Source organism: Cajanus cajan, chromosome 7 (genome assembly GCF_000230855.2).
Source record: "Cajanus cajan strain Asha chromosome 7, NIPB_CcT2T_4, whole genome shotgun sequence".
NCBI classification, from domain to species: Eukaryota; Viridiplantae; Streptophyta; class Magnoliopsida; order Fabales; family Fabaceae; genus Cajanus; species Cajanus cajan.
This window is the reverse complement of record NC_138523.1, coordinates 13,952,293-14,018,514: the sequence shown is the minus strand read 5'-3', so window position 1 is coordinate 14,018,514 and position 66,222 is coordinate 13,952,293. Positions and strand designations below refer to the sequence as shown.

The following is a 66,222-nucleotide window of genomic DNA, read 5'->3' as shown; positions in this document are numbered from 1 at the left end:
GTACGGGTACGGGCACGAGTATGTACTTACCCGCCCCGTATCCGTATCCATACCCGTTCCCGTTTTTATTTTTAATTTAATATTCACTTTCAATTTAATTATATTAAAAAATTTTAATATTTTTTTATATATGATTATTTATTATAATATGAGATAAAGAAATAACTTAATTATAATTATAATATAATAAAAAAAATATTTTAAAAAATATTTTTTTTTACAAAAAATAAAAAATAAAAAATTTGACAGGTAAATGTACGAGTACGGGTATACTGATACCCGACGGGGACGGGAATGAGATAAAAATCTATACCCGACGGGTATGGAAACAGGGACGAGGATGAGTTTAACTCGCAGAGACAGAGACGGGTATCATGAAACCCGTACCCGACCCGCCCCGTTGCCATCCCTACTAACAGCTGACAACCATTGCAATCAAGCTTCAATCATCATTAATTCATTATACACATCTTTACCTCACCTGTCACACAAATATACCATTTTCTAAATGGACATTCTTACCAAGAGAGTTGGGTCAACACTGCAATTTTTATTATAGAAAAAAGGAAAAAGTTAGAATTAAAAAGTAAAATGTCAACATGAACCAAGTAAAGTTTTATTTATTTCCAATAAAAATATCCGCAACCGCAACCATAGTACTAAAATTAAATCCACCTCAGAAACAGAATCTTCTCCAATAAATATAGTGAAAATATTTAAAATACAGAGATATGTATTATTATTATTATTTTATAAGCATGCAAATTGCAAATTGCAAACTGTGTGTAACTCTTGCTTTGACATTGCTTTCGTATTCTTTTGACGAGCTTTTTGTGCCACTCTCTAGAAGAAAAACGATATAGCAGAGAAACTCGAATATTCATTCAAGAATTCCCTCGTATATATACGAGACGTAAACCACCGCCATAAAGACTCAACAACAACCTTCAAAAAAAAGAAGAAGAAAAAAAACTCAAATTCTCTCTCTACTATTATGCCACAGGTCGATTTGGAAACGCTCGTTTCAGCCTGCGCCGGAGCTTCCTCCGACCGGAAAGTCGCCTGCGAGCCTCCTCCCGACGACCATCCGGACTCGCCGCCGGCCTCCTTCTGGCTCTCCGGCGACGCCGAGTACGACTGGTGGGACCGCAACGCCGTCTACGAGCGAAACGAATCCACCAAAGGAAACTCAATTTCCTCCTCTGTAAACCCTAACTCCAACTCCAACTCCAACTCGCAGCGATTCTCGAAGAATCTGAAATCCAAAGCTGCGATAATCGGCTTGCCGAAGCCGCAGAAGACTTCCTTCGCCGACGCCAAGAGCCGCCGCTGCCACCGCCCGGGAAACGCCAGGCTCTTCCCCAAGCGGAGCGCGTCCGCCGGCGGAAAATCGGAATCCTCCGTCATCGAACCTTCCTCGCCGAAGGTCTCCTGCATAGGGAGAGTGAGATCGAAGCGCGACCGGAACCGGAGGCTGAGAAACCGCCAGCGATCCGTCTCCTCCACCGTAACCGCCGCCTCCGCCCCCGCCGCCTCCGCCGCCGCCGTCACGAGGCAAAAGTCGTCGCGCAGCCAGAGGAAGAAGACCGGCTTCTTCGAAAGCGTTCGCGCTATTTTCCGGTCCGGCCGAAGAGGAAAGCCGGTTCAGAAGGCCGATCTTCCGGCCGCGGACTCGTCGTCGAAGAAGAAAAGAAGTTCCGGCCAACAAGCGCGAGGAAGCGCGGCGAGCCGAAACGACGCGTCGTTCGAAGAACCGGTTTCGAGTGCGGCGCCCGGTTTGGGTGCCATGAACCGGTTCGCGTCCGGGAGAAGAACCGAGGCGTGGGGAGTTGGTGAATCCGAAATCCACGTGGCGCAATAGGATTCGTTTTGACGTGCCGTACAAATTATGTGACGGCGTCAGTGGGGCCCAACGTTTTGAATAGGTTTGGGAAGTGTGACGTGGCACGTTGAATAACGGCTATTGGTGGCTATATGTAACTGTAGTACTCTAGTGTATGTAGGTTGATAAACGTAGTTTTCTTTTGAAGCGTGGTGAAGTTTGGTGCCCCCTTTTTTTTTGTCTCTTTCTGTTTCCGCCATAACGACACCGTTTTGTAAATACCATTCATGTGAATGTGATGTACTGCTTTAGTCCTTTCAGGCTTCAGCAGCCGCTGATTTTGTCACTACTTTCTTTTTCCTTTTATTAAATTTAAATCTTATAAGAAAGAAGACCCATTATAAGGGAAAAAAAAAGAGTAAACACACGCTACACAAGGAATTTAATATGTAATCGGATGACTCATTTAATACCTTATTAATTGATTTGACTAAAAGAAAGCTATGCTCTCATGTTTATTAATGAAAAGATTCGTTTTTCATTAAATTTCTTATCAATATTTAAGTTTTTATTGAAAATTTTAAAAGAATTTAATTTCCAATGCGTGGTGAGTATTCTAATTTTTATATTCTAAGTCAAAACTCATTTATATATATATATATTTTTTTAAATCATTATAAAAGTAAATAAAATTAAGAACCGAAGATTGAGTTTTATTCAATAAGTATAACATTTATATTTCACAATAACGTGTACTAGAATTTTGTTGAAGTTTAATATGTGGATTAATTTTTTAATTTTTTTTTCAATTTTTAGTTTTAGTTTTTAAAACAAGTTTTATTAGTTTCAGTCTTTGATGAAATTTTTTGTATGAACACAAATTTTTATGTTAGGAACCAATGTATTAGTGAAAGCAAAAATTAAAAGACTAAAAGTGAAAATTAACAAAAAATTTAGAAATTAAAATTGATAAAAAATAAAAAGAATTATTCAGTGACTAAAAATAAAAATTAACAAAAAATTGAAAGATTACATATATATACATAATATTTATAAAAATATTTACATATATATATATATATATATATATATATATTTTGCACCACCTACATTTTTAAGAATAAATAAAATGAATATAGTTAAAAATATAAAACAAGCTTTTCATGGAAAATTAGGTTAATGTAAATATCAATTTTTATATATTAAACACAAATCTTTATTTTATATAAGAATGATTTTAAGAAACTTTTTTTTAATAAAAGGATTCATAGGATTTTTTTAAATTTTTTTTATCTAATTCGATTACTATTTATTATAATTATTCTTGAATAAAATTATTTGTCATAAATCTAAAATATTATTTATATATTTTAAAATATTTATTTAATATTTATATAAATTTTATATATAATTTATATATTTAAACATAATATTTATTTATATTTAATTTATTGTAAATTTTAATTATATATAATAAACATATTTGTGTATTACACGAACTAAAATGTTATTTATGAAAAAATCTCATACTTACTCTCATATTCGTAGTATTCTTTAAAGAATTCATGACTATTTATTATGCCATCAATTATATCGTGAAATGTAAGAATTTTGTGACAATCAATTTAATTTTTTTAATGATTAATTCACTAAAAGATCCTAATAGTAAAAATTTGGTTGATGAGTTTTTTTTTTTTTAAAAATAAATATGAATAAAAATAATATTATATATAATAAAAATTTTATTAGTGTTTTTTATTAACAAAAACATTTGCGATCGATGTCTCACTTTTATTAAAGTAAATTATTTTTTCTATACCAAGTCTAACTCATTTGGTTGGTGTGTCCTACTCGTAAGTTGTTATAAATTTTTTTGACACCTAATTCAATCTTTGTGTGTATCAAACAAAATTGCTGATTTCAAATCATAAATGAGAAGTAAAACTTTTCAAATAGCTAAAGTTTTAAATTCCACACTACTACTAAATATTATATATTTTTTGTTTTAACAAATGCTTTTAAAACTCCACTAAACAGAACCTTATTAAATAATTTACATGTTGAAAACCCTAATTAATGCATAATGGATATGATTCAAAGTTCTATCAAACTTCAATTCAGAGTACTATTTCGAAGGTCAACTCACTTGCCACAACAAATTTCATGGCTTGAAATGTATGTTTAATTTCTTTTCCCCCTTTTATACATGTTTCGGGGAATTTTTCATATTTCACAAACTCAAATTTGAAGCTCCAAACATGATTTCACGAAAACTATCACAGTACAGGAGTACTTGAACCACTACAATATACCAAAACTCTTCGCAAGATCAAGTACACATTCATGCATGTAACTAAAACAAATAAGTTTTTATGTGTTGGGAGAATCGTGTTGGGGGGAATTTTAGATTCTTGACGCCATTGATTATATGAATTTGGATTAAAAATCAAAGATAGACGTCAAAAGTTGCACCATGTTTCATCCTTTTATATACATATAATATAAATGGTGCGACTTGGAAAAGTTGCACTTTAGAAGTTGGACCTCTAACTTTATCACACCACCGATACCAATAATTTATACCATATAATTTTCCTAGTCGTGGCGTTGATTAGGTTATAAGTTGATAGTAGAATTATTATACAATGTGAATGTCAAGAAAAACGGGGTTGGCGGCTAACCATGTTGAATTCGGTGCCATTTTGTCAAAGAAAATGATAACACACATTTTTTAGATATCCATCTCCTTAACCATATTACTATGTCGTCTGTGATGTGAGTCACATTCAATCCAATCTCATCTATGAAAAGAAGAAAAAAAAAAAACTATAAGAAAAGGGTGGGAAAATTGGAAAGAGATCATAGAGTGTTGTGTTTGAAGTCAAACTCGTGTATTTACAACAACTAAATTGACTCAATAAGACTTTAATGGTTGCATTTTAGTTTTGTTGGTTTAATTTATTTAGAAATATATAAATGTTCATCTATATTTTATAGTTTACTCTTTCGAAGGTTCCGTTTTTCTCGTAGAGTTACATTTAATTATCTTTTATAGTCTTTCTTTGGTCAAAGTGTTTGTTAACACTCTTATATGGTTAAAATTTCAAAATTGTTAATTTGATTAGTTAAAATAACATTTAAATAAAAAATTTAAATTAAATTATAAGGAACATATTTACAATACCGGTTGTCCTTAACATGTAATTTCATTAAATATTTAGAAGTGAAAATTGGTTTTTCATCATAGTCTTATTATAATAAAATTATTTTTTTTAAGTATATGTATGAAAAAAAAAAAGATTACACACATCAATTTACAACAGAAATGCTGAGGGAGATAAATCAGATAATTAAAAGTAAGGACAAATAACATATAACAGAAATGTTTTTATTGTTATGGACAGAATGTGACAATTAATTTTGGAAAGTGATATGAACGATTAAAAGTAAAGGTAAACACAAATTTCATTACATGGTCAACGGTGTTAATAACAACTCGCTGCGGTCAAAATTGATTTTTATACCCTAAAACCAGATTCAGACAACAAAAGCAGGTACCAAGATCTTGTCTCATATTTTATATATCGAACTTATTTGAGTAAATGAGTTAATGAAATACTCTGTTTTATTTTGATTTGTTTTAGGTTTAAGGTTTAAGAGTTTGTTATTGAGATTTAACCAATACAATTAATATGTTTGGTTTCATAAATTAAATCATGTAGTTATAATGAAATTTGTCCCAACCGTGTAGTTCAGCGGTAGAGGTTGATTCACACTTAAGTAAGGTCAGGGGTTCAAATCATGTTTTGTGTATGCAGCCGCGTTAAATCTTGGGGCCATTAATATGTTTAGTTTCATAAATTAAATCATGTAGTTATAATGAAATTTGTCCCAACCGTGTAGTTCAGCGGTAGAGGTTGATTCACACTTAAGCAAGGTAAGGGGTTCAAATCATGTTTTGTGTATGCAGCCGCGTTAAATCTTGGGGCCAACTATCTCATCCTTTGAGGTGCCTTCAACTTAGCGAGAAGATTAGTCACTGCTATTGGTCCTGAATATTTCAGGGACGAAAAAAAAAGTTAAACTTTTTAATTCTCACCAATAATTAAAAAATGTAATAATAATGACTAGAGATATAAAAAAGAATATAATACTGTATTCATATTGTAAAACGATAATAAAATTAAAATAAATAAAAATTGTTAAAATGTTAAACAAAATGAAATGGAGGGAGTTTTTGATTATGATATTTTTTAATTAATTGGAGAACATTCATTCATAATTTTCTTTATTAAACTTAGTAGAAAATGTCATAAGTCATTTCCCAAAAAAAAAAAGAAGAACAAATTCTTTCAAACGCTGACCCTAAAATTGGATTCGGATGAAACTATAGCTAAAAAGAAAGCAGAGAAATGAAAATCAAATAAGCATGTCTTTGAACTTGGACTCGTACTCTTGTATATTCCACTCACATTATTCAACCATTTCATGTTGAATCCATTAGGTTAGTTAGAGTGATTGCGTAGATTCTACAGAAGTTTCAAATAATTAGCAACTTGTCAGAAATACCCATTGCTGTCGAAAACTGGCATTTTATTGAGAATAAAACTTAAATTTATTTAGTTCTAGAAAGATATATATCTTCTTTATTAATCTTGTAGAGATAAATTTTGTTGATTTTCTTCCTAAAATTATACGTATTAAATTTCTTTCAGTGCTTCATTTATTTAAGTTGATTTTTTGTTACAAATTTATTTAAGTTATTTTTTTAATTAGTTTTCATTTGAGGAATTTCTTTTAAGTTGTCTTTGGATAGAGGATTTTAGAATTTTAGAAAATTTTAGATCACAAAAGTTTCAATTGCTTCAATTGATTTTTTTTTATTCTTAAATTATTGTGTTTGGATAATAAAATTAAAATTTTTATTTTAAATTTTGATATTTGGATAAGATAATTATTTTTATTTCTTTAATTTCTTATTTTAATTAAATAACTAAGTTTTTTATTCTGAAAACTTTATATTTGAATAAAACATTTAGATTTCTTTTATTTATAAAAATTTATTTAAAATAAATAAAAATTCATTTATAAGTTATATTATTTAAATAAAATATAATTTATTTCAAATTTTTAAATTAAAGTGAAATTTTTTTAACATTATTGCTAAATAATTTTTATTAATATGATCAAATCTCTTGATATTTATTACAATAACTCTTAATATTAATCTTGAGGCTTTACAAAATAAAATAAAGATTTTAAATATCAACATTTGCAAGAATTTTTTTTATGAGATCTTGTCTACTGAATTCCGAAGTATTAAACATACATACAAAGAAAATAAAATCAAAAGGCTACTAAAAATACATTCTCTAATCAAAGTTTCTTCTAACTTGATAACTAGTAAACATATTCATTGCCAAAGTATCATGAAATTTTGTCCATTCTTCAGCTGTTTGAATAGTTGTAACTCTATCTATGTTATTACCTCTAACTCTTTCCATTTGTTGATTGGTTAACTCGTGATCAATGATAGATAAAATTTCCAACTCTTGGGCAATATTGAATCACTTTTTTGCTCACCTCTTATGAAATTATGTAGCATAAAACAAGCATTAATATTTCTTATTTGTGTTTTAATATAAAAAAACGAAGGAGTTCCTAATATACTCCATCTTTTACTTAATATTCCAAATGATCTTTCAATCACATTTCTTGCACTTGCATGGCAAAGGTTAAACAACTCCTTGTAGTTTTGAGGGGTGTTTTCAATTCATTTATTAAGATGATATCTAGTCCTTTGATAAGGTTCTAAAAATTCAATATTATTTGTATATCCCACATCCACAAGAAAATATTTACTTCTATTGGTTTTCTAAAAAAAAAATCATACAATTATCTTTTTATATATTAAAAAAGTATCATCATTTTCATGATATTACTATTTAGAATTTTGAGACAATTTTGACAATGTAAAGCATCTTGTAGTATTTGAGAATCAACACATGAGCACTCCTATCCAAGTAACACTCATATAAACCTCAAATTTGGAGACCACAAACTCTTAATACATTTGTAGAGATAACACCTTTTTGATTACGATATTTAGGGTTATCTTTTGTAGTCACAATTGTTAGAATGTGTCTTATCAAGTGTTCTAATTGAATTTTGAACATTTTAAAATCATAATTAAGTTGTAATCACTAAAAATGCATATAATTACTAAAAATATGATAAAATTACCTCCAACCATCTTCATTTGTTTGCCTTTAAGCCCTTTAAATTATAGTCATTGTGAGAGAACATACAAAGAGGGAGATAAGTTTGTAATTAGAGAGAAGGCAAGAAAAGATATGAATATATTATTATGTTTCCTTGTGCCCCCAATTACACAAGAGTATCCCTTTTTTATATAAGGGAAGAAAGTAAATGTAAAAACCAAAAAATATTTTTAATAGAAAATAAAAAATTTCTAATTATATCTATCCTTTATCCTTTTCATCTTCCCTTAAAATGAATGTGGTGCTTGACTGAACATTCATGTTTGTGTCTTAAATTCATAAAAATGGCACTAGATGGTGCTTTTGTTAGAAAATATGCAATTTGAAACATGTAGGGTATGTGTTTGACTTGAATTTCACCCTTGGAAGCTTTCTCATGAACAAATTAGAGGTCTAATTCAAAATGTTTGGACTTAGAGTGAAGAATAGGATTAGTTGTTAAAAGAACAACCCTTTGATTATCACACCAAATCAAAGGTGGTTTGTGGATTGGGACCTTAAGTTCATATAGATGGATTTTGACCCATTGAATTTCTACAACTAAGGTTACCATGCTTGTGAATTTTGCTTCAGTACTGGAGTGAGATGCAACATGTTGTTTCTTTACCATCCAAGATATAAGGTTTCTACCTAAGTATAGGCAAAATCCAGATGTTGACGTCATGTCACTAAAATTTGAAGCCCAATCAGAATCATAATAGCCATTGATATCTAAGTTGGATGATGGATAAAAATCCAAACCATGTTCAATAGTACTATTTAGATATCTCAATACTCTCTTGATTGCCTTCCAATGAGATTCAAGAGGCTTATGCATAAATTGGCACAAATTGTTAACAACAAATGCAACATCTGATCTTTTAATTGTGCAGTATTGAAGAGCTCCAATGATTGATTTGTAGCGAGTAAGGTCAGAAAATGGTTTTGTGCTATTAGATTGGAGTTTAGTTCCTGGTGCAAGAGGAGTTTTGATGGACTTTGCATTTTGCATATTTATTTTTGAGAGAAGCTCATTGATATATCTAGCTTGAGATAGAATAAAAGATCCGTCTGAAGTGTATTTTGCTTCAATCCCTAAGAAATAATGAAGTTTACCCATATCTTTCAAGGGAAAGTGAATGTGAAGTTTATTGATAAATTGTTGAATAAAGCTTGATGACATGCCAATCACAAGGATATCATCTACATAAACAAGAACATAAGTGATACTTGTTTTTGTGGAGTGAATAAACAAGGAAGAGTCACACTTGGCAGCCTGAAACCTGAGATGAAGAAGAGTATAAGTGAGCTTTCAAAATCAAGTCTGAGGTGCATGTTTAACCCCACAGATAATCTTTTTTAGTTTACAAACCATGGATGGATTGCCACTATTGAAGCCCTCTGGTTGCTTCACATACACTTCTTCATTTAGAGGACCATTTAAAAAGGAATTGTTGATGTCAATTTGCTTTATAGTGTCGCAACCCGAAAATTTCCGATCTCGCAACCTATGGTTTAGACATCCTTTTAAAGATCTCATCAATTAAGGAATGCCCGGACACCAGACTAATCCTTAACTAATGATTTTGAAAAATGAGTTCATGGAGTCGCCACCAATGTTTTACTCAAAACATTGGAAAAATAAAAGGTTTTTAAAAGTCCAATAATGGCCTTGATAACCAAAATTGGATTCGGGGTCGGTTACGTGTGGGGAAGGTATTAAGTACCCCTACATCGCCCTCAATCGGTACCCTATGATGAAGTTAACGTGATAAGAATTAATAAATTAAATATTAGATCCCCTTTAATAATAATTATTTACATGCTTGAAATTTAAATTGCACAATTAACTCTAAAATGTCTACATGATTATTTTTGTTATAACAATGTCTATTAAAAATGCGAGATAAAAGTTAGAGAAGAAGATAAAGATGAGAAATAAAAGATAGAGAAGAAGATTGATTGAAATACCTCGTAGCAAGCTTTGTTAGATCTTCAAATATGGAAAATTTAGGTGTTTTGTGGCAATCTTTCACACTACAATTACCTCACAAAACTTAAGAAATAAAATAGGAGGGAGATAGAGAGAAATTTCGAGCTCTAAGGAGTCTTGGATGAAATTTTGTGACCCTGAGAACTGTGCCCGAGGTGTATATTTATAGACATCAAAAAGTTGCCAGAACGGCCCGTTCCAATATCGGAATGGACCGTTCTAGATCTGGCTGTTATGTGTTAATTTTGTATCTTGGAACGGTCCGTTCCAGAGTTGAGTTCAACACGTAACTGCCTATGCTGGAACGGCCCGTTCTAAAATAGGATTTTAGGCCTTTTTTGTAACTTGGAACGGCCCATTCCAGACTTAGATTTTTGCCCCTTTTTAGGAACTTGGAACGGCCCGTTCCAGTTTAGGAATGGTCCGTTCCAAACTTAGGTTTTAGGCCTTTTTATGGACTTGGAACGGTCCGTTCCAATTTTGCAACAGTCCGTTCTAGGCTACTAAAACTAGCTTATTTGGGCTTTTAGGCCCTCTGATGTCATGTCCTGTTGCTTCCATGCTTTGGGAGCTCCTTTCCTTGATAATAAATATCCATTTCATTATTTTTGTTGGTTTGGACAAAATTGGGTGTCTACATACAGACTAGCCTTTTGAAGTAGCTATGCTTAGGACAATTCTAATGGTTGTTGGTTTGATGATTGTACTAAACGTTTCTTGATAGTTAAGACCTTTTTGTTGAGAGTATCCTTGAGCAACAAGCTTGGCTTTGTGTTTTGCTATAGAGCCATCAGAATTGTGTTTTATCCTAAAGATCCACTTGGTTCTTATAGCTTTTCTATTGGGAGGTAAAGGAACAAGATCCCATGTGTTGTTGTTGTTGTTTTTTTTCTTTTCAAAACAGTAAATTCTTCATGCATTACAACTAGCCATTCTTTATTTGAAATAAGTTTTGTGACTGACTGAGGTACGATTTCTACAAGTAGAGCTTTGGGCTTAAAGATGCCAGCTTTAGCTTTAGTCACCATTGGATGAGCATTGGGTTATTGAGGGGTAGGTGTCGGAGAACTAGGTGTAGGGTATGTTGCTAGATTGACCGACTCATGTTGGCTGGTGGATTCAATGTGAATAGCTTGTGTTTGACAGTTTTGAACTAAGGGAATAAATTTTTTTTGACAGGGTTGAATAAGGGGAATAGATGGAGGTGTAGGTTGTATAGAATGTTGGGGGGAATTGGTTTTGTGAAAAAAGTGAGATTAGTTTTGAGAGGATAGTTAAGCTCATCAAATATAACATGTTTTAGAATATATACTACTTGCCTTTAGCAGATAAGCATTTGTATCCTTTATTCATAGAGCTATAGCCTATGAAAACTCAAGGTTGGGACCTCATATCCATTTTATGTTTGTTGGATGGTCTAAGATAAGGAAAACAAGTGCAACCAAATGGTTTAAAGATAGATCAATCAAGGGATTTGTTGAAGAGAAGTTCATACGGTGACTTGTAGTTTGTCACGAGCGAAGGATGCTTGTTTATAGCAAAAATAGCAATAGCAAAGGCTACCTCCCAGAACTGAGAAGGAAGACATGAGTTAGCAAGTAAGGTCAATCCTGCTTCAGTGACGTGCCTATGCTTGCGCTCAGTAGACCCTTGCTGCTGATGAGTATATGCATAGCTTAATTTGTGCACAATCCCCATATCTATGAGATGCTTAGTGAAGGCAAGATACTCTTTTGCTCCATCAGTTTGCAACATCTTATGTTTTTTTCCTAACTAAAGTTCTATCAGATTTAAAGGACAAAAATATAGAAAGCTTGAGACTTGCTATGAAGGAAATAAACCCAAGTAAATTTTGTGCAAGCATCCATAAACATAATATAGTATCTATGTTCTTCTCTAAAAGGTTGAGGGGATGGTCTCCAAATATCTTAATAAACCAATTTCAATGGTTCATCATAAGTAGAATCAGAAGTATGAAAAGGTAGTTCATGTGTCTTACCAACACAACAATTAGAACAAACAAATCCTTTATTTGAAAGAGATATAGGTATATTACAAGATTTCATAACATGTGTAACAATTTTAAAGAAGGATGAGCCAATCTAGTATGCCATAGGTTTACATCCTTGAAAAAAAAAACATTAGAATTAAAAGTAGATAAAGGAAAACAACCAAAATCTTGATGCAAAGTAACATCCTCAAAAGCATATAAGCCATTTTTAATTTTTCCTTGTAGAAAAAGGTGTCTTGGTTTCTTGCGATTTAACAACGAATCAGGATGAAATTCATGAAAAACTTTATTATCTCTTGCAAATTGAGAGACATCGATTAAGTTCTTGGATATATCAGGAACATGAAATAGATTATTGAGTTTGAAATGAAAAGTACTATTCTTGGGATGTAATATAGAGTGACCAAAATGAGTAATTTTTAGGCTATTACCATCACCTATGAAAACAAAATCTTTACTAGTGTAATCTAATTAAATGACAAGATTAAGGTCATGTGTTAGATGGTTGGTAGCACTAGTATTAGGGTACCAAGTGTCATCCACATTTAGAGGATCATTCGCAGAGGCAACCATGGCTTGCATATTCTAATCATTGGTGGAGGAAGAACCAGAATTGGATGCAAGTGTTGGTTCAGTAAGATTGCATCAAAACGATACCAACAATGAAAACCTGTATGTCCAATTCTTCTGCAAACTTGACACTGGACTTTGTTTCCATAACCTTTGAAGATTACCAGTATTTGAGTGACCACCGCGACCTCTTCCACGATTTTGAGATCGTCCTTAATTTCATCCTTTGTTGTAGTTCAAAGAATTCTTGTTGAAGTGATTTTGGGCTTGTGCCACATTTGCTTGAACATGACTAACATGACTTTGATTTTGTTTCTCTAATCTCTCTTCTTGATGCATCAAAAGAGCCATAATTTCTGACACAATGTAGGAATATGCTCTAGTGATACATAATGTGATAAATCCATCATACTCTTTGAAAAATCATCAAAGATGGCGTCAATGTGTTCTGCAACACTCAACGGTGAATCGATGGCGGCTAGGGTTTCAACAATCTGTTTGATTTGAACAAGATAGTCGTTGATTGAACCCTGTTTTTGAATTGCACGAAATTGGGTTTTAAATTGCTTAATATGAGCCCGCGTCTGCAAAGCGAAATAGGTTTTGAGAATGTCCCAAATTTGATAATTCTATTCACATCCAACCACATAAACCTTGAATTTTTCCTTCATAGATTCTAATAGCTAAGATTTTAGAAGATTATCTTGTTGCTCAAAATTCTCGTACTTTGGATTCATTGTTCCTTTTGCTTGATCCTCTTTGTTGAGATATTTAGGAGGAATTGCAGAACTGCCAAGAATGTGCTTAAGTTGGAAACCCTTGATTGTGGCTTCAACATGGTGCATCCAGATAAGATAATTGTCATCGATTAGTTTGTAGGATATAGCGGAGGAGAAGGTTAGAGGAACAAAAGCAATGCTAGTGGCGAAAGCCATGGATGAAGGATCATAAAGCGTTTATACTAATACCATGTGGGAGAACATACAAAGAGGGAGATAAGTTTGTAATAAGAGAGAAGGCAAGAAAAGATATGAATGTATTATTATGTTTCCCCGTGCCCCCAATTACATGAGAGTATCCTTTTTTATATAAGGGAAGAAAGTAAATGTAAAAACCAAAAAAAATATTTAAAAAACCTTTTTAACAGAAAAATAACAAATTCCTAATTATATCTATCCTTTATCCTTTTCAATCATGAAACTTCAAATATTCTTTGCTCACTTTCATTATAACTTGTAAGAATATGTTTTTTTTGCTCACTTTCAATATTTAAATTGCCTACTTATTGTTTCTTTGGACTTACAATAACTTAAGTGCATAACTCTATACTTAAGTTTGTGAGCAAGAATATGCAAAAACATTACCACAACTTCAATTGTAGGGACATTTCTTATTCTTACTAATTGCCATTTCTCTTGTAAAATTCTACAAAGCTTAAAAAGTGCTCTTTTACTAACCCTCAGTTGTTCAATGCAATCATTTTCTAATCCCCTAAATAGACGATTGAGGAAATTGTGCCTTTCTAATTCCCAAATTTGGGTTGGTTCCTTAACAAAGTACTTGTCATGATACCAAGCCATTACACCCAAAAGCATAGTAACAACACCAACAATAATGAATATTGCTTGCTCATGTTCTTTCTTTTTCATTTCTTCATGTCTTTTACGTTTTCTTGAAGTAATTGAATTATCAACTACACAAGTGTCCATTTCCTAACAATCTGCAACATATATTGCAACATTAATAGCCATTAACAATTCAGAATAGTAGAAAATAAAATAAGAACAAAATAATCCAAACATAATAATGAAACTAGACCATGATTTACTCTAACAACTCTTCTATATACAATGAACTTGTACAAAGCATCAATAAGCCATGAAACAGCAATACCAACATATATATTCACTGAATTACTGCAAAAAGAATAAACAACTAAGTTAATAATCAACCTTGTAAAGCTTCTTCATGAAAAAATAATGATTTGACAAGTTGGATTATGTTGAGTCAATCAAACAAACCTTGTAAGTTACAAGTTGGGTTTGGATGGATTAGTTATCCAATGGGCCGGGTTGGATCAAATTTGGGCATTTTTATTGTGAAATTTAAGTAAATCCAACCTAATCACAAACAAGTTGAATTATGTAGGGTCAATCAGGTCAACACAATTAAACTGATTTATTTTTGTAAAATTTGAATATTTCAATATACATTTTAGTCATTTGATATCATGCTGCAAATTCAATATTAACGACCCATAAAGCAAACAATGCTACAAATTAAATTGTAAAATAATTTTGTTGATTTTATTATTATATGAACAAGTCGGGTTGTGTCATAGGTAAAATACACAACTTATTATCCAACCCATATAGTATCAAGTTTTGATTGGGTCAGGTCAAGTTGAGTATGACTTGAACTTTCAAAAATTTTAAAATAAACTTATTGGGTCAGTTTGGGTCAATTTTGTGTAAAACATCATTTTTTGTATTTGTCTCTCATGGCCACATCATTTATTATATCTCAAATGTCTTTCTCTTTTCTTTCTTTTCTCTCTTAGTTGTACAAATTATTATACTTCCCAATCCAAAATCTTTAGTCCTTTTAGCTTTCTTATTTTGTCCCAAAACAATTGTCCTTTTAGAATTTCAAAGTGTTTGTATAATTTCATTTTCTTTGTGTAAGAGTGGAGAATTGGTTATAAGCCAATGAAACTAGGCTGAGATTGTCACGGTAAAGAGAAGGCTTGGTGAATAGGATTCCTAGTTTTGTAATAAAATATTGAATCCATAGAAGTTTAGTGGTGGCATGAGCCATGCTTCAATACTCTAGCTCAATGCTTGATCTAGTAACAAGAGCTTGCTTCTTTTTTTCTTCTTCTTTGAACACCATTATACAAGACTAAATTAAGCCAAAGAAGGGTATAGGACTTTATGTCCAAGACTTAGAGTAGGCTAGAAAGGTCGAAACAAGGTCGATCTTGAGGGAGGATAGAAGGGGTTATCGCTATGAGTCCATAGCTTAGAGGGGCCCCAAAATAATTTAATAAATTATTATAAATAAAAATTTAATTTATTTTACAATGACACTTCAATTTTAACTTATCAAAATAAAATTGACAAAATTTCAATTTATACCATGAAATCAAACACTTATTCACATGTATTTTTTTTAAACTACATTTATTTAATTATGAGAAGGAAATGTTTTTAGTTCTTGTATTATACATGTTTTATGTTTTTAGTTCCCATCATTTTTTGAATTTGTTTTGTCTCTTTTATATATATATATATATATATATATATTAATTTTAGTCTTTGATGTTATTTTTTAAGCCCTAATATAAAATTCTTATAATATCTTATTTTACGATCTTAGTTATTGATTTTTTTTTCAAATAAATGTTTTTCACACCATGAATAAGAGTGTCAGATACTAAAACTATAAAATAAAAAAAAATTGTATGTAATAAAATGTGTTATTTTTAATAATAATAAGTATTTAATAATTTTTCTATTTTATATATATATATCAAAAGAGATAAAAAAAAAGGCCTTTGTGTATTAGTCCACCCTTAGCCCATAAATTGTGAGGACCAGGCCTAGGTAAAAGGCAAAGATGAGGAAGGCGTTTGGAGCAGCATGAATTAAGTGCATGAGACAACTCTAGAGAAGGAGGAGATGGTGGTAGGAGAAAAGGTGAGGGAGGCATAGTTGGCAACCATCGATTGTTGAGGGTCTTTCAAGAAGAATGACATACATTTTTTAATGTTTTGAAAATTGGTGGAATTAATCCTTTTTAATTTTAGAGACTAATTTGATTCATCATTGCAATTTCAAGGACTATAGTAATTGATCATTTTTAATTTCGGAAACCAAATGAATAGCTAATGCATAATTTGAAAGACTCCCTTATTAATTTTAGGAACTATTACAATTTTAAATACTAAACTGGTAAGTTACTATTAACATTTCAAAGAAAGAAAAATGTGCAACCATTTTTTTTATAAGGCTACAATTATTTTAAACTTTTTTAGAGTCAACTCCATGATCATGGAGTTTTCTAAGACTCTAGATATAAATTCATAATGCAGTCTAGTAAAGATATGAAATATATATTAAAAAAATGATAAATAAAAGTTTAGAAGAGAATAAAATATAATTTTTGTAAGATTAAAATTAATTACTAACTTTTTTAAAGAATTTTAATAAAATTATGAATCGTGTATTCCATCTCCGTGCAAATCTACATCAAAATATATATATATATATATATATATATATATATATATATATATATATATATATATATATATATATATAATTTAGATTCAACCCTAATTCTAACCGGTTGTTGTGAAGGGATTTTAATATAGTGTGTTTGGATGGAGAATTTAAATGGAGTAATTCATTTATTTGAAGAATTTCAAATTTTTTGAGGTGAAATATCTTGTTTGGATGAAGAATTTATAAGGAATTTGAAATTCATACATTTGTGAAATTCTTTAAAATAGTAGAATTTTAAATTCTCCCAAAAAAGCAAGAATTTGAAATTTCTCACAATTTTTTTCTTCTTATTTCACTTATATATTTTATCTTATCTCTTATCTCTTCAAGTTTTAATTATTGAATATTCAAAAATATTTTTAAAGTTATTAAATATTATTCTAATATTAATTTTTAAAATTATTAAATATTTAAAAATTAGCTAATATTTATTTTTATAAAATTTAATTTAGAAATCTCAACATATAAATATATTTTTAAAATCAATTTTATCATGGTAGAATAAATTATCATATCCAACCCAACAATTTAAAATTTAAGAAATTTGAATTGACTTATCCAAACAAAATATTTTAAGAATGATAGAAATTGAAATCGAAGTAATTCAAATACCAAGAATTTAAAATTCTTTAAATTTGTAAAATTCCTCATCCAAACACACTATAAAGACATTGTAAGAAAATATCAATTAATTCGCATTTTTTTTCTATTAATTTGGACTTTTACACCAAAAAAATATAATCTTTGACTTTATGAGTGTTTGTTTATTTAATCTCTCTCTTTGATCTAATGCTTATTAATACCGATGAAAAAAAAAGATAAAGTTGGTTATTTTAAAGTTTTCAAGTTGATATTCAAACTGACTTTATTTTGAGTCGCGTAGCTGATTTCAATTATAAAAAGGAGATAAATTTACTTTTTCATGATATTAGGAACCAAATTAATTAATAATATCAATTTCATAAACCAAATTGATTGATTGGCAATTGTTATAGTGGCTAAATTTTCTTTGTTTTTAATACCATATATATATATATATATATATATATATATATATATATATATATATATATATTGTGATATTATATATTTCTATTAAATAGAATTTATATATATAATTAAAAAAGATAAAGCAGAAGATCTGGATTTTCCACACATGTTTCTCCCTCTGTCTGTCTTTTTCCTATATGGCTAGGACCTATGAGATGGATCAAAAATAGGGAAAGAAAAATTGAAATGAAAATATTGATTAGAATTGAATTTCATTAGTCTTTCTAAACATCCCTAACTCTTATCAAGCTAGTTAACAAGAATTTTAAAATTCGATGGGTCATTGAACCATTAAAAGAATTAATTCAAACATTCAATAATGATTTAACATGTAGTTGCACTAATAACAATTAAAGACTAATTCTCTTATTATTTTAATTTTAATTTATTAAACAATATTAATATACAAAACTTACTTATAAATGTTATAACTCATAAACATAAATATTTAAAATTAAACATAAAACTAAATCGAATGTGTCATCGTATTGAAAATTAATTTGGCACTAATATCCAATAGTAAAATATCTAGAAATTAAGTATAACAGAAATAATTATCAATAATCATAATATTGAGTGCTAATAATATTTTATTTTGACATCGAGTTAGAATAGTATTAATCATCAAAACATTGAGTTTTTAAAATTTAAAAAACAAAATTTTACAAACCATTCCAACAATTTAATGATCGGCTCTTAATTGAACCTATCTGGCTAACTAGTGTAGTCTAAAAAAAACACATGCTATCAACAATAAAGTCAACAATAATAAGTAATTCATTGAATATAATTTATGAAACCCCGAAACACATTATTGAATGTGAACTAATAAGAGTAAAATTAAAAGTGTTTTGACATCAATGTTTGAAGATTTTTTTTTTTTTTTTTAAAAACCTTGAACAAGTGCTCACAAATATCAACAAAGAGTGCTTCGTGCCTCCTTTTTTTTTTTTTTTTTAGTCCTATTGGCATCTTTAAAATAGTTTTTTTTATAACTAATTTATAAATTTGACAAAAATAATGATTATTTTAAAATGAACCAAGTCAAATAGGCACTAGAGAGAATATTGTCCAAACAACACTACTAGATGATCAAAGTACAACATTAGAGTATCCTTTAGTGCAAAACCATTAGATTTCATTAAGCAATTTATTCATGATACTCAAATGGTGTTGCTTGTGTCCCATGCAAGTGATTGGGGTGGTAATACATCTCAATTTTACGTCCATTCAATTGCTGAAGAGGCCTTGCATTGTGCTTGAACTCTGTGCCTAATGGTGCCTTTAGGAGCTCTAGTTGTTCCTTTGAAAGTGTCCTCAACTGCATACTCCATTAGTTAGACATTTTGTCAAAGTAATACATGTGATGTGACAAAATTTGCTTGTCCCTCATTAATTCATAAGTCACTAAATTTTAGTGATCATTTTAAAAAAATTACACACAAATTATTTATCACTATTTTAAATTTGATAAGTGTTAACGACATTCTCTAACACTTTTTATTATTGGTTGAAATTTATTAAAAATTATAAATTTTGTGGGTCTTACATTTCATTTAACGAGTCTCTCTTCTCATATAATGATAAAATTTATCAAAATTTTGATTTTCAATCAATAATAAAAAAAAATATTAGGAAGAAGGTATTAAAGTGAAAATCTCTAACATTTCATTTAATATTATATTTTCTCACTAAATAAATCATATAATAAGTTGGTTACCTTGCCAAGGATGTTCCAAGTGACACCCTCTTTGCATGGTGGAGTGGTGAGAGAGCCAACATATCTATAATACCTATGGCTGCTTCTATTAATCTCTTCTACATCAAAGGTGCCAACAGCAATTTGAGCATCCTTATCCCCTTCACGATTCTTCTTCTCTAACTCAATCAATTTGTCTTCAATCTGTACCCCACAAACAAGTGTTAGTGCCACATATCAAGTTCCAAATTTCTACTTTATCAATCCATGGAACCACATGAATTCAGAACACAAGTGAATGTGACTTCCACTCTACCTGGGATATGAGAGGATCTGGATCACCCAATTTGTAGAGCACAGCCACAACTGCTATGTTGTTATTATCTTGGGTCAGGTGTACTAGATGGAGCTCGGCATCATGGCTGTATTAAAAATATTTGTAAAAATTATTTTTAGACACCCAAAATACTATATGACACTTAATGAGAAAGATATAAAAGTAAAATATATGTAGATATGTTAGGTTACGTGACATGATAAGAAGAGAGATAATAAAAAATAAAAAAATGAGTGTTATTTAGTATTTAAAAAAGAGTTAATTATCTATACACTGTTAGTGTAAAGTTTTTTTACATTGACAACTAATCATATATTTTAATAGTGTCATGTCAACTGCTTATTTAATAAAATAAAAATAAAATAAAATAATTTAAAATATATGATTGGTTGTCTATGTAAAATTTTTTACACTGACAGTGTATGAATGATTAACTCTTTGAAAAAATATGAGGTGTTAAAATTTAAAAATCATTACTCAAAACTTCACCATGCCAAGGCCCAAATAAGAAAAGGGCTTGACTAGGACTTTTGAAATCTGCATTACATATTTTTTTCGTATGGCCCTTTTGAAAGGACATTAAGGCCCATTTTTTTTATAACTTAAATTTGTCATTCAGAATAAAAATGGTCGAATTGAGAATAAGGTGTACTCTAGTACTGTACCGTTTTAAGCCTATAAGACTCAAATCAAAGGTATATATATCACAAAGGTTTGGTTGGTTTGGAACTTCGACAGTTTATTCCTTCTGATTCCAACTCAAATTTAAACCCTAAACCTTTCAAAAAAAGAAGAAAAAAAAAAACTCAAATTGAAATTTGGGAGTCAAATCAATAAAAGGAATTATGCCCCCGAATTAAAAAATTAATAATAAAAAAGAACTGAGTTGGATTGTTTTTTTTATTTTTTTATGCTGTGTATTTTTACGTGCCCTGTTTATTTGTTTTGCGTTTGAAAGAACTTTATCCAAAATGACAAGGACGGAGTTCGAGCGAGGTGATATAATTTTATTCTTTATATTTGCATTTTAAAATAATATTTGTATCCAAGTTTATATTCATCCAGTAACAAAGTTCAATATATATATATAAGGAGGGTTCAAACGATACGAGTGTAATTTTTACTAAGTGTTATACTGCTCAATAACTTTATATTAAATATATATATATATATATATATATATATATATACTCGCATTTGGTTATTGATTTAAAAATGCACAAAACTTAGATATACATTGTTGTAGTTATCTTGGTAATACGAATTAACATTTAATTAAATTTTTTATTATACATATTATCGTTATAAAACATCAACTCTAATCAAATATCATTAACAACGTTTATAATACATGTAAGTTTTATCTTTGAATATGTTTTTCTATTATATATTTGTTTGACCAAATGATAAAAAATAAGTACTATTATAATACTAAAATTAATTGTGAAAAACAAATAAAAAATAGCATCGATTAAAAGTAAAAGAATATATAATTGAAAAAAATTCAAAGAAAATCCAATTCCTATTATAAAACATTACAAATAAAATTCTTTAACTTGATTATTTAAAAAAAAAAACCAAATTATAGTTATAAAATATAACAAATATATTATATGGATATGGATAGGGTTGGATAACTACACACCTATACCTACAAAAATTTGTGGGAAATTAACCATGTTCAGATTCATTAAATGGGTAAATTTCCTTTCAATTGCAATAATTTTTTTTATTATTTTTTTTTATGATTATTTACTGAGTTCAAGTCAAGTATCATCCCTTATCATGCTTCCAACTAGTTAGGACATATAAATAAAGTGAAGAGTTATTTGAAAACGGGGTATGGAGAGAACCCCCACCAATTGATATGGAAAAAGCCTATAAAAAATCATTTTCAAGGAATTGTTATAAAATTTTCAGAACTAAATAGCTTACAAATTTAGTTCTACAATTGTCAAAATGAGTTAAATTTGATGAACCAACCAGTTTAGCTCATTAAAAAGGTATGACTTTAGCTTGAAAAACTTTAAGCTAATTTGACATTCTGAAAGTTTGAATTAAATAATATTTACTTCGTGTTCTATTTATATTCTGAAGGATTAAAGTAGCACAAGATTTCTACTATTAAAAAAAAAAAAAAAAACATTTTCTTTATTTTAGTCAGTGACTGCCAGCTCAATTAAAATTGATATGCATTGTGGTTAGATCAATGGAATAACTTTTTCTTTTTTATTTTGCTTGAACTTATCATGTGATGCACAAAGTTGTATGTATTGCGCAACTTCATAGAGCAACAATTAGCTGAATCAAAACTTTTGCACGAAAGTAATGTCTTATAACTATGATTGGTAAATGATAAGGTTTGAAAAGCAAATGATTGGAGAAAGTTATCATTCTTTTTCACAAGTGGAAGCTTGAAATCACACTCTACCATTTTACATTTATTTTATTTTTAATAAAAGAAAAAAAACACAGGTATCTCATATAATTTCAGGTGCATGAGAACGTGTACAAAAAGGGTGAGGAAGCAAGGGAACTTACATACGACCATTTGCCCTGTGCTCTGATGGAGAATGCCAGTGCAGTTGTTTCAATGAGTAATTTTTTCCATTTATATTAATATCTCCAACTTTTCCTTCAAAATGCACCTATATAAATGGAAAACTTAAGGATATTAGTTGATACTGGAAATTCTTTAACAACCTTAATTACCTTGTAGTAATTGTGTAACTTGTTCATAACAGAAAAATTGATGAATTATCAACCAGGTAGCCCAAACTACTCACCAAAAGAGAATAACTATCGCAAGAGAAATTATTATATGGTCCGAAATGATGTTAGTTTTGACCGATCTTCACGTGACATGTTTGAGTCTTATGAAGACTTTGTCATAAACTGAAAACCTTAATCATATGGAAACTAGTTAAGCTATGAAATGTAATAATTTCAGTCCATACAATAGTTTCTCTTGTAGCACGTTACATGGGTTTGTAAAGTTTATATAATTAGTGCCTAGTTAAATATTGTCTGTATAGTTAACCAATAAAAATCATAATTTATATAATTTTTAAAGTAGTTATTAAGTCAACAAATTTATATGTATGATAAATTGTGATTAAATGATAGTGTAAAGTAAAACTATATATCTATTAAAGCCAAATACTTATCCAACGATGCTCATATGGGATGTGATAAAAAAAGAGTGACATGGTTGTTTAAGAACAGACCCCAATGTTGAATTTGTTGTTAACCAAAGTGGCATTAGTAGGAAGGTAGTGTCTTTCTAGATTCTTCAACTGCTTGTTCAAGACAATATCAGTCTTCATAAGGTCCACAGGACTCTGAGCTTTCCCATTTGAGCACGCTGCAAAAGAAGGACTCAAGCTTCCCCATTTCTCAGGACCATTTGGACCAGCATAACTAAAGTTAGCCGAAACTAATCAAAAAAGAAAGAAACAAATCATGTAAGTAACAACCTTATAACTTACAAGTAAGAGGGTCTTAGGTAAGATCCCTGTTACTGTCATTGTAATTCCTACGGATCAAAAGAAAAAAATAGCAAGTAACAATTACAAAAAAGTTTTATATCTTCACAGTTTTGAGAATAACAGCTACAAGAGAAACTGTACATGGTGTGATATTGCAAATGTTGTATGACTCATTTGTGTGAAGCAAATCAAAGATAGTTAAACTCGACGAGAAAACAAAAACAAAAATAAAAAATAAAAATAAAAATCTTACAGTAATATTCTGCAGAAGTGCATAGAGCAAAAACTGCAATGGAAATGATTGAGAAGTGAATCTTCAGGGTCATTGTGAATAGGTAGCTGTGTGTGCTTTGATATGAGAGCCTTTATTTTTCCTCAACTTTATATATATGTAATGTAATGTGTATAATATATGGTATGTGGTGATGGTTGTGTTTGTGTGTTATCCAATATATATTGTGAGTGGTATGGTGCTAAATTGGGGAGGTGGTTGACTAGTAAGTGGTTTTCTTTTACGAAATGAGTGGAGAAACCATTTGTGTCTCTGTCTATTTAGGGTCACTATATATGCTGCAGATTCTGTTTTAACTTAAGAGGGATTCTTTTCTTCTGCGAACCACATTAAGTGGAATGGAATTTATCAGTTTGGTTAACTGTCAAAATAAACATATGTTCCAATTTTGGGCTCTGTTTGTTGAGTGTAACAATTGCTTTGGAATCCGAAAATTACTTCATGAGAGGTCGATGCAGCCTTGTTAGTTACTCTGTCTCGCACCCAAAGGATGGAATGTGCTGATAAGTTAAAAGAAAAAAATAGTGTGGTGACAAGTGTAAAGTGGCAAGACAAACTCTTCTTCAATATAGATTGAATATATTCTTTATTAATAATGATTGATAATATATATGGATTGGATTAATTTTTAATATAAAAATCAGTTTTATAAAATTGAGTTAGATTTAATTTTACCTTTTTAGAATGATATTAGAGTTTATCTTAGTGAATATTATTCAATTTATTAGATCAAACATTATCGAATTATTCACAATTGTCAACTTATACAAACTTTATGGTTAACTAAGTTAGTACAAACAATTTAACACATGTGATTATTAGGAGAGTTATACTTCCAAATTATATTAAAAATCATAAGTTTATAGATTTTATTTCTTGTTTAGCGGGTCTCATTTACAAATACAAATTTTATAATTCTTTTAAAAATTATTTAATAATAAAAATGTGGAAAAAATAAATATATCGAAGAGTATAGTGATAGGATTGGAAAAAGTCAAGGAAAGAGGACAAAAGAATCTCCCGCTAACAGAGGTAATAGGTGCCAATAGAAAAGTAAAGAGAAAGCAATAGACAATAGTGTATGGACCATGAGGCCTTGCATGGGTTGATGGAAATGGATGCAACAGAATGAAATAGAATAAAATAGAAAGGTATTAGTGTTTAAAATATCATGAAATGGAATAAAATTTGAATGAATTCATTCTATTTTATATTCCTCTTTTACTTCCTCCCATGTTAGGCATAAATGAGATTGAATTGCCTATTATTTGGTTAATTTGTAAAATTGTTTTTCTGTTATTTTAATGAATATTAGTTAAGAAAGATAAAACATGAATAATAAAATTATAACTCATACTATTAATTTTACTCATTTTTTTAAAGTTACTTATAAATTTTATGATATTATATTATAAATATCGAAATGATAAAATAGTAATTTTATGAGAGAATGAATAGGTTATGTGCATACTGTAAAATAGTTTTCGATATTATTTAATCACAAATTATTATTTATGATATGTTTTTGACTTTTATAATAAATAATTAAAAAAAATACAAAAGGAGAACTATAATTAATTGACGAGTAAATACTCAATTTAATCCTTGAAAATGGTAGAAATGGTTGATAGATCTTTGAAGGATTTTTTTTGGGTGACATTTGAGTCCCTAAATTTTAAATACTTTATGTAAATTAATTCTTCCGTTATATTTAATTATTAACTTTGTTCGTTTCTTGAATAGTTAGTAGTTAAGTGCTGCTTTCACGCTTATTGTCTTTTCTAATTGGTTGTTCTCTCTCCTAATTACCTAATGTGAATCATAACTCAGGGTTTTGGTACTTTCTAATCAAACAACAAATACTTTGTCATGTTTAAATACTCTGGCTATGAAGGCTTTAATTAAAATGAAAGATTGTTGTTGAATTTTATAGGATTTTCTGTAGTTAGATTTTTTTGTCTTAACCATAATTAATTTATTTGTATGTTCTAACTATAAGTTTAGGATTGTAAACCTAAATTATTGAATTTGGAGTTTAACAAAATGAGTGATTGTTATGAGGATCTGAATAATAATACGTTAATTGAATATGAATGTTTTAGCTATGATTAATGAGTTGTAGGACTCCCTTAGTATAAGTGGGAAGAGTTTAGTGATAATGGTCCTATCTATTACTGTGGAAAGATGGTTCTATGTAATTGTTGCATGCTAACTGGGAGAGAGAATACGTGTCAATGAAACAATTAATTGATGACTGATTATGAAATAAACAAAGTTAGGGTGTGTTTGATTACTCATCCACACACATTCTCATGCACTCAAACGGAAAAGCGTGAGTGTGGATGAATTGAGTTGAACATACATTTTTAGCTATTCTAAACGGTAAAACAAACATGCACTTAGTAATTAAGTATAACAAAATGGCTAACTTGAACAATAAAATTAAAATTTAGAGATCTAGATGTCACAAAAAATATTTCAAGGATTTATCGAGCACCTTTATCATCATTCAAGGAACAAATTAAATGTTTCCTAATTAATTGAGAATGTTAAAGTACTTTACATGATAAATATAAAGCCATTAAATTCATTTTATATTATTTAATTTTTTGTATGTTAATTTATAGTTTTACCTATTTTTTTGTATAAATTTAATTTATTACATATGTGTTATATAATATTAAAAATATATTTAATTATTATTATTTTAACTCCAATTGAATTATATTCTTTTTTATAGGTAAGAATTACTAGGACGGTAATAGAGTCTGAATTTAGATCATGTACACATTATTTCAACACTCAATTATTAGGTGGATCCTAATGGTTGATACAATTACATTTGAACCAATAAACTATAAATTACCAGTCCAAATTTAAAATTAAAAATATTTTATGAAAACTCTGAATAAAATTTATTACTATAAATCTCATTTATAATATTTACTAATTAAAAATGAAAATCCTTTTTGTAAATATTTACTTAATAGAAAAGTGGCATCCTAGCAAATTATAAAGAAGTGATATTTAAAGAGTCAATATATTTGAGGTAGTAAATTGTTCCAGATCCTATTCATTTTGTGATATGGTAAAAATAGTAATTAGTATCTACGGTGGATATGAACAATCTTCTTTATTTCTTTCTTTAAGTGAGTCTATGCATATCATTTTAATATTAAACAATCCAATTATTTTTTATATGCAAATTTCTATTTAAAAATTATTTAACTTGAATATATTTAAATTCTATTTGATATATCATATTCTCTCTTATATGTACACACATATATTAAGTAGTTTATAGGGACATGTCAAAACTTATATCCTAGTAATATACTTTTATTCATCTCATTCTTTCCTCTTTAACTGAGGTGTATTTATACACACTTAATACAAACTGATTCAAAGATAAGACCTAAAGAATCTCTAACAATTTCCTAAGAATCATTCTGTTTAAAACAGAAACTCAAATTTAAACTTCTACAACAATATTTCAAATTCAAACTTCCTAATCTAACACTCCCCCTCAAGTTGGTGCATGGATATCATACATGCCTAACTTGCCAATTGTATCTTCTAAAGCTTTTCCTGAAACTCCCTTGGTCAAAATATCTGCAAGTTGGTTTTCAGATCTGACAAAGGGTGTGATGATAATCTGCTGATCCAGTTTCTCTTTTATGAAGTGTCTATCTACTTCAACGTGCTTTGTTCTATCGTGTTGAACCGGATTATGAGCAATTTCAATAGACGCCTTGTTATCACAGTAAAGACTCATAGGAAGATCATATCTGATACCTAAATCATTCAAAATACTTTTAATCCATAAAAGCTCACAAACACAATGAGCCATACCTCTGAATTCAGCCTCGGCACTTGACCTTGCAACGACCTTCTGTTTTTTACTTCTCCAAGTGACTAAGTTACCCTCAACTAGTGTAAAATAGCCTGAAGTAGATTGCCTAGTAGTCTTATCTCCAGCCCAATCAGAATCCGTATATCCTTCAATGCCCTTCTTGCTGGTTTTTGAAAACAGAATGCCTTTTCCAGGTGTTCCTTTTAGGTACCTCAAAATCCGATATACAGCCTTCATATGATCTTCACTAGGAGAGTGCATAAACCGGCTTACCACTCCAACTGCATAGGCAATGTCTGGTCTAGTGTGTGACAAGTAAATTAGTCTCCCTACTAGCCTTTGATATCTTCCAATGTCTGCCTCCACCTGGTTAGGATATATGCCCAATGTGTGATTCATTTCGATGGGATTCTCAACTGGTTTGCAGGCCAACATTCCAGTTTCTGTTAAAAGATCTAGAATATATTTTCTTTGAGATAGAAATATACCTTTCTGAGATCTTGCAATTTCTATCCCAAGGAAATATCTCAAGTTACCTAGATCCTTCATTTCAAACTCAGTTGTCAGATGTTGTTCAAGGGCTTTCATCTCATCTATATCATCTCCGGTTAACACCATATCATCCACATACACTATTAGAATAGTCACTTTTTGTGCTCTATGTTTAAAAAACAAAGTATGATCAGAGTTGCTCTGTTTGTACCCAAATCTCTTCATTGCTAGAGAAAAACGTCCAAACCATGCCCTAGGCGATTGCTTGAGTCCATACAAAGCTTTTTTAAGTCGGCAAACTAGATTCTCATTTGATTTACTTAGCTGCACTCCTGGTGGTATATCCATGTAAGCCTCCTCCTCCAAATTTCCATTTAAGAAGGCATTCTTCACATCAAATTGTTTTAAGGGCCAATCCCTATTAGCTGCTATGGAAAGTAATATCCTTATAGTATTGAGTTTGGCTACCGGGGCAAATGTCTCTTGGTAATCAACTCCATATTTCTGTGTATATCCCTTGGCAACTAGTCTTGCTTTATATCGGTCAATGCTCCCATCTGCTTTTAATTTCACTGTGAACACCCATTTACAACCAATTGCCTTCTTCCTACTTGGCAGAGGTGTTAGTTCCCAAGTTGAGTTACTTTGGAGTGCTTCCATCTCTACATTCATAGCTTGCTTCCAATTTGGATCATCCAATGCTTCCTGCACACTATTTGGAATAGAAACACTAGATAATTGATTAACAGATAATGCATATGATTCGGATAAGTGTTGGGTAGATACATAGTTGCTAAGGGGATATTTAGCCTTTGCTTTAGGATCAGGTTCATAAAGCTGCTTAGGAATACCTTTGTTTGGTCGAGACGACCTTCTGGTGTGTGTGTCAGATGGCATAGTAGAAGAAGGAACAAGATTTGCCTCTGTACTAGGTTCTGTTTCTGGTTCAATATCAGGGACAGCCATAGGAGATTCTTCAGTTATGTGTGTTAGACAAGGTGTTTCAGCTTGAGGACAATTTACCTCAACAGGGACTGATTCTGATTGTTGGTTGTGTGAATTTTCGGCAGGGAGTGAGGTACTTGGTGGTGCTGTATGAGTGGAGAACCAAACTTCTTCTTCTCCATTATTTGTAATGTTTGGCAAGGAACTCTCCCCCTGAGAAGGAGAAGTGGGAACTCCCCCTGAATAGTAAGGCTCATTTTCCCTAAAAGTGACCTCCAAAGTGATATGCATTTTATGAGAGATAGGGTCAAAACAACGATAACCTTTCTGGACATCTGAGTACCCAACAAAAATACACTTTTTTGCACAAGGATCCAATTTAGACCGCTGAACTTTAGGGATATGGACATATGTGGTACACCCGAAGACTCTAGGAGCAAGATTAGAGGAGTGGGGTATAGGAAAGTGAGAATTAAGAACTTGGTAAGGTGTTTGAAAATTAAGGGCACTAGAGGGGGTTCGATTTATGAGATATGCAGCGGAGATTACAGCTTCCCCCCAATAGGAAGAAGGAACATGCATGCCAAATAAAGAGGCCCTAACCACTTCTAAGAGTTTTCGATTCATTCTCTCAGCCAATCCGTTTTGCTGAGGAGTATAAGAGCAAGAAGTATGATGTTTAATCCCATGAGAAGATAAAAAAGTATTGAACCCACCATTCATATATTCCATGCCATTATCGGACTGAAGAATCTGAATGTTGCTATTGAATTGTGTTTGAACCATGTTGAAGAATTTTTTAAACACAGAAAAAACTTCCCCCTTATTTTTCAAGAGACTCAACCAACACATACGTGTACATTCATCAATAAATGTGACATAATAAAAGGATTTAGAGAAAGAGGAAACTTTTGCAGGGCCCTAAACATCTGAATGAACAACTTGAAATGGAATTTTGCTTTTATTCAAACTAGGATAATAAGGAATTTTGTGGCTCTTAGCCAATTCACAAACTGAACAATGAAAATCAGCAACGTTTACAGCAGAAAAAAAATTGGGAAATAACTTTTTGAGATATCCGAAGGAAAGATGACCAAGTCGCCTATGCCACAGCCACACAGTATCTTTAGCAGTATCCACAGTAGAGGTTGCAGAAGCCCGAGAAGATAAGTCACTGCCACAAGAAGAAACATCCAAGAAATAAAGATTGCCCTGTCTAACACCATAACCAAGGATCTCCTTTGTTTGGTTGTCCTGAAACAGACATTTTGAAGGTGAAAAAATCACAGAGCAGTCCAGGTTAGAAGTAAGTTGGCTAACAGAGAGAAGATTAAAGTCCAAAGAAGGAACAACTAAAACAGATTGAAGATGTAACCAAGGGAAAAGAGATATTGAACCTTGACCAATAATGGCAGAGGTTCCACCATTAGCCGTAGAAATCACAGTTTTAGGAGAAGAAGAGAATTTAGATAGAAGGGTATGATCACGAATCATATGATCCGAAGCGCCTGTATCAATTATCCAAGAATCAATTCGAGATAGTGTAGAGAAAGCATGGGACTTACCAAGAATTCCTTCGTAGACAGCATTGGCTGTAGGAGGAGTAGATGTCACCGGATCAGAGGAGGTGGAGAGAGCTTTATCCAGAACCTTCCGGCGAGGTCGTTTATTGAAATCCCACCAGTCGGGATAACCAATGATTTCAAAGCATCGATTCTTAGTGTGGCCAGAGTCACCACAGTGAGAACACAGAGGTTTTGTAGAATTAGCATCTTTGCGAGGCTTCAGGGGAACAGAGGAGCGGGGAGATTTCACCACCATGGCAGAGGATTCATGGGGAGAAGTGGGACGGTTCATGATGAGGCGCTGTTGTTGTTCACGCCTGACATAAGCATACGAACCTTCAAGGTCCAACTTAGGGTCTTTGCGAAGAATTTCGCCACGAACTTGGTCGAAGTCAGTGTCTAATCCGCTGAGAAAGATATAGACCCTGAGACGAGCCAAAGCCGAGTGCGACTGAACGACCCCATCAACAGTAGTGGCGTGGGAAGACATGCGGTGATCAATTTCTTGAAAGATCGAGAGAAGTTCGTTGTAATATGTGGAGAGGGGTCGACCATTCTGTTTGGTGTTGAACGACCTCTGATTCAGATCAAAGAGACAAGTTTCATCAGAACTATCATAGAACGTGCGACGAGCAGCAGTCCAGATTTCGTGGGCAGATTCAAGGCGAAGGAAACGCTGCATTAATGGTGGACTCATGGAGTCAATAAGCCAACTTTTCACACGCTTATTTTCGGTGACCCAGTTATCATACGCAGGATCAGTATCCAAGGGTTTCGTCGTCTTACCGGTGAGATACCCAGATTTGTTTCTTGCACCGATACGCATGTCCATTAACGCAGACCAGAGGTGATAATTAGAGTCATCAAGGATGACACTAACAGGGAAGGAAGAACTATCATGTTGGATGACAATGTTGGGAGGAGGAGCGGAGGTAGTGGATGGTGATGATGTAGAATCCGTAGGTGAAGTTGGGTTTTCCATGGAAGAGAATTAGGAATTAGGGATTTAGAAAAGTCTGGAATAAGGGTTATTTGGTGAGGATCCGATGGAAAGATGAAGAGAGGAAAAAATAACCAGTTGGGTAAAAACAATATGAAGCAATGTGGGACTATGTTTCAGGATCGTAACTCACCTGATACCATGTCAAAACTTATATCCTAGTAATATACTTTTATTCATCTCATTCTTTCCTCTTTAACTGAGGTGTATTTATACACACTTAATACAAACTGATTCAAAGATAAGACCTAAAGAATCTCTAACAATTTCCTAAGAATCATTCTGTTTAAAACAGAAACTCAAATTTAAACTTCTACAACAATATTTCAAATTCAAACTTCCTAATCTAACAGGACATTTGTTTCGAAGTATCATATTGCATTCTTGAAAATCATATTTTTGAAAATATTTTGACTAGAATGTAATTTCTTATCATTTTTAGAAAGAAATTGATTGTTTATATCTTAATATTCATTGAAATATTTTTTAAAATTAATAAAAATAATAATTAGAAGAAGAAGTTACAAGTGTGTTAAGATGTAACTTCTAATATTCTCATGAGAATATTATATTACCACACTCAATACCATAATAAAAAAGCAAGAAACATATAATTGGAAGACATTTATAGAAATGAACAATACTTGACAATAATTTTTCAAAACTCATAACAAACATGAAAATGCTACATTCTCATCTTCACACTCTCAATAATCAAGAAATAATCTCTTGTATAAGGAATAGTTATTTATATAAGAAACTTTATTTAATTTTAAAAACCTCAAAATGACATGTGAGATTTCAAAATAATATTTTATTGTCAACTAACTTATAAGCAACTATCATTTTGAGAAACAATCTTTATGTATATGTCACTTTTGTAAAATTAAATTAATAAACTCGTAACTCACTTTAGATAAACACTTGTTTTTGTTCGTTAACTAATAACTACCATTCTTATCATATTCCACAACTACTTAATCATGCAAACAGCATAGTCGTCGAATATGCTTGATGTAATAATAGCCAAAACAAGCACGTACCCAATTCTTTCTAATATAACGTCTTTCATCTTCATCGTGCCGCAAATAATAATATCATTGAAGACATTTTGTCACGGTAGTATTTAGTCATAGGGAATAAAGGGTACGTAAATTACTTTGGTTACTTTTTATTTATGAAAATTAAAGACATTTTCTTTTACCTTGCAAAAAAAAATTATCATATAATAATATATGTCCAACAGTATATTTATTATTAAAAATTATCATATAATAAAGTATGTGTGACCATACTTTATTATTATGAGTGGAAGAAAGTGATTGAAATGCATGTGCATATAATAGGCCATCCACTTTGGGTGATTCTGATCGATTGAGGTTGCTCAAACATTGGACCGTAGAAAGCACTTTGTGAGGATAGCACTGTCTTGTGTTCGTGTTCAAAAGAAAGATTGGATTCATTATTCTTTCTTTCACAATCATATATATCATCTTCAAAACACAAAACTAAAATTAGTAGACCAATAAAAACACTTACTTAATGACTTATTAAAAAAAATTCAAATATGCCGGCCTTAATTACGAACTAATTCATAAAATATTCATATCTTCCACCTCCATTGTCTTCTCAACTTTGGAGCGGAAAATCCAGTCTTCAACATTTATAAAAATAACAATGCTTTCATGCACGTTCGTTAAATTATGCTTCCACAAGTTCTTTTATACTATGCACTCAGATTCATCGATTAATAAATTAATCTTCTCCAAGAATTACGAGGGAGACATCAAAAAATATTTACTCATAATTGTTTAATTGTTAGGGGAAAAAATGGATTAATTAATCTTCTTCAAAAATTATGATGGAGACATCAAAATTACTCACAATTGCTTAATTGGTAATCAACAAAAAAAAAATTGATTTTTCCAATTTTTTTTTTCTCTTCTTATGCATGATACACATGATAATATGTATCGGATTTTTGGCTAATATTCAATCAAGACTTACCTTTTTCAAACAAAAAAAAATTGCTAGGGAGTGTTTACAATTTTGAATACAAATTAAAGATAAAAATAAAAATATTAAATGAAAAATAATAGTTTTTATTATTGTGCATTAGATTTTAATGTAAAATACAATTGACAATTTATGTTGCCCTTAAACTCAACATAGATCCAAGTGATATAAATTAAATAGTTAAACATTCTATGTTGGTCAAACACCAAATATAAAATGTGTATTTTGTAATGACTTGATAAGTTCTTATACTTTATAATTCAATAATTAGCGGGGAAAACATAACTAAGATTTACCATGCAAATAATTCCTGGATATATATGCAATAATAATTATATATATATATATATATATATATATATATATATATATATATATATATATATATATATATATATATAGGATATGTATAAGAGACTAATCAACTCAAAATATAAATGTTTCCTAGTGGAACCATAACATATGTCTTGTACATATATATACATGACTATAATAATCCCAAACTAAAAGCATAAAAATTTTAATTGTTGGTCATGCAACATCTACAACCCAGTTACATAAGAGCAGTGCAACACAACAACATCATCCTCCAACATGGCTCCCAAAAATGTATTTCTTCTCTTATTTATCCTTGCCTTGCTTCCATACTAAGTATGATTATTGCAATTCAATCACAAGAAAACATGCAGGATAAACTTATAGAAAACAATGTAACAAGTATATAAATAAAGTACAACTATACTACCAACATCAACATATAAACCACACAACACAACTCATTATGGTTTTCAACTTTAACAACACATAGTACAATTCAGCAAGGTACTCAATAATTCAACACAACAACACCTTAATTTGGAATTCAATAACTTTTTTAAGGTAACAACTTAAACACATGACAACAATTTCAATTTACATTACAACTATGCAGCTCATTAACAATTCAACATAGCATATGAATAGCACCGTTGGTCAACACATCATATGCACAACACATCAACTATATACTTCATCACACATTTTTAACTAAGAGATTTCTTACAGAACAGGTGAGCATTTTAAGTGGCTTGACCCTACCAAATCAACCTATTAATATGATCCTTTTGGATTTGTTAGATCAATAGCAAATTGGATAAAAATTCACAACACGACATGGTTTCTCAAATTTTAACACTTAAACTAAGAAAGTCTAGTATTCTTGTCAAGGTAGAAGATCTTGGATGTGAGTCTACAACGATCTTAGCATGCATAACTAAACCTCCTATGGGATTAGTCTGCCGACAACCCTCCAAATACTACGTCCCTTTCACTACTTAGTTAGGGATTTTGAAACTCTTGACCTTGTATCTTACTCGATTTGGTCACTTTGTACATGTATAGCTTAATCTTACCCCCATAAGAATTTATAATGGTTGTTTTATACACGTATGGATCGACCTGACAACTATACATATCAAAATTTGGCCACTTGTAGACATTATGGGTTGACCTAACTTAACACTCCACTTTAAGAATCAACTTCTCGAAAATGGTTTTCAACAATTGGGCTCATAAAGCACGACAACACTATATACTCATACTAGAATATTCAAATTTTAAAATAACTTTTCTTCTATTCCTAAGTTAATCAACACAACTCAATACCATGCCTCAAGCATTCTCAATACAATTACACTCAACTTTACACAACATACAACATTCTCACATTTCAACATTCAACAACCTTCAACTTTCAATAGGTTAAACATCAATATATATCATCCTAGATCAATGTATAAAGCATTAGAATCATGCATCAACTTATATCATGTGAGCAACCTAGTTTGCTAACACAGTTCAACACTTAGTCAGCAAAACAAATTTTTCATTTAACATCTCGCATCCAACGCCATTCTCCCCGTGCAGGCATCATTGAGGCAAAGAGCCTCTAGCTTGATCGATGTAGATGAGGTAGAGAGCCCATGTGTCAATCACACTTGGAGCAGCTAAACCCATGTTTGGCCTCATTTAGGAAAAGAGTTTCTACTTGATTCACGTCTGACATCACTACACTGACACCTAGCCTCATCTAGGCAGATAGTTTTTGTCTTGATCATGCCAATAGCCACTCAAATCGAGCCTAACGTTACCAAGTCAAAGAGTTCTCCTCTAGCTCATGTTTGAAGTTACCGAAGTAATGACTCACCAATCATTATACTTACTACAATCTAACAATAACTAAGCGAAAGCACAAGTATCAAGCATTTGCCTAGTAACGACCTACTTGGTCACTACACTTACTATGGTCCAATAACAACTAAGCGGAAACACAAGCATTAAACATTTTCCTAGGATATCATGCAATAAGCAAGTAAATTTCAGGCGAGCTGTCGTATATGTAAGAAATAAAATGATTGATCCCGAACATATATACATACTTCATACAAAAGAAGTAACTACTGTATACAAAATAAACATAGTCATCGGTCAAACATCTATACAAGACCTAATTATCTTAGGGTAGCAATATCCAAAAGAGAGTCACCTCCAACGTGACACACCATTGAACAACGTAACTCATCCTTCTAATCATATTTTGCTCTCATACCAAGTATGATCATAACAATCTCAAACCACAAGGAATAACGTTATACAAAAGCAATGTCATACAATAGCATGCAACATAAACAACTTAAAAGGAACATCATCATATTATATCTTTTCATACAAGTTAGGTAATTTTATCACAATTATTAAACAATAATTCATCTTCATACAATATTACACTCATATCCTTCATTATATATATACTCATACACCTTTGCACCTTCAGCTTAACAACATTTATATATATATATATATAACTAGAACTAGTTATGTAACAAGCAGTATGGACAATGATAAGTACTAACACATCACAAACAACTAAAGCAATTCAACCACTCATACATAACTTCAATCCACTTAACACATTATAGAACAACATAGATATAAAATTGATGCATCGTCACGTATATCAACCATGGAGATCCCCTACAACATAGAGTGATCAGTTTAAGTGGCTAAACCCTATTGAATCACAACAATTGGTATAAAATCATAAATAGCGACTAACACTATGGTCAAAAAACTAATAGTTAGCACAAGGCTGAAAATAACAACTAACACGAGTTAGATTGATTTCTTAGGTTTCTCCACTTAAACTAGGAAGTATACTACTATGCCAAGGTAGAATAGTTTACATATGAGCTTGTCACAACATTACCTTACAACACTAAGCCACCTATGGGATTAGCCCACCAACTACCCTCTAAATGTCACAACTTTTCAATACTAGGTTAGATATTAAATCCTTGATTGGTACTTTACTCGGTTGATCGTTTTATACACACGTGTCTTGACCTTGCTCACACACGGATACCACATAAAATCTTGAGGGAACAACTGAAAAATAACTTGCCTATTCAGAAGCCAACTTACCTTCTAAAGGATTTTCAACTGGACTCTTGGAGCACTACAATGTATATTCACATGATGGGATATTCAACTTTCAAAACCAACTCTACTCTCCCCTCTAGTTTTATGTATCATAGCTAATACATGTATCTAACTTACATATTTATAACTTATCAACTTTAGCAACTTTAAACATACAACTTATTAACTTGAACAACTTAAACATCATACATTGATACAACTTAAACATTATTCAACTTACATTTTAACCATCCACAACATAACACCATACATCTTTATAACAAGGGCAACTTTAATAGAATGACAACTACATCAGTATAAGTAAATTAAATAACTCACAAATGAAAAAAGAGTTATCTAATAAAAGAAATTATTAATATGTAATTTTTTTTTAATTTATATATCTATAAAAAAAATTTGTTAGATAATTTTCATTCAATTTGACCCCTTTATATTTGGAATAATCAATTTGGTCTCACGTACTATTGTTAAATGATTAATTTAATCTTTTAATTTTTTTTTAAAAAGTCCTATATTATCCTTTTCTATTTGATTCCATTAATTGTCAATTTGGATGGAAAATCAATATTAAACATTTTAAAAAAATAAAGGAATAACTTCAACTATTTAAAAATAATAAGACGATAATTTAGACTATTATAAACTAACAAACATTATATAAACTTAGAATATATATATATACTTCGAGATGATTCCACTATTCATTGAGAGAGCCCCACAGTTCCATATTCCCAAAGAAAAGACTCTTGGGTCTGCCACTGCCACACATAGTGTCTTTCCAAAAGCTCCCTTTTGATCCCAATTCAGTTTACATGGTCATACCCAAGCTCACGAAACTTTTAAAATCTTATCAGAAATAAACTGGTGCGCCATATTTCTGGGAGGAGGATTGTCAAATCATATGGAGTAATCTGTTAATGTTCCTAATTTTGATTAGAAAAAGGCACTACCGGATAATGTGAGTGAAAAACTCGACTATACCAATTACCTTGTTAGCTTATGATTAAACTCACGATATTATACTAAAAAAAAGATTAATTGGTTTTAATTCATTGTCAAATGTTAATTTAAAAGGGTGGGATTGTCCAAATTTTATTTAAAGTAATATAGTAAAATTCAATTTTTTAACTTATTGGTTTTTTTCATCAAGGCATCTCTTAAAATTAATAATTTATTTTGACTAGTTTAAAATTTGTTTTGATAAAATAGAAATATTTGATTAAGAAGTTTGTTTCACTAGCTTGTAGCAATTTTTAAAATTTTACTTTAAATAATATTTGATTTTATAAGCTTTTTTTTTCCTTTATTTTTATCCTCAATTTTTTAATAAAGTTCTTTCTTTATCCTTATGATTAACCTTTAATATTTTTTATTACACTCACTCTCGTATATTAAGATAGTTGTCAAAACTACGTGAAGGTTAAAAAGTTACTTTTTGCTTAAAGATGAAAATTTTAATTTAGTTAATTAAATTAAAATATTTGGTAAATTTATTTTTAAATCAGTTGATAAATGTAAAATTATGTAAAAAAACATATTTAAACATTTTTATAAATAAAAAATATTTTTAGGTAATTATAGTTTATGTTAGTTAATTTTAAATTTATTATTTTTAAAGATAAAATATTTTTGAAATTGATTAAATGGTAATTACATAGTGTAACAAATAAAATAAACAACGTGATATCAAAGGAATCAATAGACCACTAGAGTTAGCCTAGTGATTGGGTGGGAGGGGTTGGGGTAGTTAGAAGCATGAGGACTAGGTTCAATCTTTATTGCGACCATCTTTGTAATCTTTCCTATCTTTAAAAAAAAAATCAATAAACCAAGAAATTTATTGAAGTACTAAAAATAAAAATGAAACATTATGATAAGTTCAAATGCTAACACATAAAATAATTTTATAATCTTGTGAGATAAATTTGTATCCAACACCTCTACTTTTGTGAAACAACTTCATAAGTTTATCAAATAAACTATTAAACACACTCCAAATATCATTTTTTATATTATAAGATCATTACAATTATAGCATAAATCCATTTATATGTCTCATTTCATCCAAAAATAAAAATATTTCAAAATAAAATATATTATCCTAATTTTTAAGATGATAAATTGTTTGAAATAAATTAAAATATTAAGTAATAACTAATTATTTTTTCAACTAATTACTTTCAAGTGAATTATCTCTATTAAGTGTTAATAGTATCAAATGCATGTCTTTTCCAAACATACAATTTATCTCTTTCAACAAAATCTTCACTATATATACAATTTAAATAATATAAAAGAATCTTGTTAATTATCTCCCAATTACATATGTTCCACTTTGTTGATCAATGTTAATGGTTTATACTAATGCAAATTGAAGGGCAAGATAAATTAAAATGGAGACAGGATCTTATAGAAATGGGTGCATTCTGCAGAATCAGATTATACCTTTCCCACTTGCATTAAAGACATAAATTCTCCATTAGAATAATATGCGAGTATGTCATCTTATATATGTATGTTTTCAAACATTTAAGTTCAAAGAGATTAGGGTTCTGACGGCAAGCTTCAGGTTTTAAATTATAGGTTTTACCTATGATTTTAAAAAGTATAAATTTAAGAACAGACATTAAAAAATATAATTCCATCAAACAAATTAATGACTATTATTTAACGACTAAATACTTATTATATATAAATAAAATTTGTAATAAGTTGTATATATAAATAAGTATTATATTTAAATATATAAATAGTATTTAAAATTTCTATGAATAAATATTTTAAACATAAATTATATTTTAGATTTATGATAAATAATTTATAATATACAAAAATATTTTTTATTGATAATTTATTTTAAAATATTAAATTCTAAATTAAAATATAAATATTATAAGAAAATTGAATCATACAAGAAATAAAACAATTCCTAAAAACTATAGCATTAAAAAAAAAAACACATTAAAATATTGTTAAAGAAAAACTACTAAAAATATTTTCCCGCAGGTTAGTTGATCAATCGTTTATAATAGGTTAAAGCCCTTATTTAGTCCCTTATAATATTTTTTTATTTCAATTTAGTCCTATTTTAATTTTTGGTTTCAATTTGGTCCCCAATAATTTAAATTATTACAATTTGGGACTTCCGTCTAAATGACTTAAATGAAGTTAACTGTTGGCCACGTGGATGCCATGTGGATGCCATGTAGATGCATAGGTGGATGCCAAATTTTGTGAATACACTTGGAACCAGAATGGCTCGTTCTGAAAGCAGAACGGCCCGTTCTGCTTGCATATGTTATGTGTTAATTATGCATTTGGAACGGACCGTTCTAAATGCAAATTTAACGCACCATGAATGAAACCAAAACGGGCCGTTCTGAAACCAGAACGGGCCGTTCTGTTTTAAGAACGGACCGTTCTGGATTTACACTATTGGTTTTGCATCTGGAACGACCCGTTCCAGGTACAAAATTAACACACTCAGAGTGCAATCAAAACGAGCCGTTTTGATTTCAGAACGGGTCGTTCTGGTTTCAGAACGGGCCGTTCTGGTTCCAGGTGTATTCAAGAAATTTGGCGTCCACCTACGCATCTACGTGGCATCTACGTGGCATCCACCTGACATCCACGTGGTCAACAGTTAACTCCGTTTAAATTATTTGGACGGAAGTCCCAAATTACAATAATTTAAATTATTAAGGATCAAATTGAAACTAAAAATTAAAATAGAACTAAATTAAAAAATATATATTATAAAGGATCAAATAAGAATTTTAACCTTTATAATATACAAAGGTGAATGGGGCTCGGTTTGTTTGTCTACTGTTTTTGAATACTTTTTTGTGAATGCCACAAATGAAACCTCCCAAGGTGAAAACGTGGAAAGAGTTTGAAGGGAAACGCCATTTTTCAAATCTGAAATTGAAACTGGCTGTGTCAGATTTTTGGGAATCTTCACCTAGTCGAAGTCCTTGTATGTATTGATTTGGGCTGAGAGATGCATAAAAAACAAATTTTCCAATTGGTCCTGCCAACTAGATATTCCCAAGTAAACATGTCTTTGGTTACCCGTTCGTAAACTTGAAACAGATTTTCATTTCAATAACACAACAATCATGAATTGGATTGAACGTGCATTCCACCAATTTACAACCTATCTAGCTATGCTAGAGACAAAGCAATATTTGAAGACTATTGGTGGTTGTCTCATTACTTCAGAGTACTATAAGCTAGACATCCCCCTCACGGGAATATCTTAACAGGAAGTGTTGATTTTTTAACCTAGCTATGCTTGGAGGATTATGGGGTTAAGGCACTCGTTAGAATTAGTTCTTCATTGGGTGGTTCTGGTTGGTGACGGAAGGAGCATAAAATCTGGGAAGAGAAGTGGCTTCCATCCCTGACAGGTTTAAAATATTTTCCAATGAAATTCTTTCAGTAAGGTTTACTTGTAATTCCTAGCAAAACTAGACCAGAGTTTACTGTAACAGTAGCTGAGTTCGTTATGATAGCCTGATCAAATTGCACATTTATTAATAAAATACATGGCGGGTGTGAAATTTATGAAACAAGGAACAATATCGGCCTAATCAAAGCTGATAATCCACTAGCACAAGAAGATCAATCTTTGAAAGTTTACACTATGGCGCCAACAAAAATTATATAGTTAACCTTCATACATTGTTAAATGTTAAAATAAATGTCATAAGCATCAGGCACCTTGAAAGGTTCAACGACCAAATAGTACCATCAGCATCTTCTAAGCCACCTCCAGAAGGGGAATGGAAAATGTTCAACGCAACCAAAATCTGGAATACACTTGAAGGATATATCACATTCCAAGTGTTACTCATGAACTTACTATCAGCTAAGTACAACAAAAATCCAACTTGGTCACTCGGTGCCATGCAGTACATCTGTATGTTATGGGTTAACCTGGCCAAAGTTGAATACTAAAGAAGTTCTTTCTCTTTCATGTTTAGACAGCTTCAATAATCACAAATACAGATTAAGTATTTTTTCTTTTAAACCCCAAAAGCATTCTAACTCAATTGCTGCCTATTAATCAAGTTGCTACATGTGCATTTGAAATCTCTCATATTCTCATGCCTTCAGCACCCGATGTGCTTCAGGTTATGGTATACTCAGGGAAAAGTATTTAAACTCAGCCTTTTACTGCTGCTGTTCATAAATCTGCATATAAGCTTCTGAAAGTGCAACCAAATGCGGAAGTGTTTCAGAGACGTGCAAATCCTGCATCTCATACCTAAACAAATCAAGGTATTAGTCTTCATTGTTACAGATCCATACATCCATTAATTCCATTCAGATTGATGCATTTTTTTCTTATTTAAGAAATAGAACTTACCAAAGTTCTTCTGATTTGCGTTGCACGAATACCCTATAGAATCCTTCACCAGGTTTGCCATCATGAACAACATTAGCAATTAAATCATATTTAGATCGCAGTTTCTCATTTTCTTTTGGTGCTGGCAAGGGAATGTAATCCTTCAACTCTAGGTTCTTCACAGGAAAGTTGACTGAAGAAAATATTGACGAGGTTAGGGTGATGATAGAAGTATGCTGATGTCAACTTCAATAAATTACACCACATAGCAACATCAATTCTTACCCAATGTAGGATTTTTTTCCACAAAAAAGTTATTCTTAGTAAACCGACGCATGTGAAGAATCATATACTTAGGCAATCTGGTAACACGATACTGCATCCTTGCTATATGAGGACGGACCACCTCCGTGACAGTCTCACCATCAAACTTGGTTAGTATGTTGAAGAGTGGAACCTAGAAATCAAGCCTTATCAGTAGGAAAGGACAGACAGAACTTGAAAGTAAAAAAGATAAACTGACATCAGGCCATGAAAAATGAAAAACAAAACGCAAACTAAACTAATTATCCTTGCGTTAATGAGAATTCTACCATTTTTTATTCAAAGCACTTTAACATCATGGCATTCAAATAAAAGATAACTCAGACTACACTAAAATGTTCGGGGGATGGCAAAATATTTCAGGTCATTAATCCCATGGTATGGTATTTGCAGTAATCTGAATGCATTATAGAACAAAAAAGTTAATTTGTCTCCCCAGTCATTTTTTAGTTTATAAATAGTATTGGAATTTGGGAGGAGTTTTTCCAGAAGGACAATGGCTACAATATGTGTGTATATGCTAACAGTGGAGTGGCAAAATAATGGGAAGTTGGAAGCTCATGGGAATCAGAAGTGGAGATCAAACATGGATCCCTTCATGTTAAGTGGTTTTATTGGAACCAGGTCAATATACAACTAGAAGCATGTTTCCTCATAGAAGTGTACTGGGAAATCCCACATTATGTAAAAAGAAAAAAAAAAGATTTCAGACAGAAAATAACTAGATAAAGCATTTTACACTGGCTATAACAATGCATTAAGAAGTGAAAGAAGAGCATTTATTACACTAAAATCATGGCTGTAATTTCACAAAAAAAAGTAAGTGTTGATCAGGTGGTTCATATGATTTTTCTCTGCACTTCCTCATGCAAGTTATGGACAATATTATTTTTGTAGAGAAGGATGCAACTGGCCCTTGAAGGTTATTACTTGTGTCATGGACCACTATTGATCAAGGTTAGATGTTCTCTTTTAACTATGATTTTTCTTCTGTACAATTTTTTTGTTAAATTAGAAAATTTTTTGTCAAGACATACAAATAGTGAGTAATGCTGAAAACTTAACAGGGGAAAATAATCATTGTCAAATGCTTTAGAATTTAGATTAATCATTCAAGTCTTCTAAATCAAAATATGCACAGTATTATACAAAATATATGCGCATAAAGGTGAGATTGTAAATAACAGCCAAGATGCAGTCCATGTAGCCATGGTAAACAACCAGACTCACGTTGTAAAGATCCAAAGGATGCATCACATAAGCATAATCAGTCAAGTAAATCTTACAAACTGGCAGACCACCAATTAATAAAACTAATAAAATATAATATTGAACACTGAAACCACACACACTACAGCAATAAACTTTCTGTCCCATAGACAAATCTCCTATCACATATAATAAAGCAACACACTTGCTGTCCCAGAGACAAAAGTCTCCTACAGAGAGTATTCTCTGTCCACAAACTACAAATAACTTCAATTCCCTAATTACACAACATAAATCAAATATATATTCCAAATACATAACTACCAGCAATTATTTTCTACACACAACTGCTCCTAAAACTCAGTTCCTATCACAAACTACTTGCTTTGCTTTTAAATAATGGTTTATAAGTGGCAATAGGCCATCAGTATTGGTGTCAAAACATTCTTTCGGTTATCCACAATTTTCTTATTTTTACACGTCTCTTAGATATAACATTACAGCCCAAATGACAAGATTCAAACTTCATAGCAGGATCACTTCAATGTTAATTACATCATTATCAACTATAGCATCTCATATGTAAAAGGCACATAGCATTGAGTGGAGCAGTACCTGTGGTATTATATTTTTTTCCATCACATCCTTGAAAAGAGGCGGTGGTGGCAAGTCCAACCCTAACATTAGAAATGGCATTTTCGAAGTTTCTTTGACAAATGCATATCGTTCATTTACCCCATCAGAAAGTTTCTTGCCATCATTTTGGTCTTCATTGTTCTCTTTCTTATCTGCTATCACTTTGTTAGGAATCTCTTTCACAACCTCAAGTTCACCCTGCAAGCACAGTAAAAACAACAAACAACTTAAGTGAATAGTTGCAGCCAGCAGCAACAAGCCAACCAAAAGAGAAGAAAATTAGAGTGGATAAGAACCTGAAAACACTCATAGATGATGCTGGTATTCTTCTTTGAAGTCTTAAGATCTGCATGCAGGGTATTAAGAAGCCATGACATGAACTCAACTGGGTCAGATTGTGCACCTATCCGAAACCTTTTTTTACTGGCCTTCATGACTGCTTGTAGAAACTCATGTGGGCTGACCTGTTGACTTGCATCTTGAAAGTCAAGCCACCACCAAATTATAATAATATAATATACAATGAATTTATCAGAAACAAACCTGTCCTTTAAAGTTCCGTGCATGCCAGATCTTCCTAGTGAGTTCACCAAATCGATGAACAAGTGGAGATTTGCAGTGTTGATAATTTTCAGGGATAAGGAAAAAATTCCTCAAGGGGGTAACTCTCATTAATGATTGAATTGTTACATTTACAAAATCAGTCTCCTTGATATTATTAAGTCCCACCTAAAAAGTCATAGTATAATGGATAAATTTAGGCCATAAAACACCTAAAAGCCTTTCAAAAATATTCAAAATTTCATTTTTATAAGCATGCAAAATATACCATTCCGGGAAGGTAACTAGAACCATCAAGAGCCCTAGACCACTGCTTATTTTTGTCAAGTTGTTCAACTTCTTTTGCAGTGAATCTGCAGGTAGAGATCATTATGAATGCACTTAAATCATGTATTTTAGTAGTCAATCATTTAAAGAATTCAAGGTAAGGTAATGACAGCATAAAGGGAACATGGAATCATAAATTCATAATATAAAACATTATCAACTAAAACTTAATTAATGGTAAAGATTTAAATATTTCAATGTTATTCTGAATTAGAGAAAAAATGAACCATGATCTTTTACTGTGACTGGAAGTGACCAATGAACATCAAACTACAAGCAGTTGTTATAAGCAGTTTGGTACATCCACAGGCAGAAAATAGTAGATAAATGCATAACAAAGATGCTAAGCAGGTAACTGAATTTATTAAGTAATAACTTATGATAAACAATAAACATATAATCCATAGCCCAAACCCAGCACCCATAAAAACAAACATCCTTGTTTAATTAGTTTATAATGAAGAGAAAAATATTAACAATAGTGACAAAATAAACAAGCATAAAGTAATTAATTATTCCTCTTGCAGCCACGCAAAACACCTTTTGAAGGGTAAATAGAAGGGGATTCCAAGATTGGTGTGAACAGCAGAGGTAAGTCCCTAATATAAGACAGAGGCAATGTTTGGGGATCATTTAGTTTAAGGATCACCACTGGCCCTAGAATAGAGTGGGTGGGGACACGTTTAACAACACCGAGGATCCAATCTCACACCTATCCACAAAGTGTCCAAGCCAAGGCTCAAGCATGAGAATCTCACAACCTTTGTGTAGGCAGATGACCACTTTAAACACAACCCTCAAGCAGAAACACTTACTTGATTTTGGGAGGTCCATAACATGAATTTTGACCTTCCAGAATGGATTAAAATCATTTTTCTAAGGGGACACAAATGAAAAAAAAAAAAAAAACTCTAAGCAGCCAACTGGTGACATACATTGGACAAAAGGCGATAATATAATCATTGTCACCAGCCAATAATTGATTACAATAGAAACAGAAATATGCAGCTAAAAAATTGTCTGCAGCAAGCACAGCAGAAAAATAAAATTGGACCAACCTTGGATTTAAGACATGCCGAATGTCATCTAAAGAAGGGTCATTAATTTCATAACCATCAGGAAGACAGTAGACTTTTTCAGTCCGGAGATTGATATAAACATGGTGTCCTGCTTCCAGACTATGTGTGTATGCATGAGACTTCTTCCCTCTCCCTTGGTAATACTTCCCACAAACCAAACATGCATACACATTTAAATTGGACAGGGAGACAGAACAGAATTTCTCAAAGTCAAAATCCAAAACCTGCACATGAATGTTGTCAAAATTCAAATGTGCATGAAAACCAGCAAAATTACAGTCAACAATGGACAAGATCAGTCAAATACCTGTCTATTAACAGTATCAAGATAAGGACAGTCCTTCCGAACCTCAACCTGGCGATTGTTTCTTCCACTAAATTGTTCACGTGAATCATCTTCTTCATCACTATCATCAGCCTCTCCATATTTATGTCCATTATGCTGGGATCCATCATTCCTCCTCTCATTAACAGAACCCCTTTCCCTTCTAACATAATCTTCCTCCTCATCAATGTCAGCATAATTATTGGCCAACCCAGAAAGAGGATTTGCAATGGAGACAGGAGGTGGAGAGGGGGAGGAATCGTCATCTAGCCTCTGCCTTTTTGACTCATTATCAAGCCCTTCATCCTCTACTCTATCAACAGCTTCCCTTTCCCTTTTTGTGGACATGTTCTCTCCTACAGCACTTTCAAATCAATAGCAGAGAAATTTTTTAAAATAACAGGTAAATTAAGACATTGAACTTCAAATTCAAATCACCTACAAATACAAACACTAACAGAAAGAAAGAAAAAAGTCAGACAGGTGCTACCTTTTTCTCTTATCTAACAAAAGGCCTAAATGGGACAGTGAATGAAGCTAAAAATGCTGTGTCCACAAACACATGAACAGTATTCTAAAACTTTATACAATTGAGATTATGAAGTGTATGAATACATGGTTGTTGACACACTAACTACGATTAGGGTTGTGGGCGTATTTAATATCCTAAAAATTTGGATCCATTTTGTTTTCTTAAAATAATGATTATTTTAAATTTTAAAACATGATTCTGAATAAATTTTTTGTCTATGACTTCAAATTTGTTTCATAAAAAATTTTATGAAGGTAAAATTAATTTTACAAGTTTCAAGTCTTGAATCAGTCAAAAATTGATTCAAAATCATGTTGCAAAATAATCATTTTCTAGAAACAAATGCACTCTAGTTCCCTACATGTCAAAATGATCATCCATCCTATTCCTCCCTATTATTTAATATTTATTAAAGATGTAAAGCTAACAGAACAATTAAATGTAAATAAAAGAACTATAGGAACTCCATACCATGATGACTACATTTAACATGCATAAGATTTAGGAAAGAAAAAAAAATCTAAATAATATATTACAACACAACACATTGATCTTGCTGCACTCTCATTCTCCCACCTATTTCTCCTTTCTGAGCCAATTTCAAAAACTACACTGGAAGTCCTATACCTAAAGGTCAAAATGATGATCCAATCCTATTTCTCCCCATTATTTATTTAAGATGTAAAGCTAACGGGACAATTAAATGTAAATAAAGGAACTATAAGAACTCCAAACAATGATGACTACATTTAATCATGCATAAGATTTAAAGGGAAAAAAAAAAACCTAAATATTAGATTACTGTTAGCTGTTATGTTTTTTCTATTCTTGTTCAAAGCCATTCTGAAACTTATTTGTCGTGGGCGTCTTCATTTTCTTTTTACTAAAGTGATTGGATGTTGCATCTCAAATCAATGAAGTAACATCATTAAATTGTTTCTAACTTGTCCTCTTTTTTGCTTTCACTGATTGATAAAAATGACATCGGTTCTGTTCTCTAGTATGCGGGTGGTGCCATAGCGGTTCTATGACTAACATCATCATTCTTTAATATTGTTTTTCTTACATTTCTTTCAAGCTACTTTGGACACGTGAATAGGAGAACCCAAGGAAGCCAAGCCAAAAATATTGTTAATCACTTGCAGTGCCATGTCAAAACATAGTAGTCCATTTTATGTCCAAAAAAATAATTTCTCCCTACCATATATGCTTCTATATATAAACACGAAGACAGAAAAAATTCATCTCTTGCAAAGGAAACTTAAGCTATCATTGAGAAGTCAAGAAAACAAATATATCATAAGAACCACACAAACCCAAATCGAAACCCCAATCATCAATTGAGAAGCATAAATTTTCATAGACCATGTTGGATTTTAAAAACATATTAACCCTGTTTAATTTATAGGAAGAAGTATAAACTGGATTAATTCACCCACTCTTGCACTTGAGACTCAAACACATCCACTGGCCAAAGGATGTGCTTTAGAGCCTCGGTCTGTATTATGTTCTAAGACCGAGACTCTCTGCTTCTGTCCTGCTCCTGCTCCTGCATCCAGGTTTCGAGTCAATGCTATTCTTTGATATTTATGCGTGATGGTGATTTCTCTCAACACTTGCTAATTGCCTATGACTCTATTTAGAGATGTACAGAACAGATCAATACCAACCCCACCCCACTTTTTATTCCATTTTCCTATTTATATTAAATTATACTCCGTAACATCATCAATAACCATTTATGTGCTATTTTGTTCAAGTTAAACTGTTAAATCACAAAGAAGGTTTTTTGAAGGGTAAGCAAAACATACCTCAAAAAATCAACTTGCTATTTAGGGATCAATAGTGCCATCAACCAACCTTTTAAAATTGCTTGAAGCGGATGAAATCACCGCAGCAACTTTCTTTCTAACAATGGTTAAGCTGCTGAATTTGTTTCAGAGCACACAAAGAAGAGGAAAGTTAATCAGTGTGAAATACTGTGTGTGAAGAGAGAAGTAGCATAAAGTGAAGAAATGTTACCAGGTAAAATACCTATCATAACCTTCAAACAGAAAGATTGACAGTTGTTCCAAAAGAAAGCCTGAAACATTAAATTTAATGATATCCCCTTAAGCAAGTGTTCTATGTAATATATAAAAGAAAAGATGGAAGTAACCCAAAAGGTATCTTGTAGAAACCTGGTATCTTATTATAAAAGAATAAGGGATTTCTTCCCCACAAATACAATACCTAACTTGCAGAACTTCAAGGTTTAAACTGCTCAATGCCCAAAGGTTCCAATTCTTTCACAAATAACAAGATCCTCTCTCTCTTCGCGTCCTCTCTTATTTATAGCCTTATTTCTTCAACCAACTAACCTAACTAACCAATGGGTAACAATCTGTATATGTTTAGCCAACAAGGCATATAGTTATCATTTCGGATTGTTCTACAGATGATGTAATGTGATCAAGTGATGGATAAAGAAATTGTTTCTACCCTCATCCCAAATAAAAACAAAAAACTGAAATAGTACAACTGTTTTGACTAATGCATTACTAGAGAAGGATTCTCTGGAGTTAGGAAACAACTTAACTCCCTATAGCTCAGCAATTCCCAACCATCCCTATAGGACAATATGATGATCCAGTCCTATTCCTCCCCATTATTTATTAAAGATGTAAAGCATAAACACTTGTAATCAAGAAAGATACTAACAGGACAATTAAATGTGAAAAAAGGAACTATAAGAACTCCAAACAATTAGTGATGACTACAATTAATAATGAATAAGATTTAAAAAAAAAAAAAACTAAGTATTTGATTACAATACTCAACTCAATGGTGTTGTTGCACTCTCATTCTCCCACATAAGTCTCTGTTCAGCCAATTACAACAACTACACTGGTTTACCCTATATTTACAATTTGAATGCTTCACACCAGAGAAAGTAATTATAGTTTTCTTTCCCATTAATTTTCTTCGGCAGTGATTTTCTTCACTAATTCCAATTATTACACTATTTTATAACATAAAAATATATTAAAAAAATAAAAAACATACAGCATATTGAAAACAAGATAGCTGAAAGAGAGACAAAACTATCAATATGAATCTAAAATGCATTAAACATGGATTGAATGATCACTGTTCAAGCAATACTTCTTTTAATCAACAAAATCAAAGATGGCTAAACCTAGTTTTTTTATCGGACTACATTGGGTTGGTTTACTTATACATCTATATCCATAACAACAGAACTAAACTACACAGAGCAATATAGTAAACCAATGTAAGATCCCAATTCAAAAACAATGAATCCTACCCTGTTCGGAACCACAAGTACATGCACGAAACTAAAATATCACTATCTTCAGTAAACGGAACATAAAGTGCTCAAGACTAAACCGCAAGTAAACACGGAACATGAATCATGTCCAAATTCGTTACGGATGAAGTGCGAATTGATTCTAGAAGGAGAAAGAAAAGTGTGGCTTCAACTACCAAATAACTTGTCATTTTCTTTCAAGCATTTCGTCGAACACTCGATAGGCACGAGGAGAACAAAAAATTGTTATCACTCTCACAGGCTCAATAAATCTGTCTTACAGCAACTACCAGTGACTCTAATTTGCACCATAGCTCGAAACGAAAACAGAAAAATAACAAAATGCTACGAAACAAATGACAGTGAAATTCCTTACCCTATAAATGAAACTCTGGAAACGCGTCACAGAGAAGGGAAAATGTGCGCATGATGTGAATTGAGAAAGTGTTTCAACACTTTTTGTCAAATACATATTGAAAATTGAAATCGTTAGTTGGATAAAATCAAATTGATTCCAACATATTTAATTAGGTTGAAATATTTTATTAATTTTAGCTTATGAAAATAATATTAAGGTTAATTTGATGCAGGCTGAAGCAGTGATAACTGTTCATCTCATTTTGAGGGTGAAATTGGGGTAGAAATAGGGCAGACTGAGAGAAAGAAAAAGAACTACACCGGTTTACTCTAAATTTACAGTATGTTTAAATGCTTCACACCAGAGAGAAGTAATTATAAGTTTTTTCCCCCGTTGTTTCCTAGGTGGTGGTTTTATTCACTATTGTCAAATATTACACTATCAAATGACATGGAAATAGATTAAAAAAAAAAAAAAAAAGCTGCAGCATATTAAAAACAAGATAGCTTAACAGGAGACTAAAATATCTTTATTAATCTAAAATGCAATAAACATGGATTTTGTGTTCAAGCAATGTTTCTTCCTTCAACCAAGTCATAGATGACTGAACCTTTGAATTTTAAATTGGACTACAATGGGTTGGTCTATATCTACATCCATTCCCACAAAATCTGAAATACACTGACGAATACATCATTAAGCCCATGAATATTTTCTTGTATAAAAACAGTGAAATTTACTCTTTAAGGAATCTATGTCCATATATAACACTTACATACGCATATCATGCTCAAAACTAAAATGTCAGTCTCTTCAACTCATAAGTATACATGGAATATGAAACATGTCCATGTTCAGAATATTCACCTGAAATTGTCCGTCTAAGAGTGACTTGACACAATAAGGAGAAAGAAAATGACCAAATCACATTTCAATTTCTTTCGTGCATTCCTTCAAACACTCGATAGGCACAATAAAAACTAAAAATCGGTCATGCAGAAACTACCAATAACTCAATAATTTGCACTATAGCTCGAAACAGAAACAACTCAATAACAAAATACTACTAAACAAGAGATAGTAAAATTCCTCACCCGAAAACTCAGTAATGTGATTTTCTCCACGCGTCACAGATATGAGAAAATATGAGGATGCAAAAGACGATAGGGTTTGAGGCAAATTGGTTCTCCTCGTCGGAGAAGCTCCTACTGAAGTTCGTTATGCTTCACGGGCGATGGAGATGTGAAAGGAAGCCTTTCAGCCCTTCTCGTATTGTGGAAGGCGCCAGAATAACAAGTATATGTGAAACACGGGCTACCCTATTGGGCATTGCCTTTGGTTAAATTACTTAAAAAATATACTTTGAGTTTTACATTTCCAACTCTTTTTTTAATTTATTTCTACATTTTCTGTGTTATTGGTATTTTTAAAATATTTTAATATATTTAAATTTATATCTATTCTAAAGTATTTTTAAAATATTTTAATATATTTAAATTTATATCTTTTCTAAAATACTAATAGGTAAATAAACTAGTAGAAAAATGTTACTCAAATTTGTAAAATACTATCGAATTGTATAAATTATGCATAAAAAAATTTATTATGTTAATATAATTTTAGGTAAATTGTTCATCTCAGTGAGTAAAGTCAAAATTCTATATTTGATTTAATAAAAATATGTTCATTTCTATATAATTTCTTATCAATGCACAAAACGAAATATAAATTTAAAAAACTTAAGCAGTAAGATAATAAATAGGGGAACTAATATTTTTTTTTCTTTCAAAAAACTAGTATTTTGATTGTTTAGGCTAAATATTTATTATAAATAATTAAAATTTATAATAAATTATATATAGATAAATATTATGCTTGAATATATAAATTTATTTAAAATTTGTATAAATAGATATTTAAAATATATAAATTATATCTTAGACTTATGATAAATAATTTATATAATAATACAATATTATTATATTAATTAATAATTCATTTTAAAAATATTAAAATTTAATTTATAAATAATTACGAAAAATAAAAAGTTAAAAATTGAATTAGGTAAGGAGTTGAAAAAATTCTGAAAACTCTCAAAAAAAATTCCTAAACATATTTGCGTAAAATAAAAATTCTTATTTAATGTATAAATATTCATCATTAATATATAAAGACATTAATTTTACTCATTTTTTAAAAATCTCTTGGCAACAAATCAATACATATTATCTTACTTGTAAGGACCTCTTTTTAACGAGAATATTTTTAAGAGTTTTTTTTATTTTTTTTTATTTCTAATCTATTTTAATTTGTGTTTCATATTTATTTTTAAATAAATTTGATATTTTTAAAATAAATTACTAAAAATTAAAAATAACATTGTATCACAATATAAATTTATTATAAATCAAAAGTATAATTTATTATTATAAAAATATCTATTTATACAAATTATAAATATAATATAATTTATATGTTAAATATAATATTATATGTGCACATAACTTACTATAAATTTCTGTTCAATGCATTTACTATAATACTACTAATAATAAATAACCTCAAATTTAAAACTCATAATAAAACTAAAATGTTAAATTAACCTATGAAGCCTAATAAAAATTAAATAGTGGAATTTACATTAGGTGCTTTACAAATTAAATTTACACAGGTGGACGTGGACTTGCTAAAAAAAGCCAAGTCCTTTTGAATGAATAAAAGATGTTACATATTGACTATTTTTTCCCTAGTGATTTAATGGATAAGAAACTGTCATCTCTTCAAGGCCAATTTCTTATCAATATGAGAGTAAACAATCTCCTGGCATCGTACAAGTCCACTAGCTCCTCCAAAGCACAGCCATTTTTCACTACCTTTGTTCATGTTCCATCTCACTCTGTGCAATGCTGCCATTTTGGGAGGGAAGACTTCAGGTATATTCCCAAAATCTGACTTTTCATCATCAGTCCCGGGAGTCATTGTTGACACATCATCATCATCTTTGCATACCAGATCTGGTTTTTCTACAGTTTTTTTCTTGCTGCCACTATTCAGTTTTGGCCTTTTGGGCTGCTTCACAGAAGATAAAGCTTCCCCAGAAACAACTTCCAAACCCACATTCTCACCAGCATCAATTGCTGCAGAAATTGAAGAGTTAATAAGATTATAAGAATTCTCAGAGAAACTATGTCAACTAATCATATTGGTACCATGTCATAGTTAGCAAGGCCGACCTAAAGTCTGAGAGTCAGAATTTGGAGTTGCTGCCATTTGATTATTTGCACTTTTGCTTGCATTTGTCTTGGATAATAGGTCTCGGAAAGATTCGGCATATCGACCTTTGTCTTGTGGCTTTTTCCATAGGAAAGGAGTGTTTGACACAGGAGTGTTGATAACGATAGTTGAATCTTCCTCAGTTACCAACCCACAAAGGAAGCGTGGGGATCGACTGCGCACATGATCTGTCTCCACTTCTTTAGTAGTAAGCTGAGAATATCAAACAAAGCTCAGAAAAGAAAAGTTATTGAATTCATATGTACAAGGCATCAGTCAAGGATAGCAGTTTCAACTTTGAAAAATATTATTTACAAATTTGACAAATACTCTCAATCTGTACTTTTCCATAATACATTATAAACTGGAGTCCTCTCTCAAATTCTCGTTCTTAACTAAGGCAAAACATCCAGATCTTAGTTTTCATATAAGGTCAGGGCTGTCCATTAGTCATCGATAACTGTCGCAAGACAAGCAGGTTATTTCTTTAAAAGGCACCCATGTGCTGATATTGCCTCACATGATCACTTATTTTGTATTCAAGTCATTTTAAAATTTAGGGTAAATAAGACTATCCTTTCACACTCTCAAATGATCCCCTCTACCGTTCAGTGTGTCATTCCCTTACACCTTTATTTTTATATCACTAAAACCCCTTGTGCTTTTTCTTTAGTCACAGTTTGACACGAGCAGAAACAAAACAAAACACTATAGAAGTGTACTCTGAGAAACTGTGAAACTGCATGAGTAAAAGTATACCCTAAAATTTATATAGCCTATTCACTATTCAGCAGTAGACCCTTTTCACCTACATCACACATTTAGGTTTTCTGGATTAGAAAAAATCATGTGTTCATATCATAAAACTGTATAATAGGTCCTGTACTCCTATTCTCAAACTAAAGATATAAGACAGCCTTTAGTCCAATATATATGCCAATAAAATTGGGTTATTAATTTCATAAATAAGGGCACTGAGGCAGAAAACCTTTTGCAAAACAAGTGCTTAGCCATTTAGGGACGATTAACTACTAAATTTACATGAACTATGTGCCGAATGTGTTAACAATCAACTTTCTTAAATGCTGAAGTTACTAGGAGGCACATGCAAAAGCTATTTTGGCTTGTAATAACAAATTAACGATGTGTAAGAAATATTTCCTTGTTTTGAAATTCATCATAAAGAGTGGAAACTGTAAATTATTGACAATTGGGTCATAAGAGAAGCAGGGCAGGTAATTGCGAATGATGTCTCCCACAAAATATTAGAATTACCTGAAAACGAAAGACAGCACCATCTGTACCACAATAAGCAACCATGCCTGACATGATAAAAGTAATCCCATCATTTAGTAAATAGTATTAATGATAATGAATTGTTCAAGTGTTTCATTATGACACTAAGAAAACCAATAGTAACAAATTTGTCATCACAAGAGTTTGTTTGCCTTGAAAAACTAACAATTACTTTATTGGGTAAGATTAATAGTACACGAGATTTTCAATGCCTAAGGTAAAATGTTTTTAGCATCAAGGTTATATAATCATAATGTCATTAAAATAATGCATACAAAAAACGCACCTGTTATACGTGACACTTGAACACTCCAAATGGCAAAAGATGAATATGAAGAACCATGCAACCCAAATTGCTTTTTTCCACTGTATATTTCTCCAGTGACGGGGAGATCATTTGCAGCCTTCACCAAGCTAATGGTTCTCATTGTTCCATCCTCAAAGGACATAACGATGCAACTAGAAAAGTATAAACAAAATAATTATGGGTTAATCACTGACAAATTTAGAAAGTATTTGATCCAGTTAAAATAATGCATTACCTTGGCTTTGACAGCCAATCCAGACTATATATCATTCTTGGCGCAGGATGGAGGCTCCTCAAAGGACGAAATGGATTACTACAAATAAATTTCCATGCATAAAGCAAACCATTGTAAACAAGTTTAACAGACTCCAATAATGGCTAAAATTAATTCCTCTGTAATGCTGCCTATATATCAATTCTTTTTTACAATTTAAGGGCTTGTTGGACTGTGATGTGAGTCATAAAATGTAATGATTGTCAGTATGGTTTGCAGTAGTGTGGGCTATATGATTGGCACACAATTCTCTATTTTACATCTAATACAGAGAAATGGATCAATTAATTGAAATAATCCAGATTTATTCTTGGAGGTAGTGTAATGCTAAGAGTGGACTTGAGTATCCACCTCAAAACATGCAAGGGCATCCTGTGACTTAGTACTGGTGGAACTGACGACATGGTGGACGTTGTGTTCAGGAGAGGAGGAAACGGTTCAACTGGAAAGTTACGTTGACCTTTTTGAGTGGACTGGATTTTAGAATATGAAGATTATTCACATGTGGATGAAGGGATGCAATATAAAATAGGGATGCAACAGCTGAAGGATATTCGATGAAAAAGAGAGTGGTGTTGTTTTTGAAGGTGGAGATGGATTGGTGATTATTTGGAAGAAGCTAAAACATTAGTTGGTTCAGAAGGTGGGGATGAGGTAGTAGTGTGTTGCTGAAATTCTCTCAGGATGAGACTATGTTAACAAGTTACAATTGGACATTTTGATGTTTATCAAATAGTTTAACACATGGTGTGTGGAAGGGTCTAGTTTTATCTGAAGGGAAAAAGTAATGGGCAAATTGATGGAGGAATATTGAAATTTTTTGTGTTTTGTTTAAGTCTTCTTGCAAACACCAGGTGGACATGAATTTCTGGGAGATACAGCTATCAGATTAGCTTGTAATGGAGGTCATCTTTTATTATCAGACAGTTACAAGCAGTGACATGCATGGCAGTTATTGAGAACCTCCTTTCTTTATTTACCTTCACTTCCACCAAAACCTATCCAGAGCAGTTTGCTCACTCATTCTGGTCAAGACCTGACCTGTTTGACCAATTCACACACTAAAAAATTGATGAAGGTAATTTAATGAAATTGAATTACGTGACAATTTTGGCTGTCTCCATATCATTGAAGCCAGACCTAGGTCCAGAGAGATTAGCATAGCTAATCAATATTCCAGAGCCACCCACCAAATTGGTTATGTGCTGGAGCTCTAACGGGATGCCAAAGTTGGCTGGAGTTTACCAATGAGAAGCAGAAACAATCAAGAGTTTTAGCTCAGCTTGAAACCCTTCCAGATTCCAGTAACTGAGCCAGCAACATAAGATAGCTCTAAACCAACCAACTAACAATTTCTACTGGTTTGGTTACATAAACAATCTACATGCTACTCAAACTGTTCAAGATATCAGTTCACCATTTTGCTGGTATGTGCCAAGTTTTATAGCATTGCATATTACAATTTCAACATCATTCAAAACAAAAATCATTTAAGCTCTAGTATAAAAGTTTTATTTTAATTAAATATAAGATAGAAAGCAACATAACCATCAATGATTATACGTTTAAAATGAACTATAAAGAAATAAGATAACAAAGTAAACAGAAAACAATGAGGGGGGATAAAAAGATTCACCGTAGGTCCCAAAACTTAAGGCCTTCATGTCCGGCGGTTACTACTATATTAGGACTCTCTGGATCACTGGAATATTAAAAGAAAATCTCACATTGCATTCAACATATGAAGGTAAAAAGATACGGAAATGATGTAAATACAATAAATTCATATGTATGATATTTGCATGTGTAATAAACTAACTTCTTGATATTGAAGCAATCTTCATGGAAAAAACAAGGGTGCATGTGCACAGCCAATAATGGTAAACTCCAGACATAAATGATGCTACTTTTCTTTTACATTTTAATGGGAAAGAGTTTGTTGATTAAGAAGGAAAGAAACCGGTTGCATTACATGAATGACAATTGATATCTTCTGGGCATAATTAAAAAAGGAAAAAGGAATAAATCAACCTCCACAATGATTTCAGAGGCACGCACAAAAATACACATAATAAATAAACAAGTTTCAGAAAAATTCTGAGACTTAATTAGTTAGATATGGTTGTAGTTGGAGTATCTATTATTTAACAATGAGGGTTTATAAAGAAGTGAAAATCCTAAACTTTTACAGAAATTTTCTCTATAATCTGAACTGAATTTTGTTTTTCTTAAAGATATATAGTAACAATGAGGCTTTATGCCCTTTTCTTGTACTTCCTTTAGCACTTCTGGTGCTCCTTTTTATCTTTGCCGACTAAAAAAAACACAGTAACAAAAATATATTCAATGCAAACAACAACATGCCATGGCTAAGGTTTAATTTTACTAACCCTTCAAATGGAGCCCAGGCAACAGTTCTAATAGGAACTGTATCCGCACCAAAACAAAGCACGGGCTTTGAATCTGTAGAATGCAAATTTAGTAAATAAACAATAAAGCATAAACTTATTTTTCAATATAGCTACCTGCTCTAACAACCAAATAGGTAAACATGAGACACACATAAAGTAACAAAATTATTACCCTCGCATTTTGATGAAGAATTTGTACAAAATTTCCACAAAGCCACCTATATAAATATAAAGCAAATTATATTAAAAGTGATATATATTGTGAAAAAAGGGTTTCAGACAACAATATGCTGATATTTTAAAACAACAATGCTATTATGGAAAAAAAATTGAATGTTTTCTCCCTTTTCCATAACGAAACATTATGGAAAAATATAGTTCCTATTTGTTAAAAAGCAAGGTAAACATCAATTTAGAGAAGGTAAAGTACAAATAATTGAACCTTTAGGGAATTATACCATTCCATCATGGCAGCCAGCAAGTAAATAGTCATGAGGCGGCTTAACTGACCACTCCACTGTCAGTGGAATGCTGTGAGATAAAACAATAGAGTAAATTAAATCACATAGCCAGGCTACTAGAAAGCATAAATTAAAAAGCATCATGTAAATTCAATAACATTTTGCAGCTGCATGAATTTAACCAGTAGAAGCCAACTAGTGGATAGCATGATTTCAACAAGCATACTTCTTCTATTGATTTCAGCTTTTAGAAATCTCCACAATGAATAATGAGTAAATGATTGTAAACAGCAGGTTTTAATTCAGAAAAAAAAAAAAAAAAAAAAACTATCAACTAGAAAACAAATTTTAGCAGAGCAAGTTCTTTAAAATGAATATTCTTAACATAACATGTTAATTTTTTTTATATTAATTTAAATGATGGAAACTTGTCCCAAAGGATTTAATCAGTGCAACTGTTGTATGGAAACTTATTCTGATTTCATTTTGCAGTACAGTAGAGACTTCTCTATAAAGCTTTCTTAATTCAGTGTACAGCCAAAACAAGCCCACTAAATCATTATCACTGCAGTCCCATTGTTTTCTAAAAGGATAGTATCAAGTAGACAAGTAGCATTTTATTATGCATGAAATTACCACTCTAGTTACAAAACATGCTCTTAATAGGGATGTAAACAAGTCAAGTACAGTGGTGTTTTCCAATCCTTAATAAAATAACATACCTAATCAAAAACTGAATTAAGGTCCCATTATTGACATTATTTTAAATTTAATATTATGTAAAACATTATAATATGAAAATATGAGTTATTTTCTCTAAAATAATTTTAAAAAATATGACAAGTTCATGTTAAAGCTTTTGTTAAGTTTAAAAAAAAATAATGATTCAAATTTGCTTCAGTAGTAAACTGATGACCATGAAAGCATTAAGAATGGGTAAACTTATTATGACCATAAATAATATTAATTTTACAAAAACTATAAAATCAGAAACATAAATATAATTAAAATGAAAGTTTGAAAAATTTTCATGAAAATTTTCATACACACAAGTCCTTTTTTTTATTATTTATACACTGGCTCTATACACAAACACACACATTTTTAATAGTGTTAACATCAAATTTGTTTTATATAATCTAATTATCAAACAAACAGCAATGAGGTTAAATTAAATTTGTTCATGAAATTCTTGCAGGTAATTGAATTTGGTCACAATTTATTCAACTAAGTAGATGGGTTTGGCATTCACTCTAGAGAGTATGAAGGAGGAAGCATACCTTTGTAAGCCACCACGCTTTAACATTGAGCATTTAAATACAGGTTCCAGTTTTATAAAACGTGGATCAGTGCCCTCTCTATGCATATAAATTTCTTGCAATACATGAGGAAGAGGAACCTCCCAACTGCAATTGACAAGTACAAACAAAAACATAAGCCAACCATGTTGCAATGTTCCTCAAAATCACTGAAACTTGATAAAAGGAACTCGCTTCTGCTGTGAATAAGCAATCAGGTTATCATTATGAAGGAACAAGATTTATCAATTTATTAGCAGTATCTCTACTATAAATAATTTCATAGAAGCATTAAATGACAATTCCATGGAACATAAAAATTTCATAGAATGGCATCTCTACTTCACACTTGCATAGCCACTATTGAAATTTATGATAAAATTAGAAGAAAAAAAATCTGCATGGTTACAAACAACACAAGAAATTATGAAGTTAAATAATGAGAAACATAAACTTTCAGAATCCTATAAATATAGAATATAAATGTCTCCTCATTTTCCATCCTACCGGAAAAATTAGACTACAACATTATTTTCAAACTGATTTTAGTGTTCCAGAAAAATATGACTAACAACCAGAAAATTGTTTCACCCTTTTCCCTATATAGATTTATTGTTAAAAGTTTGCACTTGCATAAATAAAAAAATGAAAATACACTGACCAAGATGATTAAAAAAGGGTATTAACTATTGCAACTATTTATTTTATGACAGAATTTTACTTGAGCTTTTAAAATAAACTATGTAACTTAACATACAATATGGATACCTGAAATAACAACTATGATACACCATGAAATAAATAACCAGCTACCTAAATAACTACTAGAATACAAGATGTAATAAATAAATAGCTACAACACTAACTACAATATAAACTAAATTTTAGGCTAACTCTGACAAATTTTTGCCTGGGAAACACTTCCTTCTTATCTTATGCACCATAGTTTGCGCATTTTATTCAAAATATAACAACTTTCAATCCTAATTATCTGTTTTTTAGTAATTGTCCTTTGTCCATTATGTCTCCAAGTTTTCATGAAGTTGGTATTATACACAGTGTATTGAGTTTTGAGAATTCTAAGAGAGTATTTGGTATTTCTAAAGATTGAAAATACACAACTGACTAGCTTCTGTTTACAATACTTGCATGCATTTATATAAGCTTAGAGCAATGGCTGGTGCCAGCTGTGAAATTATAACTGTCACTGAGACAGTTATAACTGTCTTGCAACAGATTAACTGAGCTACAGTATGTAAGCAGATGGGACAATCCACAAAAGAAAACAAAAAGCCTAAACAACTAGACTAAAAGAGAAATGGTATTCTCTCACAAATCATTACACTATAATAATTAGAGACAATTATTTAAAATATCCAAATTTCAAATACTTCAAATCTAATAAAGGTGACAGCAGTAACAACATATAAAACAGTCAACAAAAAGAAGAAATCGCAACAGTATCATGAAGAACATAAGCAAAAGGAGAACGAGGCTCAAGACATCTTACACTTCCAAAGATCCATTGCCCAACAAGACAGCCAGATGGCCCATTCGGTATTTTCCAAAAGAATCAGAAATGTTAGTAGGTCGCCATTTCACATCCCATGCCACTTTTCCATTATGAGCTAGGCAAGAGACTAATCTAGGCAAAGTTATATCCTCTGGAATAGAACAAGTAGCTGGTTGAGCTTCCAATTCAGAGGTACAATGTGGTTGATGATTTGCCTCATTTTCATACTGTACTGGCTGACTTATGTCATGGCCATATATCTCCTCAGTATGATTGTTTTTTAATCCACTGCTTTTAACAAGAGTTGTTGAAATGGTATTGCAGGCAGAAACAGCTTCCTTGGCATGCCTTTGCTTTGTAACAGAATATTGTTGCATAGCATATTCATTGCAATTGTCATGAGCCACATCTGGAGAAAGCAATTCAGTTGAATCTTCTAGTACTTGAACATCAAGAGGCATAGATTCATTCTCACAATTTGAACCATCTTCCATTACTCCTCTTGAATTTGATTTAGGTCTTCTTCTAGGCCTCTTTATTACTGTTGATTTTTCATTTGTCTCATTATTTCTTTTAGCTCTTCTTTTTCTTTTGTATGTAATAAGAAGTATTTCTTCATTCTTTTCAAGATTCCCATCGGAAGCAGGAAACTCGGTAGAATTTTGTGCAATTTGAACATCACAAGCTGACTGGTTCTGGGTCTCACAATTCATGTTATCCACTGCAATCACTGTGGAATTCTTTCTAGGTCTTCCTCTAGGCCTCCTTTTTTGTGTCAATTTGTCATTTGGGCCTTCAGGAAGTTTTTCTTCATTGTTTTCATGATTCCCATCTGGAGTACGAAACTTAGTAGAATTTTCTGGAAATTGAACAGCAAGAGCTGGCATATACTGGATATCACAATTCATATCATCCCTTGTTGTCATTGTTGGATTCTTTCTTGGTCTTCCTCTAGGCTTCTTTATTTGTGTTGATACGTCATTTGTACCACCATCTTTTTTATTACAATCCATATCATCAACTGCTATCACTGTTGGATTTTTTCTAGGTCTTCCTTTAGGCCTCTTTATTTGTGTTGATTTTTCATTTGTGCCTCCATCTTTTTTTATCACAATTCATATCATCTACCACTGCTGGATTTTTTCTAGGTCTTCCTTTAGGCCTAGTTTTTGGTGTTGACTTGTCATTGTGTTCCCTGATATTTAGAAGACACCATATTTGTATGACACCTCTACCAGTAAGTGGGGCACCCATCTTGTGATAAGAAGAACCAGGTGGATGAGCAGCAACAGCAATAAACTAAAACAAATATCACATAAAAGGTAATTTAATGTACAAGGTTTACAGAAAAAAAAATGTACATTATTTTCTATTTCTATATCTAAAGAGCAAAGCTTAGTGCATCAGTTCATTACATACAAATACAAATGTAGACAAACAAATGACAGAGCCACAACATTATTCCAAATATGCATGTAAGGTAGGTCAGTCAAAACTACAATAGCTATGACATCTTTATGTTGAACTGCCACATGCCACACCATTGGGTTTTTTATCATGGACACACCCTGTAACACTGTGTCATGATTCATGAAGCCATAAGTGCAACTGACAACACTCTTTAAAGTTTTAAAATAAAATTAGCTATCTACTTAGGAAAAAACAATAAGTTGTAAAATAACATTAACTTAAAAACTCGACTTTCTTATTCATGTGATAGAAATTGCTTTTGAGCATCAATCATATGGAAAAATAAAATTGCATAGAATCAATAATCTTCAAACATCATTATTCACTGCCAATAAATAGCCCTCTGACCTTGCTATTTTGTCAACACACTACTTCAATTAGCCAATCATCCTTAACATGTGAGGCATCAGAACCATCACACAAACAGAATTAACCATTTGGATTACATTCAAGCAACATGACTTCTCATTACGGCAGCAAAACAAAAAAAAAATCTACAATAAGGCTTGATACATGTGTTAAACCCGTAAAGGAAGAGAGAAAACCAAGTACCTCACATTTAATTGAACAATCCGGCTTTTCATGTATCCGAGGACACCAATCTAGTGCCCAAACAGAGCCTCCGACATTCATCACAAAATCTCTGCTCCCACAATGCTTTAATTTCTTAGCAAGTTCAAAGATAATTTTTATATGATTAATACAAACATGAACTATAACTCCATAGCAATGTCAATGAATAAAACAACACAAATAGCTATATCTTAGCCATACCTGCATTCCTGAGCCTCAGCCTCCCCAAGTTGCTCCTTTTGCATATCATGCTAAAATAAACATATACAATGAAAATGTGTAGAGGTAAATGTTTGAGCAAATTTATATTGCTAAGATTAGCCAGGAAACAAATAAAGAAGTATACAATATGGAACAACTTATACCTCAGGTATGGAGGCAGATGAAAATGGAGGCAAATTAATGGTACTGACATATTTTCCCACAGAACAATCAGGGCTCTCAAGTCCGTAAGCAAACTTAATGTTTCTTGATGGATACTTAAAATCTCTCCATTCTCTGCACATTAAAAGTAAACAAAAATAATAAATTAAGGGTTTATTTGGAAACTTCTAAATTCTAGATATCTAAGCACATTGGACAGCTTTTAAATATAAGGCCTTTTGTAACTACTAAAGTGCAAAGGTTTTTGTTTTTACATTATATAGTCCAATCCAATCACAAACTGTCATATATGGTAACTTTATTGAGTTTGTCTTTTCAGATATAATTATCAGAAAAACCATTTTAAAGTTGGTTTTATTATGCAGAAGATAGTTGATACAAATAAATAATTTTCATTACACACATACACAAAAAATAAAATAAATAAATAAATATGCATTATTAATAATCAAAAGTCATACCTTAGACACACATTCCCTATAAATCTAAGGCATAACAAGTCAATAATAAAACGGAGCAAAATTGGCACACACACATAAACAGAAAAATAGACATAGCTGAAAATCCATACATACACATACATTATGCCCTATGATACACACATAAATACATGGATTTGCTAATATAATACACACTTATTTATTGGTATACATTAACAAGCTACATGGTAGGTACATTTTATATAATCATAGTTATAACTTAATAACATACTCCAACTAAAAATCAAGTGGTTGTAAGCAAATTCCAATATATATACACATTAGTTAGTACCTTAAGAAAGTGACTGAAGAAGACATTCTCTGAATCTCACTCTGGTCAAAAGCAGTACCGTGTTCTTCTTCCCCGCAGAGTCTGGCAATGGTGTCCATGTCTCGGAAGAAACTCTCAACCGAGAAATCAAACGGAGAAATCCTAAAACCACAGGTAGAACTAACATCATCGCCATCGTTGACGGTTGCAGAATTTGGTTCCTTCACAGCACCTGTCTCTGTCGCTTGGTTTGTATTCTTGTTTTTTTTCTTCCCCTTGAAATTGAATATTTCATCAATGCAAGCGTTTTCGTCTGCGTCTCCCATTCCTCTTTGGAGTAGATGAATGTAAAGGTTTTGGAGATGTCAGGTCCCGAGGTTCGAACCCTAAACCTGCTACACCACAGTAAGCAATTGCTTTTGCTATTATATATAAACCCAAATCCTTTAATCAATAGTAATTCAATTTGTTTTTTAACTATTTTTTTATCTATAACATCCATAATCTATCTATAATTTATAATGATATATAAAGGATATTTTTCCTTCAATTATATTTAATTTTCATTTATTTTATCTTTCACAATTTCTTTAAAAAAATAAGTTAACTTATTTATATTTATATTTTTTATTTTGTGTTTTGGTCTTTTAACTTCTTTAAATAATTGCAAATTACATTTTTTTTATAAATAAAAATCTCTCACTCTTCACACAATTGTATTTTTCTCTCTCCTTTCATCTCTTTTTGTACCTAATTACTTTTAAAGTTTTTATTTTTAATAATAAATAAATAAAAATATAAAACATTTTGACTCCATTTATATATAATAATAATAATAATATAATCAATTTATGTTGAAATTGGATAGAATAATTTTAAATTTTAAGAACTTCAATTGTTTTAATATATTCTTTTTCATTTTTAAATTTTCTTGTATATAGAAATTAAATTTCTTCAATCTCAAAATCTCGTGTTTTGAATAAAATAATTAAATTTCTTTATTTTTAAATTTTTTATTTTGCTTAATTAACTAAATTGTTCAAGT

At 31.3% G+C, this 66,222-nt stretch overlaps 6 protein-coding genes across 19 annotated transcripts; 1 reads left to right on the top strand and 5 right to left on the bottom strand.

The window, feature by feature from the left end:
- Positions 1 to 811: 811 nt before the first annotated feature.
- On the top strand, positions 812 to 2,171 carry LOC109816340 (uncharacterized). The gene has a single exon (XM_020381319.3). It carries the CDS (start codon positions 995 to 997, stop codon positions 1,859 to 1,861), a length of 867 nt encoding a protein of 288 aa, XP_020236908.1. The 5' UTR covers positions 812 to 994; the 3' UTR covers positions 1,862 to 2,171.
- Positions 2,172 to 19,016: 16,845 nt separating this feature from the next.
- Positions 19,017 to 24,047, bottom strand: LOC109816342 (alpha carbonic anhydrase 1). The gene is made up of 6 exons (XM_020381321.3): positions 23,770 to 24,047; positions 23,256 to 23,464; positions 22,570 to 22,676; positions 20,008 to 20,113; positions 19,713 to 19,895; positions 19,017 to 19,313 (listed from the first exon to the last, which is right to left on the bottom strand). Exons 1-6 carry the CDS (start codon positions 23,840 to 23,842, stop codon positions 19,143 to 19,145), a joined length of 849 nt encoding a protein of 282 aa, XP_020236910.1. The 5' UTR covers positions 23,843 to 24,047; the 3' UTR covers positions 19,017 to 19,142.
- A 6,753-nt stretch (positions 24,048 to 30,800) lies between these two features.
- On the bottom strand, positions 30,801 to 31,645 carry LOC145949843 (uncharacterized). The gene is made up of 2 exons (XM_083060735.1): positions 30,877 to 31,645; positions 30,801 to 30,814 (listed from the first exon to the last, which is right to left on the bottom strand). Exons 1-2 carry the CDS (start codon positions 31,643 to 31,645, stop codon positions 30,801 to 30,803), a joined length of 783 nt encoding a protein of 260 aa, XP_082916861.1.
- A 10,094-nt stretch (positions 31,646 to 41,739) lies between these two features.
- On the bottom strand, positions 41,740 to 52,493 carry LOC109816331 (uncharacterized). 13 transcript variants are annotated; one of them, XM_020381286.3, is made up of 12 exons: positions 52,262 to 52,493; positions 49,522 to 49,582; positions 49,311 to 49,425; positions 46,950 to 47,331; positions 46,622 to 46,866; positions 45,505 to 45,589; positions 45,219 to 45,404; positions 44,972 to 45,139; positions 44,655 to 44,873; positions 42,792 to 42,963; positions 42,528 to 42,699; positions 41,740 to 42,425 (listed from the first exon to the last, which is right to left on the bottom strand). In XM_020381286.3, exons 4-12 carry the CDS (start codon positions 47,313 to 47,315, stop codon positions 42,332 to 42,334), a joined length of 1,707 nt encoding a protein of 568 aa, XP_020236875.2. In that variant the 5' UTR covers positions 47,316 to 47,331; positions 49,311 to 49,425; positions 49,522 to 49,582; positions 52,262 to 52,493; the 3' UTR covers positions 41,740 to 42,331. The 13 variants fall into 13 exon arrangements, with proteins under 13 accessions (XP_020236875.2, XP_082917252.1, XP_020236879.2 ...); XM_083061126.1 differs by having other exon boundaries at positions 46,950 to 47,323; XM_020381290.3 differs by having other exon boundaries at positions 49,360 to 49,425.
- A 1,272-nt stretch (positions 52,494 to 53,765) lies between these two features.
- Positions 53,766 to 59,613, bottom strand: LOC145950150 (uncharacterized). Of its 2 annotated transcripts, none has more exons than XM_083061129.1 (9): positions 59,187 to 59,613; positions 58,901 to 58,946; positions 58,708 to 58,780; positions 57,954 to 58,019; positions 56,279 to 56,356; positions 56,023 to 56,195; positions 55,716 to 55,762; positions 54,401 to 54,653; positions 53,766 to 54,304 (listed from the first exon to the last, which is right to left on the bottom strand). In XM_083061129.1, exons 1-9 carry the CDS (start codon positions 59,331 to 59,333, stop codon positions 53,940 to 53,942), a joined length of 1,248 nt encoding a protein of 415 aa, XP_082917255.1. In that variant the 5' UTR covers positions 59,334 to 59,613; the 3' UTR covers positions 53,766 to 53,939. The 2 variants fall into 2 exon arrangements, with proteins under 2 accessions (XP_082917255.1, XP_082917256.1); XM_083061130.1 differs by having other exon boundaries at positions 59,171 to 59,339.
- Positions 59,614 to 60,530: 917 nt separating this feature from the next.
- Positions 60,531 to 65,968, bottom strand: LOC114916537 (uncharacterized). Its single transcript, XM_083061131.1, has 6 exons — positions 65,199 to 65,968; positions 64,409 to 64,541; positions 64,245 to 64,294; positions 64,023 to 64,113; positions 61,998 to 63,299; positions 60,531 to 60,595 (listed from the first exon to the last, which is right to left on the bottom strand). Exons 1-5 carry the CDS (start codon positions 65,501 to 65,503, stop codon positions 63,084 to 63,086), a joined length of 795 nt encoding a protein of 264 aa, XP_082917257.1. The 5' UTR covers positions 65,504 to 65,968; the 3' UTR covers positions 60,531 to 60,595; positions 61,998 to 63,083.
- Between the last annotated feature and the right edge of the window lie 254 nt (positions 65,969 to 66,222).

Coding starts and splice junctions, on each gene's coding strand:
- LOC109816342 (XM_020381321.3), bottom strand. CDS start 23,842: ATGACCCTGAAGATTCACTTCTCAATCATTTCCATTGCAGTTTTTGCT. Junction 19,896..20,007: donor CAGATCCTCTCATATCCCAG/GTAGAGTGGAAG, acceptor TGTGGGGTACAG/ATTGAAGACAAATTGATTGA. Junction 19,314..19,712: donor CTTGGAACATCCTTGGCAAG/GTAACCAACTTA, acceptor TGGAGTATGCAG/TTGAGGACACTTTCAAAGGA.
- LOC109816340 (XM_020381319.3), top strand. CDS start 995: ATGCCACAGGTCGATTTGGAAACGCTCGTTTCAGCCTGCGCCGGAGCT.
- LOC145949843 (XM_083060735.1), bottom strand. CDS start 31,645: ATGGAAAACCCAACTTCACCTACGGATTCTACATCATCACCATCCACT.
- LOC114916537 (XM_083061131.1), bottom strand. CDS start 65,503: ATGGGAGACGCAGACGAAAACGCTTGCATTGATGAAATATTCAATTTC. Junction 64,542..65,198: donor TCTTCAGTCACTTTCTTAAG/GTACTAACTAAT, acceptor TTTAATGTGCAG/AGAATGGAGAGATTTTAAGT. Junction 64,295..64,408: donor CATCTGCCTCCATACCTGAG/GTATAAGTTGTT, acceptor TGTTTATTTTAG/CATGATATGCAAAAGGAGCA.
- LOC145950150 (XM_083061129.1), bottom strand. CDS start 59,333: ATGATGCTTTTTAATTTATGCTTTCTAGTAGCCTGGCTATGTGATTTA. Junction 56,196..56,278: donor GATTGGCTGTCAAAGCCAAG/GTAATGCATTAT, acceptor ATACTTTTCTAG/TTGCATCGTTATGTCCTTTG. Junction 55,763..56,022: donor TCAAGTGTCACGTATAACAG/GTGCGTTTTTTG, acceptor TTATCATGTCAG/GCATGGTTGCTTATTGTGGT.
- LOC109816331 (XM_029274977.2), bottom strand. CDS start 48,963: ATGTGTTTGAGTCTCAAGTGCAAGA. Junction 45,590..46,621: donor CGGCATGTCTTAAATCCAAG/GTTGGTCCAATT, acceptor CTCTACCTGCAG/ATTCACTGCAAAAGAAGTTG. Junction 42,700..42,791: donor GGAAAAAAATCCTACATTGG/GTAAGAATTGAT, acceptor TATTTTCTTCAG/TCAACTTTCCTGTGAAGAAC.